The following is a 72,089-nucleotide window of genomic DNA, read 5'->3' on the forward strand; positions in this document are numbered from 1 at the left end:
GGGAACCTTTTTGGCTAGGCATATATAGGCCCCATGACCAATAGCCTAGTACCTACATATGAACCTACATGGCTACTTCTGTGAAGGTACCATGTAGTACTCTGCATCCTGGCACCCAAAGTCCAAAAGATGGTTATGCACTGTCTAGTATAACATAGCTGAATAGCAACAACATCATCATTATTACTTGGAGAAACACTTAGCAAAAAAATGGAAAATAACTAAAGAGATGCAAAGACACATCCCAATGATATATGCACAGTGAACAAACATATACTATGACATCCTGCTCTGCAAACAGTGATGATATATATCTCCTGATGTCAGATGCTGCATTAAAATATTACATTTTCAAAGTAGAACTGCTCTGCAGGTGTGGACAGGAAGGCTGTAATGTTTATTAAATTCCCCTGGTCGATGTCTATGGAGTAATGACAGTCAGAGCAAATTGCTGCAGCTCCCTCTATCATTCCATAAGAGTAGGAATATAGCATCTCTCTCTCTCTCTCTCTATATATATATATATATATATATATATATATATATATATTTATATACAGATCCCAAATGTAGCCACTTTGAAGCCAGGAAGTATAAAACACAGTTCAATTTACTCACATGTTAAGCACTTTGGTCCTAGTATATAGATGTAGTACATGGACTTCATCAGAACTGTAATATAGGATACATCTCAACAGTACTATATATAGCAACCACTGAAAACTAATTAATATCAAATTCCCATAGGTTAAACAATTAACCCACCTTCTAACGCATTCCAACTAAATAAAATCATATTATTAAGCATATTCAATGTTACAATGAAATTGAAAACAATCAACGGAGGGATATATCAAATAGTACATTTCTACAAATAACACATAGCCCCATGTTTCAAAACACTTGAAACTGATAGCATATCATTAAAACTGCAACCTACAGTTGCATTAAGTAAAAATTGCCATTTTAGTTCTTTCATTTCAAACAACTCATTAAACGCCCCCCCCCTAGTGTCAATCAAAATATGATTAATAGCATAAAACTTAAACTTATGATTTGGGTGGTATCTGAGGTGCTTATAAAGAGTATTATGCTCATCTTTATTATTGACATCATATAGATGTCTGTAAATTCTTGCTTTCAAGGACTGAATCATTTTTCCAATGTAGAAACAGAGACTTGCTATCTTGTGATTCTTAAATGATGTGGGAATTTGATTTTAATTGGTTTTGAGTGGTCACTATCTATAGCACAGCTGAGATGGATTCTATATTACAGTTTATGAACTAGGATGAAAGCACTTAATGTGTGAATAAATTAAAGAGTCTTGTATACTTCCTGGCTACCGAGTAGCTACATTTGGGTTCTGAGTTGTGTGTCTTTTTGGTTACTTGGTATTTTTCTTGTTATGTCAACTGGCAAGACTGGCAGAGCCAAAGGATTGGTTCACTCTTCATTTGATAATTTATCTTCTTCCACTGACAACTTGATTAATACAGCAGTTATCCCAGCATTTACACTGTGTTTTTACACACGATACCATCTGTGAGAAGGACACTCTTGACAGTCAATTGCTTTTCCATTCTCAGCCATTTAGTGTGAGTTTGACACCAGCTCAGAGGGAGATTTGTTTGAATGAGGGTGTTGGCATCAACCAGATTTCCCCAGTGTCATCTGAGGTAACCTATCACAACCAGCGAACAGTGCTACTGGGTGTCCCAGAAGTAGGTTTGTTGCAGGATTGGCTACATTATAGCACTGCCTGGGTTTGAGAGTATTACATACTGGCAAAATGTTGGGCTCCTTTTACAAAAAAACTAATGTTATTTCAAGCCAAATTAATACAACTTCAGAAGTTGCAGTTGGAAAACAGCTGTTTTAAAGAGTGCATTCACCTCAACCTGGTCCCTAAGGAGTTGAGGTTCTGGAAGTTTCCAAATGGTTTTATCGAAGGGTCAGTATTGCATCAGGAATTGTTATCCTTGTTTAACCAGCAGGGACATGAATTAATGAAGGTACTAATAAAACATAACTTAAAGCAAACTGAGGTATTGAACAATCAAATTTTGACTCTAACAGGGGCAGCTCGTGCTATAGGACTGCAGGACTGCAGCCCCCCCCCACCTGTCAAAAAAAATTGTACCACTGTCCTGTCAATAAATTGTACCACTGTAGAAAATTAAAAATAAATACAATTCACGAGTCCCAGAACGAGACTCCACGCATGCATGCTTAGTTCCTGACTGCTATATTAGGCAGTCCGAACTCCACGCACGCATGCTTGCTTAGTTCCTAAGCTCCAGACTGCTCTGTTAGGCAGTCCGGATAGAGAAGGAAGGGAACTCCACCCTACTAGCCCAGAAGTCTGTGCAGTGATGACCGCACAGACCGGAAGACAACTGGACTGCATCGTCCACAGGCTGGAGGCTCCAGCCTACTCATGTCAAAACCCAGAACAGCCTTGCATGGGCTGCTACAGAGGACAGAGTTGCTATGGAGGATTGGGCTGCTTGCAGGAACAGATTCAGGCCACTACAGAGGACTTAATAGCTGCCAAGGATTGGATCTGCTGGACGTAGGGTGTGTGTGTATAATGCCCCAGTTGCTACATGGTGGTGGGTAGAGAATAAGGCTTGAACCCTGTACCTTGGGTACGAAGTGGCAAGAATTCCCTACCCACCACCATTTGTAAAACATTGCAGATTTTTGCCTCATATTTGTTCTGTTCTATTCCTCATAAAATCTGTGGTTTCTTTATTTTTGTTACCTTATACAGCCAGTGGTGCAGTGGTAGCATCGTTGCCTGACAGATACAGGTTGTCTGGTTTGATTCTTGGCTGGGGTGCCTTCTGTGTGGAGTCTGCATGTCCTCCCTGTGTTTGTGTGGGTTTGCTCTGGTGTCCTCAATGGATATTTGTCCCTATTTTTGGACTGTATTCCCCCATTATTGGCTTTGTCCAGGTTTTTTGTGCCAAGGTTGAGAGCTATGGTGATAACTGAACTCACTGAATATGTTTGGGGGCGGTATTCCCCATTATTGGCTTTGTTCAGGTGTTTTGTGCTAAGATGTTGACAGCTATGGTGAGAACTGAATTCACTAAATGGTAGCCATTTAAGTTTCAGTCTTTCTTTTTTTCATAAAACCGATGATTTGGCATAGTGATATGTTGCTCTGACTGTTTTGCACAGGGTCCTGGGTTCAATACTTGGCAGTGAAATGTATGGTGGTAACACAGCATTTTATTCTAACAACTTTCCAACATTATACAAGCAATGTTTAAAATGTGTTCCTGTTTTTTGGTCTTTGAACCCTCCCTAAATTTTGGATTTTTCCAGATTTCCTGTGCTGCAAAGTTCAGAGAGGCAGCTGAGTGTCAAGTAGATTTTACAAGAAGCTGAAAGCTGCAGAGGAACAAAAGTTTAGTGTTGCTTATGCCAAGTCTGTTTGCATTGTTAATAGCACAATAGGTACTGTACTTGCTTTTGATGCGGAAGGATGTGGGTTCTACTCCCACAGTAGGTAGATGCATTGCTAATACTGTACTGTATTGTAAAGGGGTGGATGCTGCAGTCCTTTTTGGTGAAGATACCTAGTAACTATGAACCTGTTATCAGTTTGCCATCCATTCCCTATTGCAATATTACTAGCTTATCATTTTTTTAATGCACCTTAAGCAATTTATTCCTCAAGGGCAGCAAGCACTTTATTTGTAGATGAAACAATGAAATATAAAGTTGGTTGCTAGCAGCAACCTCTGCATTAGTTACAGATTTCTTTAATGTGGAATTATTTAGATGACTTTTAGTTCTTCAGAGCTTATGCATACTTACTGATACTGGAGGACTGTAGAAGTTTGAGTAGACGTTTATGATAGAAATGTTCTGAATTGGGCAGTTTTGTTGTTATTGGTGCATGCATTTTGTTTCATTATTTACTGGAAAAATGTTCAAAACAAATTTAAAATGCCCTCTAACAACTGTACTATATTGTACAAGGAAAATAATTTAATACAATCAGGAAGGTGTATCAAAGACCACGTGTATGTTTCGTGTGCAAGGGGCCTATGATTTGAAAAAAGCCCAAAGTTAATCTTTATCTGCCACTGGCAAAATGTATTTTCTTTGAATGTGGGTTTCAATGCTATTTCAATGAATGTGAGTTTCAAGGGCAGAGAGGTTTTAATGCTAAGTCTGTTTTCATTGTGAGATTGCATTGCTTTAGTTAGCAGACATCTTAGTGTTTGTGCTGTAAAATGCAAAATAAAACTTTCAAATGAAGTCCAAATCATCGTAGAAGTAAAGCAGTATACGCATTAGTGTTTATGGTAAATGGGGTGCAGTAGCCAAGTAATGGTTCATTGGAATGGCTGCAGGGGGGAGGCTCCATTTCACCATGATTTTGTGAGGGGGAAGGGTGGCAAACTCAAAGACAGCCCCGGCTGAACTATTCCTCTCAACTGCCCAGATTCTCACAGAATGAATAGATTTTTGCTTCTTACGTTTGGTTTGTTCCTCATAAAATGTGTGGTTTTCTGGCAAATAATTTAGGAATTAAGTCACTAAATAATGACAGACACTGAGTTTCAGACTTCATAACCTTCAGAAAAATGCATGCTAAAGCAATTGTTATTCTATCAATTGTCTCGGTTTATACAACAATTTATAGTACTGTTTATATGTTTCCCAGTATATTTGGCCTTGTCCAGATTTCCTGCATTAACAGGTTGAGAGGTACGTGCAAATAAATTGCTTTATAGAATTAGGCATATCCAACATCTCAACTGTCCTTGATTTTGGCTGAAAATGTTGCTCTTCCCCTAATAATCTCGCCGCAAAAATGGCAATTTTGGAAGACAAGGTGGAGGGCTTACAATTAAGAAATAACTGTAATAATCAGAGTTATAGATTACTTTTATTTCAGAAATGCATGCATATTCTTTTATTTTGTCAGCTGCTCAAGTTAGCAGTACTAATATTAAAAAGTGTCCCTTCTTTGACAGGTTTCCAGCTGTATTGTGTGGCTATTTTATATTTTTGTATCACATTTTTGGTCCATTTTTCATAAAATTGTGTTTTTTTTTTGGCATGACTCACAACCTTTTTGTTTCCATCTAGATATTATGTAAGCTGTCATGCAGCTAATGCATTGAAATGTTTTTTTTCTTCTACACTTCATTTTGTCTTGATTGGACTCTCATAATGATGGTTTGGCACCCAGGGCAGCGTATTCAATTAAAGTTACAGTTTTTGTGGTTTTGAGCATAGCTCCTCCCCTTTCTAGTTGGCTGCACCCCTTCCCATTGACCCAACCCATTCACCTGTCTCCTGTAGCCCCCCCTTTGATTTGAAGTCACCAGCCACCACTGGTCACTCTAGATTTTGCTTTAACCACGGACATGATGTTCCAATTAAAAAGTAATGACTATAGAGGGTTTTCTCTAAAGTTGATAATTTGGTGAAAAATATTAAGAGTACAAAGCTTAAGAAAATAAAGAGAGACAATTTTTATTATGAAGAGAGGAGGTTTTTTCCCCACCCCCACAAAATCTAAGTTTTCTATACATAATGAATCTGTTTCTCCACCTTTACATCAATTTTCCAACCATTTGGTTGATAATTTTCCACCACTTTTGTTCAATGTTTCTGACTCAGGTACTGTCCAATATGAAGGCAACTTTCATTTAGATCAGCCCCTTACCACGAGATTGAAACATCTAAGGAATCTGGAATGAAGGAAACTGGACAATGTGTTATTTCACAGTCCAGTACAGAACTCTTGCAATTTAGGCACTCCAGCCCAGAGTGCTGGGTTGTGGAAGTAGAGGGACTATTTCAGGTAGCAAAAAACATGAGTTATCTGGAATATCCACAGAGACTTTAGAGTGTACAATTTCAGTGATGTGATTGTTAATGAAAATTGGGCTAATCCTTTTGAAAAAGGCCTCACCTTTGTTCCGAGTAGGAACACCAATATTCAGGACACTTTAATAGATCTCAAGTTATATACCCGTAAATTGAATTTGGAGGATTTGTTTTTCTAAGAACAACCCCATCTGCCTGTTTAAATCTGATGCTTGCAAAAAACAAGTTTATTTAACCCCCATTTGTTCCCAATGGTGTCTCTTTTTGAGAGATTATGTGAACATGATATCAGGAATTTTTTAAAGGACCATAACTCTCCTTATATGAGACATTTGCAGTCTGATGAGTGGTAGTTACTGAGAAGTATCATATGGGTCCATTAATTAAAAATCATGAAACCAGACAAGGATGGGAGTCTGGTGATTATGGACACACAAGATTATGTGGATAAAATTCTTGTTATTCTATTTAGTGACACATATGAGGAAGTATCCATTAACCAGAAACATATTTTTTATAGAAGAATAGACTCCCTTTTGAAAGAAATGGTTTGAAATGATTATATTACCTGCTCTGAATCTGAATTTTTATCAGTAAATATCCCCAGAACCCCGAGCATCTTTGTCTTTCCTAAGATTCATAAGAACTTGGTGGATCCATCTTTATGTCCCTTGTTGACTTCAAGGGTGTCAATTCATAATTCTTGATTATGACTTGAAAGATGTCATTAAGAGTATTTCACATCTCTACAAGGATTCCTGGAATTTTTGACTAGATGTCAAACACTGCATTTCAAGAGAATTTGTTGTTCATAGCCATTGATGTCAAAGATCTTTATTCGGTAATTCCACATGATATTGGTTTAACTTGGTTCTATGATTTTTTTCTGTTCAAATACCAGTATAGAACACCTGCTTCTCAAGGTCCTTCAGTCTTTGATGGGGATGGTGTTAAGCAACAATTTTATTTTCTTTGAAGGACAGATTTTTAGACAAAAAACTGGGGTGGCTAAAAGTGCTGCTTACGCCTCTATGTTTGCCAATATTGTCCTCACACATTGGGAAAACAGTTTTCTTTTTCCTTCACCTTGCAAAAGATAGTTAGGTGTTATATGGCAGATTTGTGGAAGATATTATTTTGTTTTGGACAAATAGCATGGGAAACTAAATGAATTTTTGATTACTTGAATTCATCCACTGACTTTTTAAGCTTCACAATGAATTGGTCATATGCGCAAATTGATTGTCTTGATGTTACAATTTTTAAAAATAAGGAATTATTTAGTTTTGTGTCCAACATCTTTTGGAAGCCAACATATTCGAACTTCTTGCTACATTTCAGTAGTGATCACCCTATACATCAGAAGGGATCTTTAAATGATTTCTTAAGATAAGACCTTTACATTTGATTGTATGAATTTGATTAGAATTTTGGAATTAAGAGGGTACCCTAACAGCTTTATTAACCCAACATTGGATGACATAATGGCTAAGAGAGAAGCAGAAATTTTTCTGCCTTTACTGGCAGTTGTGAACTACAATATAATGTGAATTTTGAAGTGGTTGAAGCTAGTTACAACAGAGCCTGTGTTCTTACCTACAATTTGGATTTTGATGAAATAAGAAAGGTCATAGTTAGGAACTGGCATATTTTTTCAGTAAATGAAGATTACTGTGAGGTGTTGGGATCATAACCAAAAATTTGTTTATAGGAGAGATAATTGTTTAAAATCATTGATTGAAAATCAACGGCAACATAAAAGTGAAAACAGGGGATGCATAGATGTGGGCACTGTAATCAATGTAGTTTTATTTTGGAAAGCTCAACCTTTTTTTGTAAAAGATTATGGGAAAATTATCCCCTTTTACAAATATTACTGCTTCAGCAAAACAGTTGTATATATTGCACAGTGCCAGCTATGCCCCTGTTTCTGCATTGGAAAAATGATTCAGTCCTTGAAAACAAGACTTTATAGATATTTATATGATGTCAATAATAAAGATGAGCACAATGCTTTTTATAACACCTCAAACACAACCCAAATTGTACGTTTAAGTTTTATATTACTAATCATGTTTTGATTGACACTGGGGGATGGATTTAATGAGTTTCTTGAACTGGAAGAACTAAAATCACAACTTTTACCTAATGCAGTGGTAGGTTGCATTCTTAATGATATGTTGTCAGTTTCAAGTGTTTTGAAACTTAAAGCTATGTATTACTTGTAGAAATTTACTGTTTGATGTATCCCTCTATGTTGATTGTTTAAATTTCAGTGTAACATTGAATATGGTAAATAATATTTTTTTTTAGTTGGAATGAGTTAGAAGGTGGGTTAACTGTTTAACCTATGGGATCTTGTGATTCCTAAATGGTGTGGCAAGTTGATTTAGTTGGTTTTGAGTGGTCAGTATATATAGTACACTTGAAATGTATTCTGTATTACAGTTCTGATGAAGTCCATGTACTAGGATGAAAGCACTTAATGTGTAAATACATTGAACAGTGTTTTAGATTTCCTGGCTCCAGAGTGGCAACATTTGGGTTCTGAGTTGTGTATCTTTTTGTTTACTTTATATACAGATCCCTGTCACAAGCTCAAATTCCCAGAAAGTCAAACATTAAAAGATAGAACTGAGAACATCAAAAACCTGGAAGCTCGAACAACAAAAAGACAACCACAACACCTGCATTTTTGCAAGGGGAAAGCCTCCCCCTGCACCCCCATGGGGGCCATAACCCCACCCCCTACAAATTATATATACAAACTTCGTAATCACACTAAAATGGGGAAATAAGCAAAATCCCAATCCTCAATGTAACAAAATCCTGCACGACGAATATCCATGCTATTTGAGCTTCCAGGCTTAATCTTTTAATTTTCACTCTTGTGAGCATTCAGTCTTCTGGTAGGGACATATACACACACACACACACACACACACACACACATATATATATATATATATATATATATATATATATATATATATATATATATACACAGATAGATAGTGCTTGGTATGTTAGCTATTGGCTACTGAGTATGGCACCAGAGGTACACACCCCATTATATAACTGTTCATCCCACATTCATACTAATATACATTAGCATGGTCACTTGCCATACTTCTCAACTGTTTAGAGTTTTATAGAAAACCCAAATTTTTGCCTAATGTTTTGGTCTATCCCCTTTAAAATCTGTGGTCCTCTGACAAATCATAGAAGGTGCAGTCATTAAAGAATGATAACTATTTGACTTTCAGACTTTATATCGTCAGAAGAAAGCAGAATGCATGGCAATGCACAACCTGTTTTTTTCTAGCAACTTTCTTAGTTGATATGAGTACTTTTTAAAATTTGCCCATATTTTGGACATTGTCCCCTTTTATTTGTAGCTTTGTCCAGAACTGTTGGACCAAGAGGTTGAGAAGCATGTCCCTCTCAATGTTAGAGTGATATATATATATATATATATATATATATACTCTTACTCATAACACTGTGTGTGTGTGTGTGTGTGTGTGTGTGTGTGTGTGTGTGTGTGTGTGTGTGTGTGTGTGTGTGTGTGTGTGTGAATACATGCTTATACGTCTAATACAAATGAAAAACTACTGTTGTACAAATGTTGCCTTGACTGCCTTGTAGCCATAAGCTTGTAATGCTGTACAGCTTTTCGAATAAGTTGGGTCTCTAGCATCAGAAATGCAGCTTAACTGTAAACAGCACCATAGAATAAATGATAAATTATCTCTCCTGACTCAGACACAGAAAGTAAAGGAATGCCATGGTCTGGCACAAGTAATGTTAAGGTTTCCACAGCTATAGTCTTGCAAAGATATATGGTATCCATTGGCAATACTGACTGTTACCACCATTATTGGTCATTAAAAGTGCTTTAGTGACTAAGATCCTGACTTAAACGATATACGTACATGACTGTAATAGTAGTAGTGGACACTGGATGATAGAGGCAGAATGACTCTTGACTCATCAGTACCCATACAGCTGTGTACAGCATTCACTACATGCCATCTCACTCTGATGTTTTGACTTTTGTTCATGTTTTGGCACCTGGAAGCATTCATTCTTCCGATAGAAGCTTGTGCCCTATATTATCGGCCATAGCTAATATACCTAAGTCACTTACTTGACTTTGCATGATAAATACTGTGATATATTTCTAATAAAAGTATAATTCTAAATGTAGAAAAACATCACAAGGAAGTAAGCATTTAAAGCAAATCTTAATACCTCAGGCACTCTTTATATCAAGCAAAACAGTTAATTTGTTATCTTTTTTGGTCATCTTTTGCTTCATATTGGTTGTCCTTTGGAGTATTTTTTTCTTGCAAAAAAACATGCTCAGACTGGGAAAAACGTGAACACTGCAGTTAGTACTTTTTCTTCATTTTTGCAGGAGAAAGATGAATAAGAAATAGCTCATTTTATGAGCAAAGAAATTATTCATCTTTTCTATGAGTGGCAATGACTTCACCGGGTATTATAAGGTAGCTAGAATTGCAAGAAGGATGAAAGAAGACTTACTCCTGCACAAAGCAATAATTTCAAAGGTGCTTTTGGGCTCTCAAGGACCAATGTTCATTATTTTTAAGGAGGTATCCTTCTGTTTGCTGCATAATATTTTCTGTTAATGAAATGCCACCTAGAAATGATGTGTCACTGTCAGGTTACTTTCATATTTTATAAAACCATATAAACCATTGTTAAGTAAATTCTCAAGTAAAAAAGTAGAACAGTTAGTGCAAGATAAGAAACAACTTGTCCCACAGTTCAAAAGCTCTAGAAAGTTTCAGACAAAAATTATTAAACTCACTCATCATATACTTTTAATGCCTCATGTCTGATGTGAAAAGCCTGTTGTACTAGATCCATAAGTTAGAATATTGCATGCTATGTTATTAATAATCACTTTATTTAAATATTAAGCATACATGTATGCAGTCACTCACTCACTCATTCATTCATTCATTCATTCATTCATTCATTCATTCATTCATTCACTTAATTTCTGTTTTTTTATAGAGACTTTATCTTAATTAGGGTTATGTGGGAGCAGGACCCTATTCTAGCAATCAAATTGATATAAGTTAGAAAACCAGTCCTGGATGGGTTGGCAGTACAAATCTATAGATTTTACTAGTCCTCACAGTGCAAAGAAACAGAAAGATTCTGACTAGAAAAACTATGCTGAAACAATACTTCTTGTGTTATTAAAATGTAAACCCAGTTTCATAAAGAACACAACAGGACACATTGCCATTCGAAGAGAGAGAGAGAGAGAGATAGGATGACACTTTCTGTCAAGGAGGTACTATTTTACTGGGAAATTAGTATTCCACTGGTAATCATTGCCATGGTCAGCATTATAGCCTTCTAGTGAAAACAAGAAATCCATGAAAGTGAACAAGGATATTTACAACAACAAAAAAATGCTACATTGTGTACATCTCTTGGAACACTGAGGGAGCTATTCTGAAAATGTACACCTATGTGTACGCCAGCATCATCGCCTGACCACATAATACACTTATTTAAAAATGTGAGTCGGAATCCTCACCACCCTCAGGTACAGATGCATTTATCAAACTCAGTAAATATTTGTGTTATTTTACCATGATTACTGTCTATGAATGGATAATTTCTTTAGCTCAAACTTATAATTATTTAACTAAGTATAAGAGATCAGTCTTGTATTTACAAATAGTATGTTACTGACAGCAACATGCGGCTATAATTTAGATGTCTATTATATGCCTGGATGGCTTGTCAACTTAATTTCATCAAAAGAATGAATTCTCCTAAGTGGCACAGATGCTAGTATGAGAATAATCAAATTACGTTTTGGACAGGTTTATGGCTACTTGCTGTCAGCTTAGCTCTAGTTGGCAATCATTGCTGCTAATATAGTCTTGATGGTGATTAATGGCCCTTCAATGTTCTTTTTTCAAGAAGTCTGGCAGCTGAGATATTCTGATAATCGTTGCTAGCCAACTTGGCTTTCCATCTTTCTAATGTTGAAAAAAAATGCAAATATTAAATTAAGCTATGATTAGTTAGTTAAATGTAAAATTATGTATTACTTTTATTTATTCTGAATACTTTTGCTAATGCCTCGATGCAAAGAATAACATTTTGTTGTAGTTTTGCAAATAAATCAGGGAAATAGCACAGACATCCATCATTATGTTGATACAGTCATTAGAAGAAATGAGAAATCTTTGATGAAATTCTGCTTTACTGCTTTATTCACCAAGCTACCATCAGTTTTATAACAGTTGTCCGATATGATGTTTTGTATAAATCAGACTGTAGTACAGCAAATTATATACACTTCTAGAAAAAGACAATCAACTGCAATGAAAATATAAAAATTGCTCTAAGCATAATATCTTCTAGTAGGAAACCATTGCTGAGAGTAGTTTATATAACACAGGGAAGGAAGTAGGCTGCTGGGTCTAGGCTGACTGGTAATCAAGGTACTGTGATGCATCCTTGCTCTTGTAAGGACTCAAATGAAAAGTAAAGTACTAAAATATAAGAACTAGGTGAATGTACTGGAACATATATGGAGCCTCTAAAGTGAAGAAATTATTTCATCTGGATAACAATTTTGCTTGCATTGCATGTGTATTGTTTATAGGTAGGTTTATAGGTAACTACTAAGCTAGCTGCCCCGTGGGCCATTTTCTGCCTTGCCAATGGTACTTCTAAAGGTGAAAATCAAATCCTGTACATTGTGTCTGTGAAGTAAACACCTTAACCATTATACCAACCCAAAAAGACAATGCTGGTGATCAACAAAGAAATGAAAGCTAACTCAAGGTATTCTAAAAGTACATATAAGAACTTTCAGTAGGAAGAAGGCAGCAGTGTATTATAGTTTGTACATTATCAGATATATGAAGTGAGATACTTATTGTTGAAAAATAAAGTATGGGTAGGATGAACAAACTTAATCTACACAAGCATTTCAGTTAATACTGACTTTAAGAACCACTGTTGTTCCTAAGCTGGTTTCACAACTACTTATACAATAGTAAACAAGCTGTGAGATTGCATCAGGACTACTCTGATTTCCTTACAGTCACAGTCGGCATCCCTCAGGGATCAGTTCTAGGCCCGCTACTCTTCAATATATTTATCAATAACCTACTCTGTGAGACTAAATAAACTACCCTGGTACAATATGCAGATGATGCTACACTCATTTGCTCAGCCCAAACACTAACCTCCCACAGAGATAGCAAACCTGCTGTCAGACAGATTTGGAGAAATATTCACTCCCTTATCCTCTCCAAACTTATCACAAACATTGCCCTCAACTCTTCTCCCACTCCACATAGCCGAAGAGCAGGTCATTAAAGCCTTGTCTAATGCAAAAAATACAGCCTCTATGGGACCAGATGGCACCCCAGGGTGTCTTCTAAAGAAACTAAAACATGAACTAGCATCACCATTAAGTACCTTATTCAATCACTGCATAACCACAGACTACATTCCTGTGGGATGGTGAACAGTGATAGTTATTCCCCTCCACAAAGGTGGCTTAGCAACAGACCTGGGGAATCATAGACCCATAAGTCTGACCAACCTCATCTGTAAGGCCATGGACCATATCATCATGGACCACACAAATAAGACATAGATGACCTCCAGACCCTGGATCTTACCCAATTTGGCTTCATCAAAAGCAGATCCTGCCTGTTAAACCTGGGGGATTTCTTTGAAAATGTGACCAGCACCATTGATGGGGGCAAATCTGTGCACACAGCATACCTTGAATTGGCCAAGGCCTTCAACACAGCCCCACACTCAGGCATTACTGATAAACTTAGCAAACTGAATGTAAACCCCTTTGTTGTAAGATGGGTTGCCAACTGGTTCACAAACCGGTCATACACTATCAAAATGGGTGACTTCACATCAACCAGCAGACCTGTCACCAGCAGGGTGTCACAAGAGTCAGTGCTGGACCCCCTATTGTTTGGTATATACTTCTCAGAAGTTCAAGCCAAAACTAAGGGGCTGTGGCTGACCAGGTTTGGGGATGACTGCAAACTGGGTGTAATTATCGAATTCCCAGATGATATCAGTATACTTCAAGAGGGTCTTACACAGACGAATGACTGGTGTCTTAGTCATGGTCTCAAACTAAATGCAAAGAGATGCATCATCATTCTCTTTGGTAAACACAATGTCCCTCCAAACCATCAAATTAACAACAATATCCTATGTACCTATGAAGTGATAAGGAATCTGGGATCACAAGTAGGCTGCGACCTTAACTTTGTGTCTACTGTAGTAAGGAAGGCCTTCAACATAGCACACTTGATTAGCAAAGGCATCATCTCTAGAGCAAAGGAAGTTGTAACTCCTCTATACTTGTCACTAATCAGGCTCATAATTGAGTATAATGTACCTTTTGGCATGTACTGCACAAAGCACCTGCAACAATTGCAGAGACCTCAGAGGTTTCTAATAAAGATCAAGGGGCTGCAGCACATTCCTTACACAGACTGGCTAAAGCCTCTATCACTATACTCAGTACTGTATAAACTTCTTAGGGGAGACTTATGCGTGGCTTACAGACCAATATCCGACCCAAACTTAATAAATTTGCTGCATATCTGTAAATCAAACGATATTAGAGCTACCCATTCCAGGGATGTAAATATGACCTGTGACTTGAATAGAATACGCTGGAGGTACAGATTTGTCTCCCAGCGACTGCTGCTTCTTTGGAATAGGCTTCAATTTCATGTGAAACAGAGCACCTCTATGACACTGTTGAAAGGGAACCTGGACTAGTGGATGAGGCAACGTAAGTTCATACCAGGGATAGCACCTACAACCCTCCTGGACATGAGAAGTCATTACAAAATGCAATCCTGGGTATTGGCTATAGTATCTATGTTATTACATTGGGATGAAACAGCTAGGCTTGCTAGCCTAGTAACCTCCTATGATTCAATGATCCCTACAGGACAACACCCAAGAGGTCTTTCTATCCTTTCTGTCCTTTGAATCCTGGCTAGATAGGTCAGACTTGTTCCAAAATGTTAAAACATGATGCTTTTCACCCCATGATCCCATTTTCTTTCTGCCAAAAAAGCTAAAATAAAATGAGTAAAACAAGCCAAATCCCATGGAGCATACATCTCAACTGTCTAGATATTTGCAGAATGGCCAAAGTTTTGCATCATATTTTTGATCTGTTCCTCATAAAATTAGTGATTTTCTGACAAGTCACTGAGAACTGAAGTCCAGATATTTGAATTCCATACGTCATGTCATTCAGAAAATGCTTATCAATGCAAAACCTGTTCTTCTAGCAGCTTTATATGTTTATAAGCACAATATTTAAAATGTATCTCTATTTTTGTGCCTTTGTTCCCCACTATTTTTGGTCTTGTCCAGATCTTTTGTGCTAAGATGCTGAGAGGTATGCCTTGGAGTATTACTCAATGACAGTGTCAAGTTCAAGTATGATCAGCACTTGCTACTAGCCATAAAAAAGAAAAATGGAAACTGGGATCACTATACAAGGCCAGAAAATCCCTTACTGATCACACTAGGAAAACCATAGTACAAACATACCTACTCCATCTTTATGAACCTTAATGCAACCATCAAAAAGAAGCTAGAGATGGCTCAAAATCGCAAAATTTGCATCTAATAACTCCCACAAAAACCGCCACTGCTCAGCTCTAAACAAGTGTTAACTGGCTAGAATTTACAAACTACCTTTAGTACTCTCAACTTACCACAGCCCATAAACAAATACACCCACCAGAAAACTGCCCATAAACTAATACATTCCCTAGAAAAGTGCTCATAAACTAATACACCCCCTAAAAGTGCCCATAAACTAATACACTGCTTAAAACAGTGCCTATAAACTAATGCACTTCCTAGAAAAGTGCCCAGCTATGAAAGGAATACTACAACCCCATGCCACTAATCAAGTCCTATTGTCCAACAACAAAGCTCTACTTTCGCTCGTTCAGTCAGGATAAAAAAGACGAACAATTGTGGGTTCTGTTCAAGCAGCTTTATTACTTACAAACACATTAAGATTGAAGCTTAGTAACTTAAACTTAAATAAAGTTATAAACAGACTGACTGCTGCACTCATATATGTTAACACTCTGAGTGTTCTCTCAAAATGGCACTACTGCCTGCATGTGCTCTCTGATTATACGCACATGCCCTCACTTTGAAATGCTTCTTAAAGTCACAACACACACTCTGTTCTATATCTTCCATCTTTGAGAAATAAGTCATGCATAGTAGTAATAACACCAATCATTGACATACAATTGTACAGAAATAATCCTTTGACATGCAGTTATACAGAATTAATTACAAGTGAAACAATCAGGTTGCTGTATATTTTACACTAGGTCTGGAAATATGACCTGATGATGTCACATATAAATTAGGACTGGGTTTAGCAACAGGGACTGTCTTTAATGAATGTTCAACTTCAGGAACATCTGGGACATCATCAGGAACAGGAATAGGTACTGAGACATGTCCTTCAACAGGAACATCGTCTGGATTGCTCTGAGATCTAGAATCAGTATTACAGGTATGATGCTGCGAAATCGATTCAAACAGTGGAAGAAGATGCCTGCAATTTCGTCTGTATTCTATAACCTCAGATTCTACTAAGTAAGAGCCAGGGCCGGCCTTAGCTGAAACGGCGCCCTAGGTGAAGTACTGCTCTGGTGCCCCTTAAGCCCCACTCACACCATACTCAAACCACACCCCTATTGTGCCACACCCACATATTGGCCACTCCCACACACCTCACTCCAGATCTTTCAAGGTTTAAATGCATGAAAAACCAGTCATACTGTGACACCTTAAGACTGCAATTGAAGGCTGAATGCTCCTTAATAAACCTGCTTGATCTGCTGCTAGTGTAGAGTTTCTCTACAGTCATGAAAGACAGTATTAACTTTTTTTGCAAGGTGCATTGATGTCTATGTGTAGAAGTTCTCATTTGTAGTGTAGCATCAACTCTACATTAACACATTACTATATACCCTGATGTGCTTCATGCTCTTCACAGGTCAACCATCAAGTCCACATACTTCAAAGACAGCTACACATTGTGATGTGGTGGTGCTGCAGCTTTATGCTGACCCAGAGGCCAAAAAAGCAGTGTTACTACTAGTGACTGCAGTCTTCAACTTTGCATACAACTTACCAATAGCCAGCGGATTTCAGAATTGTATTGGCAGCGTTTATCCATTAAGAGTTACAGATGGATCTGGTATCTCTTAAAGAGGGCTAGTGAGGATGAGGAACATGTTCTAGAGGCTGTGAACTCTTGTTTCAAAAGATTAAGTAGATGCCACTGTACTCTCTTCACATGCAGTGTCCTTGCAGTTAGTAGTTAGTGTTGAAACAGAAAAGTCTGGCAACTAAGCCTCCCCTGAAACCAAGACCATCAAGAAAGACTTTTGTAGTTAGAATGATCCCTACATTTGTTTGAAGAAAAAATTGAAAGAGCAAGATAAACAGGAAGCATCAAAGAGTTTGTTGAACAGCAAGGTAAAAGCATAATGGTGCGACTCCCGACAATCACCTAACTGAACATAGAAGTGTTAACAAATGTCAATGTAAAACATTGTGATTCACTTTTTCAAACCTTTTACAACAAAAAAACATTGTAATGTAGTATACACAAATAAATCTACACTTGTTAAATATTAGCATGGAGACAAACCAAAGGTTCACAACCTGATGCAGTTAATCCATTTGCCAAATATGCAATTCTGCAGCTCTGTACTCTTAAATCTTTATGATTTACTTTAAAATACAAGAATGACATGTTTTATCATTACTCCATTATAAAAACTGAAAAGAACATGTACTGGGAGCATTTCTGCATCAATTAAAAAAGAATACATCATAACTGCTTGCAATACAGAGTTCCATAATACTGACAGTGAATGCACCAAAAAGAAAACCAACATAAATCTCAATGCCTTTCTATCTCTAGCTATATGTCAAAGACATGCATCTGGATCATTTCTCCCCAGGCCTACACTGAAAATTGGCCTCGTTCCAAGTCGGACCATGTGTAAACAAAGGTTTAAAAACAAAATCACCTCTATATACACCTCTAGTGCCCAACAAGCAGTGTAGGAAATGCTGAAAAGGATTAACCATTGACGAAAGGAAATGTGGATGAAGTGAAAGCAAACTGCAGTACTTATACATCCATCTATACCTATACATCCATCCATATGATGGACTGCTTTGTATTCTGTGTTACAGCATGTGAAAATTCAGTAAATCCATACTCTGGAATCAAAATCATAGCGTACAGAACACACTTTTCATTAAGTCTCACTTCATTTAGCAAGTACCCCAGGTAAGTACCAATTTCAAGTGTAATACAAGACTGTATTGCTTACTCAGTCAAAAGCTACTTATACATCCAACTGCATGCAGCTTTTGCAGACCAGCAAAGCATTCTAACACTGAGAATAAAAGTTACCAACTACTTTGGCAGTGACTTGAAGTATCAGGTAAATGGCATAAGTTTTGCGTTAAAGCACATAAAACTAAATCAAACATTGCAGTGCCCTTAGTTTGGTCATACATTCGGCATACAATTACCGCTGATTAAAACAGACATGAACCGTGAACAGGAAGACAGGGGTCAACATGCATTTTCATTCCAAATTGTAGATTTTGCCTAGAACTGTTATATTATGCGCTTGTATGTATAATGGGAAAAAAAACAGATACACAGTTTAACATTTTCAGTTACTAGTCAAAATAAACTGTTAACAAAATAGTACCTGCTGCATGAAAAGTGGAAACTTTTTAAACAGTCTGCTTTTAGAACAAAATTATGTTTAAATACTGCCGTTTGAAATTCTTCTACAGTCCTTTCTGACTCAAAGATAGAACTACCGTACCGGATAAATATTTGAACCACACTTTTTACATACACATTCTACATAACAAATATATAAAATTATATACCAGTGACAGCAGAATCCAAGCTAGTCTCCTCATGTAACCCGTTAACTCGTAACTCTACTAGCTAAACTTATTTTCCACAGCATGTAACAGAAATGAATCACTATATTACAAGATTCCTCCTCTAGAAAACTGTAAGGAAGAGGAAGGAAATGTACTCATAATTTTAGTGATCTGTCTCTTTTGCATAACACTGTTATGCCCCCTAGAAAATATGTCACTCTGGCCCACTTATTTCACATGCGTCAGGTTCCCCAGCCCAGCTCAGCAGTCCAAAGAATTCACTCTTTCCACTAAGCCCCAACTTCCCTGTCGCAAACCAGTCAAAAATGTGATCTTTAACTATCTGCATTCTGCATGCTTAGTCTGATAACCCTCATGCTCAGTGTTAAAGTATTTTCCTTTCCAATGGTTGCAGGGACAAAGATAAGGACATAGGGTTGCCACTTTTAGTCTCTAAACCTTCAAAGGGAGTACAATAATATATGCATTGAGTGAAGTGAATAGAGGTGGTGATATACAAAACTACACTGAAACTTCTGAAACAAGATGGATCATAAGACTAAGGGCGAATAGAGGGAAGGGCCTCAATGACAGGGTACCTTTAAGACCGGAATAGGAGACTATTCAAATGAAATATGATCCACTAAACAAATATCTCTAGGAACACTAGACACTTTGTATTTAGTTCTACAGATGAGATATACACCTATAGAAGATTCACTGCATCACTTCATCTATGGCATGTCTCTGGCGTACTGCAAGAAACCAGAGTACCTGGATAAAACCCATACAGAGAGGGGGAGTCATGCAGACTTCTCACAGAAAGTGTCACAGCCAAAAACTCAGACAAACAGGCCCTATGACATGGCAGTGTTCCTCATTGTGGACATTAAATATTCCATGACTATAGTTTATTGGATACTTGTGGTGTTCCTCATTGTGTCACTCTGTCAATAATTTGTGGTGTTGTCACACATCCTAGCCAGGTCACCAAAGACAGCCACTTACGGTATGTAAGGAGAATGTCTGTCTGTGGTGGATAGTGAAATAAATTACAGTCAGTTTGCTGCTCTTATATACACTTTAACATCCCTCCCCCTCCCACACACCGATGTGGACATGTGCTCGCTTGTGTGCACATCATATGCATAAGCCTGCCAACTTGCATTCATACTCATCAATGCTTTGCCACCTGTAAAATTGCCCTATATGCATATCTGCTCTCCAAATAGACTTAACTGTTCAATACCTCCATCTATTACCTAATTCCAGTAGTCTTTCTATCCACTCTTATTTTCTCCTTCACATATGCTTCTCTACATACTTGTACATACTTCTCAGGCCAATTTATTGCTAAATTCCCATCTCTCTTCTTACCTATTTCAGCTAATAAGCTCTATCCCAACCCCTCTGTTGTATTTTCTTCCTACTTTATATCCCCAATACTGCTATTTTTTTAGCATTATTTCACCTACCTCATCTTTTTACCTATTTTTCTTTCCTCTATTCTATATTCTGTATTTTGTATTCCCTTTTCTTCCTCTGCTAACTTACCTTATCTGGTCTCTCACCCATTGATGTATATACTCAATACAGAGGCCTTGTAGTACTATATTTGCTACATGCATTTTTTTCTGTATTTGTCATGTTAATGCACTAGCTTATACTTCTAAGTGTGCCTTGACTTGTATAGTATTTGATTTGTATTGTATTTCTTTGTTCTACTTGTGTTTCATAATGCATTTTCTTGTGTTTTTGCACACTGGGTGTTCTCCTCGGCCTTCCACTAAAAATTTGTTCTTGACCCAGAGGACTTTCCCAGTAAACAAATGCCAGTAAATAAATAAATAAGGTATAGCAATGATCATTTTAAGCCGATTTCATAGCATGCTAGACCCTTGAATGTTTCACAGTAATCAAACAGCAGCAGAGCTTTCAGTCATAGCTTTCTTAATCCTCTTTGCAGTGACTAATTACATAAAATAGCCTTTCCTTGTTTTTTGCTTATGTTACAAGCAGTTTTAGAAGGTCTTCTCAAAGATTAGCTGTTCATTTCCACCTCTTTCAGATGCTTAACTTCTTTTTTCTCTTTACTTTTTTACTGTGAAATTAAATCAAATTTAAATAAAATGCTGATACCAGCAGCCAGCAGCATCCCCCACAGACACAGGCAATAGCAGATACATATCTGTGTCTCAAATTCACTTAATTATAGGGAGCATTCCTCATTTTTAGGTTTTAAACTTTCTATCTTCTACCCAATTTCACTTTGAAAGGGTCAGGTACACATTTCCCCTTCATGAAAAATATTCTTCTCCCCGTCAGTGGTTACAATAAGATGGCATTCCAAAAAACTGTAAATAAATTGCTATAAAAGAATATTTTTCATTAAAGCAAAATGTTTTGGATTGCAATTTATTTACAGTTTTTGGAATACCATCTTAGCTGCTGGTTCAGTGCTGAGAAAAGTTAAGTAAATAAATCTTGCGTGTGAGAGGCGCAGCACAAACGGCAACATCAACTTACCTTAAGGTAAAGAAAACACTTGCTGCAAGTTGTGAAGAAAATAAAAAGCCAAAATAAATTAAATCCACAGCAGTTGGGAGCCCACTTGGTGAAGCGAACCAGGCCGCTGATGATCCACGTCACGCCGTCCAGTCCAGAAAAAATTTAGGAAGCAAATATCAGCCAATAGATGTGCCCGCCTCTAGCTCGTCATGAAGAAAAGAATGAGAGGCGGGCATGAGCTGCACTATATACTGTCGATTGGCAGTAGCCAAGGAGGACGTCACTAATACGTGTCGTCAGTCATGGGGGGAGGGTGCAATGCTACTGTGTACAAACGGGCATCGGGCTCAATGTAAAAATTGAAGAAAGTTTTACTTTTTAACTTTGGTTTATTTTGCGGATTTGGCGCCCCTTATGAGGCCGGCCTGTACGGCACCTTAGGCGGTTGCCTAGTTCGCCTATGCCTAAGGCCGGCCATGGGCTCGGCACATATACCCCCTCATTTGACCAATTTGATCAAAATCTTTTGCTGTTTGCATCCTTACTATCTCTCTTTCTTTCAATGGACAAAGAAATCTGTTCATTTTATCATAGTTGGACTTCTGAAATGAGTGCTTTTTGAATAGTTGGGCCTTGATTACTCTGCTGTTTTTAGAATTAGGCACAAACAAACTGGAAATGATAGACAAGGTTGTTCTTGTTTGCCTAGACTGAAGTCTCTGAGCAGATGAGCCAAGTAAATTGTCACGGGGTATATTTTTGAGATTAAGCAAATTCAAGAAAATATCAGTATTTCACGTTTGACCTCTCCAGTAATTGCTTTGCACTTTGTACTAGGCCGTTTGACTGCGGGTACTCAAGACTACTGGTAACATGGATAAAGTTTTACTCTTTTGCAAATTTCTGAAATAGCTGACTGGTTAACTGGGTACTGTTGTCAGAAATTACTTTGTGTGGACTACCATGGACTGAGAAATGACATTTCAACTTAGTAATGGCAGTACTGGATGTTAGGTTAGGTAACAGATCGATCTCACACCAATTTGAATAAGAGTCTACCAATATTAAGTAATGTTGACTATTCCACTCAAATATGTCAGTGGCTACTGTTGACTAAGGTAGTTCAGAAATCTGGCTTAGCTGAAGTGGCTCTTTTCACAAATGCAGTTTAGTACTGCTGCATACTGAACAAGATAAAAGTACTTTATCGATATCTTTTGACAGGGAAGGCCAAAATATTAGTCCCCTCGCTCTTCTTTTGGTAGCTTTAAAACCTGGTTGGCCATGATGTATAATTTGGATTTACTCATGTTGTAAGGAAGTAGGAATGATACCTTTAGGACCTTTGAAAATGATACCATCTTCCATCAACATCGCATCTGTGTAAGGAAAATAAGGTTGCACTTCTGGTGGTACATGGGATTGCTTTGATGGCCATCCAACATTGATAAAGTGGTTGAGCTTTTGCAAATTTGGATCAGTCTTTGTATGATCTCTTAGCTCACCAAGTATTGTGGTAGAGAGATTATGCACTTTATGATATTGAAGTCAAAATTCTCTGTATCAAGCTTTTCTGTGGTATTTCTGGGCGATCTGGATAAGGTATCAGCCAGATAAAGAAGTTTGCCTTTGGTATAGACCATTTTGAAGTTGTACTTTTGTAATCTGGACATCGTTCTTTGCAATCTTGTTGGAACTGTATGCACAGGCTTCTTTAAAATAGTGAGTAGAGGCTGATATCAGTCTCAATCTGGATAGTTCGGCCATCAATATAATCATGGAACCTCAAACATGCAAACACAATTGCCAAAAGTTCCTATTCAATCTGACCATACTGCATCTCAGTTTGGGCACGAGTCCTAGATGCATAGACTACTGGTCTGCCCTCTTGATGAATAACTGCACCAAGACTGAACTTTGAAGCATCACAGGAAAGAATTACTGGTTTGTGGACATCATAGTATCTTAAAGTTGGTGGACTTGGTAAATTTTCTATTTCAGGCCATCAAATGCTCTCTGGTGTTGTTCCAGCCATGACAAAGTAACATTTTTTCATGTCAGCTCTCTTAAGGGTGCTGATAATTCACTGAAGTCTGGTATAAACTTGCCCAAATAGTTAACCATACCAAAAGAAACCCTGTATGGCTTGGACATTGGAGCTGACGTCTCAAGAATGGCTGTCTGTTTGGAAGGATCTGGTCGTAAGCCTGAACTAGTAAATAAATGCCTGACATAAGTAAATTTTGGTGGCCTGAATTTACATTTCAGAGGCTTGAGCTTTAGATTCACTTCACGTGCTCTTTCCAGAACTTTCCCGAGGTTTCTGTCATGCTCTGCCTCACCATTGCCTCCAACCAGTAAATCATCTACTATTATAGCACACGAATAGCCTGAAAAAATCTGCTCCATTGCACACTGAAAGACTTCACTGGCAGCATTTATTCCAACAGGCATTCTGAGAAATCGATATCTACCAAATGATGTGCTGAATGTAGTCAGTAGTGAAGATTTGTGATCAAGCATTACTTGCAAAAATAAGCTCTTTGCATCTAAGACAGAAAGACATTGGCATTTGGCATGAGGTTAGCAACTTCCTCGACTGTACTCATAGGATGGTGGGATCTCTTTAATGCTTTGTTTAAGTCTCTTGGGTCAATGCATATTCTAATTTCATCTGAGGTTTTCTTATGAGCAACTACCATGGAAGACAGCCATTTATTTGGTTCTGTAACTGGGCAAATAGCACCTTGATGCACCATTTTATCTAACTGAACTTTGACTCTGTCCTACATAGCTGTCATATGAGAATTGTGCAGAAAGCTCTCAGTCACACTAGTCTCAAAGCACTTATTTTCTAATAGACCAGGTATGGATCCCTGGGATCTGCACAGCTCACCAAAGATGATGACTCCATACTACCAGTTTTAGTTTTGCCAATCCTTTCTCTCTCCCTGTCTATCATGGCCACCACCATGGATGCCTCAGCTTTAATGAGGGGGGATGTTGTTAAGGGAATAATATCCAAAGTGCCTAATTGCAGTATGAGGCAAGTTTTCATAGAATTCAAGAAAAAAAAGTAGCATTCTGCAGGCTTTCAGGCTACATCCCTCAAGCTGGAATTGACATGCACCCTGACAACATGGCCATGGTGTGGTACACAAACCAAGGGGGATCATATCCTCTGTGTCAACAGGCTGTGAGGGTATGGAAGTGCCCTATGTTAACCAGCCACTTTCTGATAGCAACCCATATTCCCAAGGAAGTCAAATCCTAAACTGTCTACATGTATTACTCTCTCTGCAGTTAGTACCTATGCTAATAAATGCATTTTTGTTTTACTATGTCATGATGTTACTCTGAATTTCTTTTTTTATTTTAGGCATTGCTACATTCCTTGTAAATAACCCAATGCTAACCAAATTTCTCAAACATGTTGCTACTGCATTTTCAAAATACTGTACTTTTGCCTTGTATGTATTTGTACTATATATTTCTCTCTGTTTTTGTACTACTTTTTGTATCTTACAACTTGAATTGTTAGTTTTTTTTCTTATTTTTAATTACTTTCCTGGAGCTTTTCTCCTTGGGTCTCTGCTGAAAAAGGGCTCTCTGGGCCCAGTCGAACTAACTTGGTTAACAAATGTAAAAATAAATAAATCTCTGGCAGTCAGACTTAGCTACTGCATGCTGATGCTTCATGAGAGTACCTGAAATTGTCAGTTTCACAGAAGCTTTTTCAATAATGGGGGAAGCCTTGCTGTGGCTTATTTGCATCCCTAATTAAACATGCTGCGTCTTCTACTTTCTGATCCCCATAGGCAGAAGCAGCCCATATATGCTATTGTCCATAAGTAGCCCCCCAGGACACATCTATCCTTTTCACATATTTTTGCTGATATGCAAGTTTCCTCAGAAAGCCATAATAAGCAAGTCCAAGGTCATTCTAGTAATTCCAGTCTGGCATTAACAAGTATGACTACCTTTGCTTCAGGAAGATCCTCTTTGATTGAAGACCTTCAGAATACTCCTGATTTATCTGTCTGGCAAGCCTTACCCAGACCTTCTCTCCTTCCAGTTAACTGTGCAGTTTCTCCAATTCCACTTATGGCCAGGGATGTTACATTTAGATTCCTATCTCTCCCCAGATTCCCAAAACTGGAAAAATGCATAAATGCAAGTAGAAACATTTTGCAGTTTAGGCCACTTCAAAGGGATCTCTTTTTGCATCAGTACCAACATTTTTTGATTACTTTTCTCAGATTTTTAATGCTACTCCTCTTTCAAAATTCATCTTTCAGTGATTTCAATTTTCAATCAGGTTTTCATAGCCCTTCTTTGGCTACAGTTTGGGAAATTCTTTCTGAGAGGTGTAGTAATACAATTTAGGAATCCAATATCCTCAGTGACTTCTATTTAGAAATGTTAATCCTGTATCTGTTGAGCTCAATGCATAATTGATGGGCCCTTACATTTGTAAGAAGGGTTTCTGAATTCCAAGATATTTGTGTCAAAGCTAGATATTTTGTAGATTATAAGTGATATATAATGTCTGCAACTAAAATTATGTCAATACTGTTTGCGATGTATAATTTTTGCAAGTAAAATTAGGGCAGTATGGTTTGTTTTCATTTATATAAATGTATGATTGCCTATGTCATAAGTGATAATTTAATAAAGATGTTTCTTGTTTAAAAAAAGCCAGATGTCTGGTCTTTCATAAAGATAGAGGAGTCTTGCAAATAAACTCTATCTTCATAGCAAAAATAGCTGCTGAATCAAATCAAATGAATCAATTAATCTTTCAGAATTTTTCCAACTACAGATGCTAAAGAGGAGGAAGTCAACCAATTTTCTGAAGATTTGTGGCAGCTTCCGGACATAAAATCAAAAAAGATACTACATTTATTTTAGCTGATGAACTGTTAATACTGGTAGACAGTGCGAAACTAAAGCAACTCGCACATTTGGCCTTGGAGTATGAGAGGAAGTGGTGCCTGGACTAGTAAAATTCTGCCAAATAATTAACTAATCATAACAAATACACTCCTTCAACAACTTGTGAGATGCTTTTACTCATGGATATCATTAGATGGTCAAAACATAAATTAGATTAACTATACATTTTCCAGTCAGAGATAGAAGGCCCTCTTCAATCAGCAAAAACAAGACCTGGAATTGACTGAGGCTCAAACTATCCATTTCCAGTTAGAAAGCTTAGCATTAAATTAAAGAAAGCAAGGGGGCGTATGTGCCAATTATATACACATTCAACAACATTTCATATTAACATATAATGGAGGAGAAGAGCACATTTAAGGGATTGAACTTGGTGGCTAAAACACCTGAAGATCTGTGAGGACAAGTTTGTGACATTTTCCAAAAGGCTGCAAAAAGTTCCAAATAGAAAGAAAATTAATAAATGCAAAATTGTCATCTTGGGGGCTATGAATTGGTCAACTAAAGATGGAGATCAAGAAACAAATGAGATGGGGAAAAACATGTCAAACTAAAGACAATGTTTTAGAGAAAAGCAAGAACAGATTAGAAGGCATATCTAAATAACAAGCAGGTGCAAAAGTTGTCAGGAATACACAGAAGTACTGTATAAGGAGGACCCTAACATCAGTGATTCATGCAGTGATTATGCTCTCTAATCTGGTGCCAGGAATTCCTGAGAATGAAAGTAAATGGACCATTGAAAGTTTTGCTAATAACAAGGAATGCTACAGGATGTGATCAAAAGCCAGATGATTTGTTTAACATCCTTCAAAATGATACTTTTACTTTGTGGCTTAGAATAAGCCAAACATTTGGAAAACTAAACAGTGGTGAATATATTGAAAAAGGTTGATTTATATTCTAATCCCAACAAAGAGCAATGAGAACATATGCTTAAATTACAGAACAACTGCCCTTTCTTCACAGTTTAACAGGTCATGCTTAAGATCCTGCAAGCAGGACTATAGCAATATATGGACTAAAAACTGTTAGATGCACAAGCTGGTTTTGGAAGGGGCAGAGGCATCAGAGATCATGTTGTCAAGCACCACTAGATAATGCAGAAAGCAAGGACTATTCTAAAGCTTTTGACTCTGTGGACAACTACAAACTGGGGAAAGATCTCACAGGAATGGGGATATTGGGTCATCTCATAAGCTTCCAAAGTAATCTGCATTTGAAAGAAGAACCAATATGGAATAACAGACTGGTTCAATATTGACAACAGAGTACAATAAGGTGCCATAAATTGTCATATTGGTTATTTAATTTAGATTCTGAAGATATCTTGTAAAATGTTGGGTTAGGGAATTCAGATTCTGAAATCAAAATAGTTAGGAGAAATCTTGCTTTTACTCATTATTTCTCCTGCCCCCAAAATCTTCTAGACATATTATCTCTACCAAATGCTTTTTCTCACTTCCCCCTCTCTTCCTCCAGTTGATATTTGCTTTATGAGTGAACAATAAACTCTCGTACTTATAGCATTACAGCATGTTTCAGTGTTACACAATATTGTATTTTATCTTATTTTAATGATGGTATATGTGTATTATTGAACATGTAATATGTGTATTAATCTATGTATTTACAGTATACTGTAATATGATGTCAATTTTTACCTCCGTATATGTATTTTCTGTTCTTTTATTTGTGGAGCTTTTCTTCAAAGGCCTCCACTGAAAATGGATAAAATTATCTAGTCATACTTTCCTGGTAATCAAATATCAATAAATAAATATTAACAACCTCAGATACAAATACAATATCACTCTAATACCTGAAACTAAGGAACAGTTGAAGAGCTTGTTGAAAAGAGGAAAGAGGCAGCTTGTGATACTGCATGCCTGTCAGGACTTTGTTAAGCAGATCAACACTGAAAGTGGCAGGGAAACAGTGGACTAACAAGTTGTTGGTCTACCAGAGAAGTCATCTCTAACCAACATGGAAGACTTCCTGACATTTCTGTCTGGGTGCATGACAGCTCCCTCATACCCAATGAAGGAAGTGACATTGGTAGAGATCTTCACTGAGCATCACATGTGTCAGTATATGATGCCCCAAGTGGGTATTACCTTACAGATATAAATTGAGATCCAACATGCTGGATGCAGAACATTCCCTTTATTAATTATGATCAGTTTGTTCCTAGAGGTATTTTGGTGCATTAGCTGCATCATCAGTCTGCACAAGGAATGTGGTCAATACTATATGCATGCCAATCTGTTTTATACTGGAATCATTAATGTGGCCTGTATATTTTGTGACATATAATTGATACACATGGGTGCATTTTTCTGTTTTCACATGTGCTTCAGTGTTCAGGTCCTCCACCGTAGATGTTGACATGCATGATGTTGAGAATATAGCTGAGATGATGACAATGGCTTTCACAACTTGGCACATTCTATGTCCATGGAGGAACTGTCATGTACTGAAAATATGGTGGCCACACCATCTCATCTCCACCTTCCAGAGACAGTGCTCCACTACTTGTACAACCATCTCCTCAATCTCAGAATACCACAGTAGGACAGGAGCTGGCTAACACAGCAGCTCAGGGTGCAGCATCTTTCCCTGCAGCCCAGACATTAGTGAGAGTTTCTCGTTCCCATGGTCATGTAGAGAAAGTAGGGGCAAATGTACCAGTGGCCATCAATGACATGGTTCCTGTCCAATATCTGAGTTTAGCTTCTCCATGGCTACCACTCAGTAGATGTACAAGGCCATCATTCAGGTGCAAGTTATTGCCATCATGGCTGCTACAGAGCTGATTGGGGTGGTTTGTGGTTTGTGTGATGACAAGAGGAAGGACTTTGTCGGTTTATGTAGTATTGTTGACAGGTACAGGTGGATCTGTCACATCAAGATTCCTGTGTATAGCTGCATACCATGGGCATCACCATTCTCATGGCAGATCCTCCACCATTCTTGTTTGGGATCCCATTGTAGGATGGTCAGGAAATGGTCTATGATCCATTACACCACCTCTCCCATTCCTAGTACCAGTGTTGAGGGTGCTACAGCACACTGTGGGTGTAGATATGGATGGGGTGCACATGTTGGATCTACCTATTGCACAAACAGTCATTCATAGTGACTGAATGCACCATCCTCTGTGCCAGCTGTATACCACATCAGTGATGCCTCTCAGAGACACTGACACAATGGACAGGGTATACACTGGTAGCAGGTCTTCCTGCTGTGAGTACCCAAGACCTGTTACAGGAACACATGCACAGTGCAGTGACTTCTGCAGAAGTTATGTCTTTACACATGCACACTAACCATCACACATCATGTACACTATGCAAGAGACACCACCCCTCTCCCTCTTGACAGTCCTTACAGGACACTACACTCACACGGCCATGACACTCACTGACACGCATTCACCTACAATGGTAGCCACCACCTACAATGCCGAATGCCAACAGCTGACACTGTTCCCAAACCCCCACTTGGAGAAATGATGACCACTTTGTCCTAACCTCAAGTTAACCTTTGTCTGAAATACAGAGTGGACAGTCCATGCATGGTACAGCATAATCCTGTATTAGTATTTCATGCATTGTTCTACCTTTTTGTTATATGTAGTCTGGCTCATGGCTGTGAACTAAACACTTAGCCATTGCTGTATTGTTCAATGTCCACCTCCACATCACATGGATATCCCCTGGAGTCTAGTCCTCCACTGGCTCCTCACCAGGTACCACCTCCAGTGCTGATTCCAGCATGGTCTCTTCCCTTATAGCAATCCCCTGTAATTTTTTGCATACCAACACATTGTGCAACATTACACATACATCAAATAGTTTGTTGTATGTTTCTCAATAGTACTACATGGCACCACTGGAAATATCTAAATAGTGAAAGTGGGTCTTTATCAGTCTGAACATATATCTGACAATGTTTCAGGTGTATGATAGGGAGTTGTTGTACACATTCACTTCCATATTTTTACTGGTGTCATGATCCATGACTCCAGGGCATTTCCAGCAGCATCAATAAGATACCTCATGGGAAGTGACCCAGCGCAAAGTATCGATATAAGATGGACATGTTCCAGATATGTGAATCATGGAGACTAATGTGATGTTATCTTGGCGCATTGTTTATGTTTATGCTTATGTAATAACTTCTGCATTGTAAACCATAAAGCAGTTTATTGAGTAGAATCCCTTACAGCTGATATATCATTGTCCTTGTGACCAGGTGGGTCTTAATCCTGATATTGGTGCAGTCAATGTCTCCCATTACCTTGGGAAAATGGCCTATATCACAGAATGCTGTTTCTCTCTTTTGCGGTATGTAAGAACAACACTTGGTCCCCTACTTGTTGTAGCATGACAATGAAAAACTGATGCAGTATCCATGGAACAGATGACTGGGATACAACCATTGTATCCTTCACTGGTCCCTAGAAGACTCATGTATCCAAGATTCTCAGTCCTACACATACCATGGGCTCACGCTCAATGCCAAGAAGTGTATAGTTATCCCCTTTGGGAAAAAACATGTACCCATGAATTTCCACATAGGTGGAAGTACACTAAACACTGAAAGTGTGATGAGACTTAGGGACACAGATGGACAGTGGTCTCACCTTTGATAACCACATTGCCACAACAGTTAGGAAATCCTTCTATGTGGCAAACCTCATCACTAAGGGCTTTTCATCCAGAAAAAAGGAGGTCATTGTCTCATTGTACTCATCCCTCATTAGACCCATTATAGAATACAACGCCCCGTTTTGTATGTAACTCTCAAGACATCTGCAACAACTGGAAAGGCCGCAGAAATACCTCACTAAAAGAATCACAGGCCTAAAGCAGATAACGTATGCTGACCATCTAAAAAAAACCTCCAGCTATACTCTGTCGCATATCGTCTACTCAGAGACAATCTCTGCTTAACATACAAGGCCATGTCAAACCCAGAGTTGTTGGACATGCTACACTTAAAGAAATCCCAATCCCTCAGAGCCACACACTCCAGGGATCTAAACCCTGTCATCACAATGAAAAAACATGCTGGAGGGATAGGTTCCTGACCCAGAGACTCCCCAGACTCTGGAGTAGACTGCCCATACATGTCAAGCAGAGTGCCTCTTTGGCCCTCTTCAAAAGGAACTTTGCCGATTGAATGGGAGATAGGAAATTCACCCCAGGGATCACATCAGTTGCCCTGCTAGACAAGGGTCCAGGGAAGTAAATATTGTGGGAAGAAATAGCCAGGGAATTGTTATGGCTAGGCTTGTATAGGCCCTAGTGCCAATAGCCTAATACCAACCTATGAACCTATGAACCATGGTGTCCACAGGAATGTGAAGTGCACGCGATCTGTGTGTCTGTATGTGGGGGCAACAAATTTGTACCAGCTCTTGCATGGTGTCTCTGTCCACATGGCAATGGTGCACTATTTCTGCATCATGCAGGGATGAAATCTTAGTGGATTAGGATCCTTCTGAGACATGAGATGATGATGTTGATGTATACTTCAATGGCTACTGGCTGGCAGTCAGAGTTCTTCACAAACATTACTTTGTATATTCCTGAATCACTTCGCCATATTGTTTACCTTCTTTTGCATTCACAGTCTCGATCATTATAATACTGATGCTCATTTCCTTTTGTTCATTTATAGTCCATGCCAGCAGTAATATTTCACACCCTTGCATGACTGCCATATGTGTGTCTAAATCACCACCACACTGCATGTCTTTGTTCATTGAGTGAGTTTGCTTTTTGTATTACAATATTTGTTTCTGAATTCTGGGCTTTGTTTTCTTGAGAAAAAAATAAAGATCTTCATAAAAGAACTGCTTGAATAGATAAACATTTGCATTAAGCTGCAAAACTGGTTAGATACATACAGCTTCAGCTTAATTTTTCAAAAGTAATTGTATTGAAAGCTCATGTGTTTTAAGAAAAAGTACTTTTCACCAAATTCCAACAACACTTTTTTAATCTTAAGAACATGTTTTTCAATGCAACCTAAATTCCCAGGTATTCATACATTTACTTGAAATATATTTAAAGTTGACTGTAGATTCAAAATTAGAAAACTCAGTTTATTATACTTCACTTTATATATTATACAATTTTGCATAAACTGTAAATACCATCTCACAACTGATCACCCGTATCTTTATTTGTACCCTGAATAGGATAGAGATTGTATGAGTTTTTCCTCTTTCTTCATGTTGTAAAACATCTATTTTCAACAGAGAAACCACTCATTCAGCTTTCAATTCTGCAGGTACTTTTGCTTCTGTAAGCCCAGTATTAGTTATCAGTTTTAAATCAACATGCACAATTTCTTAAGATACTCATGTCAGCATTAAACTTTCCAAATTATAATGTCTTACCATGGATTTTGCATTCTGGCTAAACCCTTTGCTGCACTTTATTGTTTTTTTTAGGCAGAATTTGTCTGCTGGACATTCTAACCTATGAAAGCTGAATTCAGAGCTTGTGAAAGTTGCTTTACTCACTGCCAGTAGCCTTAACAAAACATTGCCCAAAACCAGAGGCTCTCCCACAACTTGAACACATTCAAATATCAAAGCAATGAAAGTACTCCCTCTATTGAAGGAGTTTACAATTATCATGTCTTTGGGCCTACTGTAAATTCTGGGGTCTTTATTACGTTATCAAAAAGCCGTTATATCGAACATCTTTTCATCGGCCCGTAAAAGTCGAACTCTTATAATAGCAAAAACCCGAATGAGTGAATTCTTTCCCTGGGAAAGAAATCGCTAGCCCTACCACGAACTACACACTACTTTAAACATAAAGTGGGGGACTTTGCTCCCACACTCCCCACACACCCTTACTAAATATAGAAACTCCAAGATCACACTACAGTGGGAAAAGGGCAACTCACAAGAATGGCCAAGCAGTTTCTTTCCCAGGGAAAGAATTTGCTCATTCGGGTGTTCGCTATTATGACAGTTCGACTTTTACAGGTCGATGAAAAGCCGTTCGATAGTACAGCTTTTTGATAACATAATATACATCCAAATTTTGGGGGCATATCAGTATTTGTCATGGATACCATCACCTCATAACCAACAATCAAGACAGCAAATCTGAACTCCTAAATCATCCTAAACAAGATTGATTGCCACTTTATAGCTAGCTAAACTTAGAACACCCTGTATGCCTCCTGCTAACTATGAAAGCTATATTGATGTCTTAGCTGTAGTCTTCATTAAGCCAAACTTCTTTATATTGGAAAATTTCAGGTACCTGTCTAAACTGGCTGATGTACACCATTAATGGGGAGCACATTCAGTGCTTCTTTTTGTTACAAATCTAACTAGTACAAATACCTGACTATCCTTCTGGGGACAAAAGTTACTTTTAATCTTATTCTTACAAGTATAGCCTTCTTGCAGATCTCCAAGTGTATCATCTCCCCTAATTAAATCAGTGACTTATTCCTTTAAAACTGGTGGTATTTCCCCTCAAAATATCTTAGTGGTTAGGGCATCTCAAATGCATACTTTCCATATTTGATTATCTAAATGAATAATTGTCTTCCATTGAATCCCATTGCTAACACCATCACCTATGCCTTTGACTTTTATTTCCACTTACCCATGTAAGTAAACTACATAACGAGAGAAAATAATTACTGTTACTTATAAGAGGTTTCAGTCTACCCAGCTTATCAGTACACTTAAGCAAACCGGCAAAGAGTTTGATGGTACCATTAGAAAGCTCATAGTTGAATGTAAACATAAAATCACCATTGAAACCAAAAATATTTACAAAACGTTTGATTACTATGTCATGAAATTAAGAACTAACACCCAGAAATGTTCAGAACTAGTCTACAATAATACAAGCAACTCCGAACAAAAGGAAATTGCTGACATTCCAGCTGACAATTTTAGTACAAATTTTACTCTACCTACAATCATAACTATTCTATAGACTCCACAGTCCCAGCCACCCCTATAATTATCACTATATAATTTATCTTAGTTTTCTCAAAAGCTAAGAGCGCCTCATCCATGGCTCTCATAACATACCAGGTTGTCTGATTACCAGTATCCAATATGGCCAATCTGAACCCCTACTTAACCTCTTTAAACTGAGCCACTCTGCTGGTTAAATTCCCATAGCATGCTTGAACCAGGTCAAGGGCATTGACATTTACTCCCATGATGGCCTTAATAACAGACTCATAAATCTGAATATGAACCTGCATGTTGAGTTAAATGTGTAGCTAAATGTCTGACAGAACCCATGTTGTAAAAGTTGCAGGTGCCACTTGTGAAAGCAAAAAAATAGCCCATGTTTTACTACAGGGATCAGTGATGTGCTCTGTCCTCTTTGGCATCTAGTTTTTAGACCTTTAAGCCAGCACTCCTGGCCTATTGTGACATAAGTTTGCAGATAACTTTAAAAATTATGCAGTTATTTACTCTTCCACTAACTCACAATTGCTCCATCATGCACAAACTCATGCACAGCTGTTTTATGTGCATTTTGTGTAACAGTAGGTGGGTCAACTTATATCCATACTCCTTACAAGAGTTAATGCATAGTTAATATCAACTGAGTGCTTATGCTGAGTACAGACTAAAGGCAGAAAACATCTAAGAGATGATTTTAGAGAATACATTATGAGGAATGCTGATTTTGGGCCGGATTTAAGAAGGCTTGCACGGAGTGTAAGAACAGTGTAAGACAGCAGACAGGCAATATGTCTGCCGAGCGATTCAGCAATAGCCGGTAGGGGGCGTGCATGAGAGCTTCTAAAGCTACTCTTGCATGGACAGTGTTATGGTATGCAAATTACCTCATTTGCTGCTGAAAGCTATGCAAATGAGGTAAATTTGTGATCCAGGAACCACTAACCTGTCCATGTAAGAGTAGTGTTATCTGCAGAATTGTACTCCATTGGTAACGGAGTACCGTTCTGTAAATAGCTAAATGGAGCTATGACAGCTCCAAATAAAGGAGGCATCTAGTTAAGGAAGCATGCCAATGGCCAAATATAAGGCCATTGGCATTTGCAAATGTTGTAAATCTGCAAAATCCAATGTTATTTTTTTCCCCCGATCGCCGATGTTTAACTGTAGTGCAGCGTCACGCAAACTTTCTTTTTTAAATTTCTTTAAATTAAATGAAAAAAGGGGAAAAATATCCACAAATGTGCTTTTACAGTAAAAAGCTTATCCTGCCATGCAGGTGAATGGCAGGCTGCAAACAATATGGCCACTGAGTAGTGGTTGCTAAAGGGGGGGAGCTCAGTGTGAGAGATGTAACCAAGCATTAGTAGGCAATCCTATGCAAATGAGGATAAGGATAGTGAATCCTAACTTTCCCTGGCATGTGAGCCATATCCCTAGTGTGAAAGTGTAGGAGTAGGGTTGTAGTCGAATAGAAGATAGGTGACATCATGAGGGGGTATGTCTGAAAGACTGTAAGTTGATTGGAGCACAGTGGCATGTGTTTGGCCTGAGTTACTCAGGATTGCAAGAGGTGTGTTTACAGTGCTAGTAGCTGAAAACAAGAAACCAAAGGCGTACGGCGTGGATATATCAGAAATTTGTTTCAAACGGGCACATAGCGTGTGCTCGCATGTGCATGCATGTAGGCGAGTGTGCGCTAGTGTGCACACGTGTGAGCTTCTCTGCACGCCTCTGCCCCTTGTGGAAACGGAAAGGGAAAAAGGAAGGAAAAGAAGTAGTAGGAAGTTAACCAAGGAGAACTAGCAGAGCTGCCAGGTGAAATATATCACAATCAGCCAATTACACAGGCAGTCAACTAGCCCAGCCCAGCAATTTAAACTCTGCAAACAGCAGTCTAACCTGTTTTCCTCACAAGAACTCTGCAACACTGCAGTTTAGAAAGAGTGAAAACTCAAAAAGCTTAAGGCAGACAGAATGTTAGGGGCTGCCATTGCTATTATAAACCAACATGTGCAAGGTGCAGAGGGTGGTGATGTTGTGAATGCTGCTGAGCAACCCACAGTGAGGAGACGGAGAAGAGTGTACAGACCCAGGGTACCCTACCAGGGGCTACAGGAGCTGGAGATAGTGGAGCACTATAGAATGGACAGAGACCTCTTGCAGCAAATTGTTGAGCTGTGCCAGCCACACCTTACACACAGAACCAAAAGAGGGGAACCCATCCCAGTGGATACCAAGGTATGTGTTAGCCTATGAATACTAGCTACAGGTACCTTCCAGAGACCAACTGGTGATATGATGGGTGTTTCACAGGCATCAGCATCCAGGGTACTGCACCAGTTCCCGGATGCTATGTCAGCACATGTCGGTGAGCATGTATATTTCCTCAGTTCCAGTGAGGCATTGGACAGCAATATGCGTCTCTTCCACCAAATAGCGAAATACCCTGAGGTGGTGGGTGCAATAGACTGCACGCACATACACATCAAAGCACCACCCGGTGAGCGGGGTAGTGTCTACATCAACCGCAAGGGCTTCCCCCTCCATCAACTGCCAGGTCGTGTGCGATGCCCAGGGCATAATAATGAATTTGTGTGCTGGCTGCCCTGGAAGCTATCACGATTCCCACATCTGGCATCTGACGCAGCTGTACCAGAGATTTGCTAATGGAGACATCCCTGATGGTCACCTAGTGGGGGATGCTGGATACGCACTGGAGCCGTGGCTGATGATACCCATCAGAAATGCACACACACCTGAACAAGAACTCCATAATGAGGCACATGCACAAACAAGAAACATAACTGAGCGTGTGTTTGGGATGCTCAAGATGGTTCCAGTGCCTGGACACATCCGGTGGAGCCTTGCAGTACTCACCAACTACATGTGCACAAATTGTCATGGTATGTGCCATGCTACACAATATGATCCTGCGAAAACAGCTGCAGCAGGAACAGCATGGGGCAGGGCCAAACAGCCCCGCACCATTGCCAAGGCCTGCACAGGCACAGCGTGACTCAGAGGAGGAACAACCTGAGCCTGCCCCAGTAGGCAGAAGGAGGCGTGCCCAGTATGCCCTGGCCTTGGCAAAGAGGCAATGCATAGCAAATACACTGACTCAGTAGGAACCCTGGAAATGACACCTCTCTCTGACTCGCACATACAATAAAAGGGATGCCTAACTTGACACTACCTTTTTCAAACATGTATAGGGAGTGTATTATGTGCATCCAACATAGGCAGCCCTGCAGAACCACCTGAGGCATGATTGCCCTATATGAAGCAATATAAAGCAGTGTTAAGCACATTTTACCACTATTTAGCATATTTAAGCACAGTTACGTGGAGCTGCACACCGTGTAAACTAGCGCAATGTCAGGCAACGTTGGGCAATGTTGGGCAACATTGGGCAACATTGGGCAAAGTCAGGCAAAGTCGGTTAAACACGCTCACACCTGCTTTACTGTTCCTTAACCAGTCAGGTCTGCCCAGCAGGAAAATAAAATGCAATGACAGGGCTCAAACTCAGGATACTGTGCACTATAGACACAGTACTAAACCACTAAGCCATGACAGCATTTCAGTGGCACAGACACAGCAGGGCAATTGTAGACTAACACAAACACAAACAAATGCTGTATCATGCCCTCTGAACTCCCCCCCCAGGCCTATGCAGACAGATAACAGCAGGCCAGGCACTGTGATGTGGGTTGGGTAGGCTATGAAGTCACAAACTAATAAACATGGAATTGGAAGCTAAGTTCTGTAGTACAGTAGTGTGCCTCAAGCCAGTATGATAGGCAACAGTACACACTGAAATGGAGTACCTGACATAGCAGTGCAGGCCTAGCAAATGTGTATAAGTGTCAGGTGAACCCCTCATCCAATGTACACCCACAGTAACAATCAGGTGTACCCCCTGGGTAGAAATGTGCAAGTAATAGCTGTCCCCCTGTATGCAGAAATGTTGATAAGTCTATGCAAAGCAACTCATGGAAGCCCTGCAGGCACAATGTGCTTCATGTTGATGTACAACACAGAGGTGAGCCCTGAAGTAAAAAACAACTTGATTTTTCACACACATATAGTATATATATATCCATACTGGGCATGCTCACACACTTCAACAAATTTAGCAAATCCCAGTCAGCAACATACTGAAAGGTCATACTGGGCATGCTTACACATGTCAATAAACGAAGAAAATGTCAGTCAACAACATACTGAAAGGTTATACTAGGCATGCTCACACACTTAGGCCATGTCTGAGTACAGCAGTGGGCAAGACATATCTGGCAGTTGCAGTTCTCACCCCAGAAACATGTCACTATCCACCAATCCTGCCTTGCGCACACAGTAATAAGAAAACAGACCGATACAATATATTGGACTCCTGTCATAATCAAACTATGTACTACAAGTATTGAACTCGTTCAGAGAAAGTGAAAATTCAAACAAGACCAATAAATCTCCGATCAGTATCATCAATAAACAATGAGCACTCCTAACATTATCCAATCCATGTTCTTGCAAAAATATTGTCAAAGAGTCCATAGAGAACCATGAAGCTTTATTTCGCAATGTCATAAATATCAATGTAAACACATATATGTTCTGAGTCATTGCAAACTGTAAATTAATACATGTACATGACTGACACCGCCAACTTCTTGTCAGACAGGTTCATACATATTTACCCCCCTCTCACTGACAAAAGGGCCCATTATCATACCTGGAGACTGTGAAACCCAGAAATCACATATACAATGGTTAAACAGCACTTTCCAAACCTAAAAACACGGCGTCTATGGGATGACATGGCTTCCCTAGCTGTGTCATATGTGAACTCCAAAACAAACAGACCCTGCACCTGAACAGTCCATTGAGACTCACCCTCTGTACATGATATGAAACCGTTGAATGTGTTACAGCAACATTTGGCACACTCCACAAGAGTTGGTGCACAACAGACCATAGGAACTATTGTCTTATAAGCCTATTAAGCCTTATCTGCAAGGTCATGGAGTCCATCATGATGGAACTCATAAACAGAGCTATTGTGAGCCTACAAACACCCAACACTACTAATTTAGGTTTTGTCAGGGGCAGATTATGGTTCCCAAACCTGCTAGACTGTTTTCAAGGCAGTCACCCAGGACATACATCAATGAAATGAGCTACACACATCCCACATAGACCTTGGAAAGCTCTCTTCCAACATCCCAGACGCATGTCGTATCCACAAAATCAACAACCAGTGCATACATATGTATGTCATCTGATAGATTGCCAACTGGGGCACAGATAGATCCCACAAGGTAAGAATTGTGGTCTCCTGTTCAAGCTGGTAATAACTGCTGTCCCCCATGGCTCATTCCTGGGACCCCTCCTGTCTGGTGTATACTTTTCAGAAATACAGTCGAATACACGAGGGCTATGTTTAGCAGAGTTTGTGGATGACTGCAAAAAAGTTGTCATAATCGATGTGTGGGACAACAGAGGCATCCTTAAAAAGGGTCTCAGTCAGACATATGTGGTATAAAAATTATGCCCTCGAGCTACAGTCATACAAATACCACATAGGTGCTAACACCCTAATATGGAGGTGATAATAAGGGATCTATGGACACATGTGGATAGTCATCTCTACTTCCAGAAATATATTCACAAAGTGGTTAGAAAACCATGCTATGTGTTCCCACAAACTGCCAAGGACTTTGCATGTAGGTCAAAGGAGGTTCCCTCTACTGATCAGTCATCAGACCTGTCAGAGAGTACCACAACACACTTGCGATGAATCTGACTAGGCACCTTCAGCAGCTGGAAAGACCACTGAAGTACCTCAACAAGAGGATTACTGGCCTCAAACAGTTGCTCCATGCAACCAGACTGAATTTACCTCAATCTGTACTCTGTTGCATACTGTTTACTCAGGAGATCTCTGCCCAACAGACAGGTCCATGTCCAATGCAGAACTGATGTACATGCACTATCTGACGTAAACCCAAGCTCACTGCACCACATGCTCTAGGGATATCATCATCACAACATTAAATAGAACATGTTGGAGGGATACATGACTAACTCACAGACTTCCCTTGCTGTGGAACAGGCTCCCAACCGACATTAAGCCGAGACTCTCACTGTCACTCTTCCAGAGGAGTCTTGATGAGTGTATGTGAAACTGAACTGTCACACCATGGATCACTTCATCAGCTCTACTACACAGAGGCCTAGGGAACTAACTCCATGGGTGGTGATAGCTGCACACTCTGGACATACTAATATATGCCTTCAGGCAGATAGCCTATCACCTACCTATGTACCTATATATATATGTAGGGGGAACACAGTATAATAAGCCAAAGATGGATGGGCACAGATATGTGTAAGAGGGTGACCATGACAGGGAGCCATCCAGGAGTGTCCCAGCCAGCACACATCCCAATGGCACGAAAGACATGAGGTGCACATCTCTCCCACTGTACATAGCCACCGGTAGCTGTAAGCATTACAGTGTATGTGGTCCATGTGCCTGCTGTACAACATGACTGTACAATGAAGTACACATGTACTATCTGTAGACATGTACCTGTCACATAGGTCCATAGGTATGTAGTAGACTATGTCCACGAAGGCATATATCAGCCTACGCAAGTTGTGCAGCTTTCACCACACCAGTGAGTAGTCTCCCAAGGCCTAGTTCTAATAGCTAGTACCCTAAGCCCCTTTCTAGTGGGACTGCTGATGTGATGCCTGGCATCAACTGTCTGTTTCCCATTCACTCATCAAGGTTCCAATTGAAGAGTGTCAGCGAGGGGTTCTATCTGATGTACATTGGGACTCTGTTCCACAGTAAGGCAAGTGTCTGGGATGGTACTGTATCCCACCAGCATCTTGTATTCATCATCCTGATGAGGTTCATATCCCTGGAATGTGAAGGGTGACTCAATGTTATGTGTAGATGGAGCATGTTCAACAGTCATGTGTTGGACATGGCTCTGTATGTTAGGCAGAGTGTGCCTCTGAGTAGGCAGTACACAACGAAGTACAAATGTAGTTTTACCAGTTGTGTTGCATAACACAACTGTTTGAGGCCAGGAATCCTCTTGGTGAGGTACCTATGTGTTCTCTACAGCTGCTGGATAGGCTAAGTCGAGTACATCCAAAATGGTGCACTGTACTCAATGATGGGTCTTGATGATGTAAGAGTAGAGTGCCAACACTACTTCTTTGGATCCTGATGCAAACCCTTTGTTGATTAGGTGGGCCACATAGGATCTCCCAATCACTTTGGCAACATGGTTGTCAAAGGAAAGATGACTATCTACTTGTGTCCCCAGATCCCTTATCACCTTGTCATTTTTAAGGGGGTAACACCCATGTGGTAGTTTGTGTGTATTTTTTTTTCAACAAAGAGGATCACTATGCATTCCTCCACAGTGAGCTTGAGGCCATGATTCTGACACCACACATCTGTCTCATAGAGTCCCTTCTGGAGAATATGTCTGTCTTCCGGGGAATCTGTTATGGCCAACACTTTATAATTCCCAGGAAACTTAGTCAACCACAACTCTCCTGTGTTGGCATGTACATTTGAGAAGTCTATACCAAACAGGAGGGACCCCAGGACTGAACCCTGGGGGACACCAGTCGTTACCGGTGTAGAGTCTGACATGTAGCCAGCAACTCGTAATGTGTGGGAACTATCCGTGAGGCAGTTTGCAATCCATCCTGTGATGTATGGATTCATGGCCAGGTTGGTGAGTTCATCTATGATACCTGACCGGGGAATGGTGTCAAAGGTCTTAGCAAGGCATAGGTAGGCTGTGTGGATCTCATTTCAATCATCCATAGCCTGGGTAATTGTCAAAGAAATCCTCCCAGTTCAGGAGGCATGTTCTGCATTTGACTAAGCCAAACTGTGTGTGCTCAACTGTGTGAAGGTTCCCAATCTCTGTATTGTTGACTTCCATTATGATTGGCTCCATTGCCTTGCAGAACACAATTGTCAGGCTCATAGAGCATGAATGCCAAGGGGTTTTCATGGCCCCACCCCTGTGGAGTGTAAAGAACATTGCTGTGCAACATTCTATGGGTACATATCCTGTAGAGAGCATGTAGAGAGAGGTGTAGGTATCCTTGATGAATATGGATACATCCTCACCCTATGTGCTATGATTCAGGTTCTGATGCTGGAAGGTATGGAATGAGTAGTATCCTGGTAGTGCTGGTGTGCTGTCTGGAGCCTTCAACTAGGTTACCGATACTGCACAGATATCAATATTCTCCATAATGAGAAGTGCCTCGAGTGTGTGCATCTGGAGGCTGAGACTTTTGGCAATGAGTAGCATTTAGCTCACTTTACGGTTATTTGTGTTGGTTACAGGGTTTGGTTTGTCCTGCGTGACCGGTGTTCCACACCTGATGTCAGCGCCTCATTGGTCCCATCTGACCATAAGCTAATCACACTAGATATCCATATTCTGGACCCACACCCCCATTAAGGAAACCATGTTAAATAATTTTTCCAAAGCCAACATCATGCTTCTTAAGACAGAAGTGCTGAACTGCAGGACACACATGCAGATGGACAATACAGTTATGACTACTTAATCCTTCACAATTGCACTTCATAAGCACTTACATGACTGCATGCATAGTGCTATCCCAAACAGAACCAAGATGCTAACTTCCACGAAAAGGAAGTCAATCTGGTGTTCCCCTGCCATAAAAAAACTGCACAGCAGAAGGAAAATACTGTTGCAAAACAGGGTAAAATCCCATGAGGGGAGGAGCTCCATGGTCCACATCAGTAAGAAGCTGTGATCCATAATAAAATCCTCCAAAGCTAGTTATGAAAACAGAATCAACACTGATTCTAAAGACAACCACAAAACATTATATAGCTATGTCAAGAATCTCAATGGCAACACTCAGATCTTCTCTGAGTTACAGCACAATGGCACTAAGTATACAGACCCACCTGATATTGCCAACATCCATGCAGATAGGATCAGTGCTAACTTTACCCCCCCTCACCCATGAATGAGCACATCTCCATAAAGGATGACTGCAAAGTTGCTGTCATCACAGCTGCACAGGTAAAAAACACTCTCCAAAGCCAGTAACACAGCATCCATGGGACCAGATAACATCCCAGGCTCTGGTCTACACAAACTACAGAAGGAACAGGCACCACACCTATGTACCATGTTCAGTCATAGCCTCACCTCAGGCTTTGTGCCTGCTGAATGGCGCACAGTGATGGTTATCCCACTACACAAGGGGGGAGACAACATGGTCCCCAGGATCTAGCGGCACATTAGCCTGATGAGCCTGCTCTGCAAGGCCATGGAATGTATCATCATATAACTTATAAAAAAAGACATTGGTAATCTCCAAACACTGGACCACAACCATGTTGTATTTGTAAAAGGCAGATCATGTCTCCTAAACCTGATAAACTTCATTGAAGCAGTCACCAGAACCGTAGACAAGGGTAAGGTGGTTCACACAGCCTATGTAGATCTTGCCATGGCTTTCAACACCATCCCCCACTCTGGAATTATAGATAAGCCCACTAAACTAGGTATAAATTGCTATGTCACAAGATGGGATGCCAATTGGCTAACTGACAGAACACACACTGTGAAAGTAGCAGACTCCAAGTACGACATTAGACCAGAGACAAGTGCAGTACCACAGGGTTCAGTTCTGGCTCCTGTCCTGTCTGGAATCTACTTCCCTGAAGTAAACTTTAACATGATAGGTCTGTGGCTAATGAAGTTTCCAGATGACTGCAAACTAGGAGCCATAATCAAAACTACTGAAGATGTGGACATCCTACAAAAGGGCCTCACTGAGACAGATGCCTGATGTTAAAGCCATGGCTTCAAGCTCAATGCCAAAAAGTGCATTGTCATCCCCTTTGGTAAAAACTCTGTAGCCATGAACTACAACATAAGCGGTAGTATACTTAACACTGAAAGTGTAATTAGAGACCTTGGGTCACAGGTGGACAGTGGATATAACTGTGATAATCACATCCCCGCAGTAGTCCGGAAATCCTTCTACATGGCACACCTCATTCCAAAAGGTGTCTCATGCAGGATAGAAGAGGACATTGTTCCCCTCTACTCATCACTCACTAGATCCATAACAGAGTACAACGCCCCTTTTGCTATGTACCTCACAAAACATCAACAACAACTGGAAAGGCTGCAGACATACCTCACAAATAGCATTAGCGGCCTGAAATACATGCCATACACAGATAGTCTCAAAATGCTCCAGCTGTACTCTCTCGCATATCGCCTATTCAGAGGTGATCTCTGCCTAACATACAAAGCTATGTCAAACACAGAGCTGTTGGACATGCTCCACATAAAACACTCACAATCCCTTGGATGTTCGTCCCCAAAACCCAGAGTGAAATACAAAAGGAAGTGGTGCATCCATTTACCCTATGGATACCCACACCTTCAGGTTAGTGGCACAGCATGAGGCCTTGGAGACCATGCAAGTACAACTAACATTGTGCAAAGCTGCTTATCAGATTGTAGCCTGCTACAGATCAACTACCTTGTCTCAGGAACCTCACCCAGTATTCCTGAGAACAGTGGAAAATACAAATGTCCTACCAAACACCATTATATGAGGCGAGTACAACTTCCAAAACACTGACTGGGAGAATTACTCGTGTACAACGTCCTTTGCCCAATGCTTCCCAGAGTTTAAAAACTCAAACGCTCTGGAACAGCTGGTTACCACGCCAACTAGAGGTCATTACATACTGGACCTGATCATCACCAACATGGGGTACCAGTGTTCCACAACAGAGATAAACCTCTCACTGGTAATATCAGATCATAAAGTAATCACACTGGACATCCACATCACGCCCCCTCACAGTCAAGGAAACCACTGTGAAGAAAGTTTCTAAAGCAAACGGCACACTTCTCAAGGCCAAAGTGGAAAGTTCTAAAGCACCCTTGCTATAGGATAATGCTATGCAATCTGCAGAATCATTTACAAGTGCATTCTATGAGCATCTACAGGGATGCATGTATTGAGACATGACAAATAAAACCATGATGCACTCCTTCAAATATAGGAAACCAATCTGGTGGTTGTCGCACATAAATTAGCTATACAACAGAAGGAGGGAACAAACACATGATAGAGCAAACTTCACATAAGGAAATTCATCAATGATTATTATTAGGAAGAAACAATGATCGCACATAAAATAATCCAAGGCCAGTTCCTAAAGACAAATTGCCAAGGAATGTAAGAATAACAGTCACAAAGCCTTCGTTAGCTATACCAAACATTTAGGTGGAACTCTCAAAAATGCTGTCAGCTACTGCAAAATGAAAAAAAGATACACTGAACCAACTTACATTGCCCACATTCTGGGGGACACGTTCAGTGCAAACTCCCTCCCACATCACTCCCAAAAGGGCCTGTGTCTATCCCAGAAGAATGCAGAGCACCAGACTTCATGGACATGCAGGTAGAAACAGCCCTCTCCAAACCTAAGAATACAGCATCAGTGGGACTGGATGGTGTCCCAGGCTGCGACTTACACCAGCCCCAAAAGGAACTACACCCTCACCTACATTCACTGTCTAGACTCAACCTTACCACAGGCTATGTACCCAAGGAATAGTATACAGCAACAGTCATCCAGCTCCACAAAGGGGGTGCCACAACATAACAAGGAAACCATTGCCCTATAGGCCTACTTAGCCTGGTCTGCAAAGCTATGGAGCAAATTATCATGGAACCCATAAACAGAGACAATGAGGACCTCCAGACACTGGACTTTACCTAACTTGGCTTTGTTAAAGGTAGATCCTGTCTCCTAAACCTAGTTGACTTATTTGAAACAGTTACCAAGGACATAGATGGAGGTGAATGTAGTCCATACAGCCCACCTGGACCTCACTAAGGCCTTTTGACACCATTCCCCACTCTGGCATCATGGACAAGCTTACCAGCTTGAATGTTACCAGCTATGTCACAGGATGGGTGGCCAACTGGCTCACAGATCAAACACACATGTTCAGAGTTGCGGGTGCCATGTTTGACTCTAAACCAGTCACAAATGGCATCCCACAGGTATTGGTCCTGGGACCCCACCTGTTCAGTAGATACTGCTCAGAGGTACAGGCAAGCATGGGAGGAGTATGGCTGAACAAGTTTGCAGATGACTGATAACTGTGGTCCATATTCGACTCCACGGCTGACACAGACATCCTACAGAAGGGTTATACACAGACAGATACCTGGTGTCAAAACAATGCCCTCAAGCAGAATGCCAAAGAATGCATAGTCATCCCCTTTGGATAAAACAAAGTGCACACAAATTACCACATAGGTGGAAATCCAGTATGTATGGAGAATGTAATTATGGCCCTGGGGACACAGGTAGACAGTAAACTATCCTTTGATGATCACATTGCCAAAGTGTCTACAAATTCCTTCTATGTAGCCCACCTAATGTCACCTAATGTAACCCACTTTGTCTAGTCTGATGATGTCACCATCCTACAAATATACCTTTGGAAAGGAGACCTCCCAGTAATGTGTATAGCGCGTCATGTAAATGCGTACTGCTCTAGTATAGTTAGGTAGGGGTTTGAATCCTGCACTTGACAACTGTATGTCTGTATGTATGTGTATCTCCTTGTAGAGGAGCAACCTTTTTGGAGACAACTACAGCACCTTAAAAGTGGTATACTTATCTTTGTCAAGTCTGATGATGTCACCATCCTACAAATATACCTGTGGAAAAGAGAACTCTCAGTAATGTGTATAGTGCGTAGTGTAAATGCGTATTGCTCTAGTATCATAAAGTAGGTAGGTAGGGGTTTGAATCCTTCACTTGGTGAGTGTGTGCGTGCTCTATGTGTGCAACACAGTTGGTGACTGTGTTGTGGGTTTTGCTTTTACTACTGTATGACATATCACAATGACAACAGTATGTGCATTGCACATGAGGTAGCTATGTGGCAAATTAATATAAGTACATGTGACCTCAATTATTTCAGAGGTGGGAACCCTGCTTTCTCTATGAACACATCTGTTATCTTTGCCAGAGTGTGCTGCTGCTTTCCAGACCTTAGGTCACATCTGTATGCTTGTGACAATCCCAGCCACTGCAGTGATCCCTGGCCTAGGTCATCTGTGTCACGCACACTCATTACGGTTTCTGTTGAATAGTGTGAGTAAGGGTTTATGCCTGAGGTATATTTCAGACCAGTTAAAATGCAACAAAGTCTGTCAATGATGGCTACTCATTATAGGTGTACAACAAACTTTGCTGATATGCATGCAGACCCCTTATTGCTTATGTGATTCACCGAGGGATTTCAAAATACCTTTGGAAATGGGATTACCAAAGGAGAGATGATGTAACACTTGGCTGTATGTACCCATCGGTACCTGTCAACATGTTGGGGGCTACTACCTATGTGGTACTGTGGGGATACTATGTTTTGTAAAGGTGGATGACCATGCTTTAGTTGGCTTATAGTTTTACAGCATGGGTTTGACAACAGGTATCTGTCCGTATGATACCCTTGTGGAGGATGTGTGTGTCATCTAGAGAATGCATTATAGGCCACAGTATGCATTCCCAGACATGGACGGACATATCCCTACTGTGTTTGCTTGTACCTAAGTGAGCTATATGGCAATTAGGAGTGGTCCCAGGAATGGGTGCAGGTCACCACTGGTTACTGGCATAGTAAAGTTCCTGAAGGGTACAAATGTTACTGTGTATCCTACATCTGTCTGTCAGTTGTCAATACATCATCTAACAATTGTTTATGGTCAGGCTGTAGAGGTTATGTATACTACCAGAATGCAAACTAAAAGATAGTAACAGTATCACCCACAGCACAGTGTCAAACCATGTCATACACACATGTGTACCCAAGTTCTAAAATGTGTGTAGTACAATGCATACTGGCCACCAATAGAAACTATGGAGTGTTAACACTCTGTAATACAGGGCATGTCACCCTGCCCATGTGTTCACTATGCACGTACATGCAGACAGTGCACCTCCACCATGTTCACAAATGTACACCTGCAAACTTGTGCTGCACGCATCCCACACGTACTGTCCACTCTCTAACACATGCTGCCAATACTACACACTTCAGCCAAGTGGCACGTGGGTGGACAATACACTATTGGGATTAACACTGGTGTAAACAATACTACATTGACAATCATAGCTTTAATGCATCATGGCTGCTCAGCTACACCTTCAAGGATAACATTACACTTTACTGCTGACAACATGCTAACATTGCTATACTGCCATAAAGTCACCCTGTGCATCAGAATCATGTTAGCCTGTTCCTGCATCAATATTACAGATGACAGGAGATGGCACAGGTTTCATCATATGCACAGGGTGTGTTGTTGGTTTGCTAGAGGCCTACATTGAGCCATACAATCGACATGTATGTGCGTCTGTGTGTGTGTGTGTGTGTGTGTGTGTGTGTGTGTGTGTGTGTGTGTGTGTGTGTGTGTGCATGAGGGCTAAGAGTACTGGTATGGGCCAATGTTGATGTAATGTGTGTGGGTATGTGTTAGCCCTAGTTGTCTGATTTATGTGTGTGTGTGTCTGCATGCACACAGTTCCACCATGTGGTTGCCATATACGGGGATTTGTGGGACAGCCACAGACTGCACCTGCCAGGCTTTACAGATCACCATCTCTGGCCACGGATACTGTACCTGTACCTGACAGGGGTGCTACTGACAGTATCAGGTACTGAGCCAGACTGAGTACTATCCTCAGAAGTAGACATATGTATACTGGACCCAGGTCCCTGCTGGGACTGTCCAGAGCCATGTGCACATGGTCTTCTAGGATGGTCTATGGACAGCCCACCCCCAACATTGCTGGGGCTGGTACTGGCACTACGGGAGTGGCTGTGACTTGAGGGACATCTGTGGTGACTTCCAGCTGCTGATGTTGCTGGCATACGTCGACGTCTCACCCATCCTGCACTGTCCTGGCACATGACCATGACATTGTGGAGGACATCTAATGTCTCACCCCAACGTCTATCCATGACCTCAGTGTAATTACGGATGGCACCTGCTAAGTCACGGATACTGTCATTTAAAGCGGTGTTATGTGCCCTCTGTGCCCTTAGTCCCTGTCTGGTGTACCGTTCCATACGTGCCTGTGCCTCCATGACAGCCTGGAACATGCGTGAGGTTGTCAGACCTGTGGCACATCTGCCAGGGGCATGATGACCAGCAGTGCTCTGACGAGAACACCTGGACATCTGCCTATGTGGTACCATTCCAGACCTCTGGGTATGGCTGCTGTGTCCGGATGCATGTGCCATAGGTACCACACTGTCCTGGCCATTGCCGACTGTAGACTGTCCCTTAGCTAAGGGCATTGGTGATGAGGGATGTATTGGCAGTATGACTGTGTGCATGGATGGGCTGGACAGCTGTGTACTGTCGATTGGTGGCCCAACAACAGACCCTGGCAAACATGCCTGTGCCTCAACACACCTATCATCATTATCACTATTTAAGCCAGTGACATCAGGTTCCCTGAACCAGCCCAACCTCAGCACCTGTCAGAGGAAGACAGGAAGCACACTTTATGACCTGTACATGATGTCAGAACACAGGAACAAATGCACACATGCACACATGCATACATGAACACATGAACACATGAACACATGCACACATGCACACATGAACACATGCACACATGAACACATGCACACATGCACACATGAACACATGAACACATGCACAAATGAATGCATGCACACATGAGCACATGAACACATGCACGCATGAACACATGAACACATGAACACATGCACACATGAACACACGCACACATGCACACATGAACACATGAACACATGCACACATGAGCACATGCACACATGCACACATGCACAAATGAACACATGAACACATGCACACATGAACACATGCGCACATGCACACATACACACATGCACACATGCACACATGAACACATGCACACAAATACACTCCTCACTAAAGCAGAGACACACACACACACACACACACACACACACACACACACACACACACACACACACACCACCAGCAATCCAGAACATACCCAATAGCGGTTGATGGTGGGGTACAGTATCACAAGACAAACAGTCATATCACACGTCAGCATGCAGGACGTGTGTTGCTCAACAGCATGCAGTGCGAGTGTAGACAATCTTTGTTAATAACAGTATACATGGCTTTGATGCATGTGTGTTGCTGTTCAGTGATTGTCCTCACCCTGGAATGCAATGTGTACATGGACACAACATTGCTGTGCAAGTATTACAAGCTCTGCAATGTGCTGTGCACCATCACTCACAGGTATACATACCATTGCTGAATGTTTATCTGTGTGTCACATAGATATCTGTTACTAATTAGAGTGTCTGTGTCTTTAGCAGATAATTGTGGACACCGGTTTAGCTCATGCATGCTATGTATACACACAGGATGAATGGTGCGTGTATACCTGATGGAATACCATTGCTCAACATAGCCATTGTACAGTGGTTATGGTGAGTGTAGAACATATTGTCGACATGCCAATGCCAGCCATGACATGGCATGCTACAACACAACTGCAACATTAAACATCACACATACCCAATGTGTGTCATGTGACCTATACACTCAATAGCATTACAAGACATATATGTGTCACTTTGTGCAAATGGTGATTGCTATGCATATTGTGTATAGGTGCATATGTTTGCACACACACAACATTGAGGTGTATAGCAATGAATGCTATGTGTAGTAATGTGGCTACTGTAACTGGATGGCATGTTGTATCATGAGCCATCATAATGTAGCATCATGTGGTCACTCAAGGCTACTTATGTGTGCCAGACAGGCACCTATCATGCTGTACCTGAACTGCAGTACCATGGCTACATTCACTATTTCACAGCCAGTTTTTACATGGGTTTGTAAGGTGCCCAATAGGGAGCATTGCCTAACATGAATGTGTTGCGTGTTGGAGAGTGTCGCACTGCCCCATGATAGGCCTCTACCCCTCAGGTATATTATGTGTGCTGTGTGGATGACATTTGGGATACTGGAGTGTGACCTCACAGCGTGTGTCTGAATATGCCATGTGTAGCATATTAACATGTACTGCGTATGACGGAGTTGTGTATGTCGTGTGCATGTGTATTGACTGCCTATCCAATGTCCCCTATAGTGTAGCCACAATTGTTTGGGATGCTCTGTGTATTGCATGTGTTTGAGGCAGCCACTCACATTACTGAGATGTGCATAGTCTCACAGCAAACATGCACAGCATGCATTATGCGTAGGTGTGTTACATGTGTACATGGCCTACACCTCACCTATGACATGCACATTTTATTAGCAATATTAAATGTAGAACACACTCACCAGCATGGGTCTGCTGCCTTGCTGTCACACCAGAGGGACCTACAAGATATGAAACAGTTTGTCAGTGGCAACAACTATGGCATTGCTACTGTGGGTTTGCAATCTTACAGTAGCACAATGGTTGACAGTCACAGGCCTACACATCATGTTCCAAATTATCAGTATGGAACAACACCAGGCTCCACATCTTCTAACTACACAGTACACATCTCACATATGCATGATCTAACAATAGAGGTAACAGTAGTCTACAGATATGCCATCTTACCTGCACGCTCCATGTGAACTTGCTGGGGGGCTCTGGCCTCCATGATGATGCATGTGTGCTATTGTTGTTGTTGGCCGGAAGCCCCCAGGCTCAGGAGCAGCTCCTCCACTCTGGTGAGGGGGGGATGGGTGGCAACCCCACCACCTGTGGCAAGCTGTTACCTACGGACATCAGACGCATGCTGCCAGACATGTCTAAGTAAATCACTGCAGTGATGTAGTACCTGCTCATAAGTCTGGTTATGCATGCCTATGTCATTTATCCTACGGACAACCTCTTGCCACAGCACAGTCCACTCAGGCTGGTCCTGGCTGGTTCTTGAAAATAGCAGGGTGTACTGTTGGATGAGACAGTTGGTTAGTATCTCATCCTCTGCACGGCTATAGGCAGAATTGCGATGGTGGGACATGACCCTGGAAGTCAATAAAACAATATGTGTGAGCAAGTCATGTGGCACACTTAACATTCTACAGTACAGATATCACTGAACTGCCATAAATTGCAAACTATTGTCTGTCAGAGGATACACACTTTCAATACCACATATCAGTGCTCAACCCACAACTGCCTGACACTGCCTGACACGCTCTATATATTAAAACATTTTCTGCACAGCAACAAAGAGAAACAACTATGTAAGACTATGCAACAGTACATGGCACACTGTATGCGACACAATGCACCACCTAGCCACAGGAGGTATATATCCAGCTAATGAATAGTGAAATATGCAATCCATTGCAATGATTGTAAAGTCCAGTTACAGTATTACCAGTATACCACAGTAGTTGTTGATGGAAAACCCCTGCCTACAATATGTGCACATTCGTGAATATAGGAGGCATACTGCTGTACTAGACTATACATGTTGCTAGATACCCACTTATATCCTGTAACACACATATGACCGGGGCATGTTACAGGCATACCCACACACATACACACATCAGACATACATACAGGACACAGGTATGGCAACCCAGATGAGCTTTACGTGTGTACCATACAGTACTGTGTGTCAGTACTTACAAACCCATATGCCTGAGGTATGTAATCTGTGAGGACTACAGGGAACACACAAAACAGTGTTTCCAAGTAATGTGGGCAAACACCATACTGTGCTGTTTAGGCCTACAGCTTCAGGTAGTACTACAGTTCATACAGGGGTTTGATTCACCAACAGTACCAATCAATGAGCATACATTTACTGCTTTATCCTGCAATGGCACACCCCAGTTAACACAAAGGGACTACATCAGACCGTATGCCATACTGCTTTTTCTGGCTAGCAATAGCATACACATCTTTTGCTGGGATCAGAGCTAGGACACATAATACCATGACAGAAACAGTTTCCCACTAAGCTATCCGACATATACACAATTGTGACACATTCACCAACACATTCATCATCACACTCACTCAACCTCACATAGCAATTATTGCAACAAGTACATGTGGGTGTGTATTGGTTCATAGGTAGGTTATAGGATATTGGCCCTATAGAAGCCTAGCCAGACGGTACCCTGGCCTTTGACACCCAACTAATTTAGTTTCATGTGTCCCTGTCAAGCAGAGCCACAGAGGTGATTCCCAGGGTGTATTTCCTATCTCCCATCCAATCATCAAGACTATTCATGACGAGTGCTACTGAGGAGCTTTGTTTGCTATTGATAGGTAGTCTGTTCCAGACTATGGGATGTCTCTGAGATAGGAATCGATCCCTCCAGCATGTTCTGTCTATTGAGGTGACAAGGTTTAGGTCCCTAGAGCATGTAGCTCATAGGGATAGTGATCTGTTTACGTGGAGCATGTCCAACAGCTCTGGGTTTGACATAGCTTTGTATGTTAGGCAGAGGTCACCTCTGGGTTGCTGGTATGCAACACAGTCTAGCTGTGGTTTTGTGAGACGGTCTGCATAGGGCACCTGTTTGAGGACAGTATTACTCTTTGTGAGGTATGTCTGTGGCCTTTGCAGTTGTTGTAGATGTCTTGTGAGGTACATACCAGAAGGGACATTGTACTCTATAATGGGTTTTGTGAGTGATGAGTAGAGGGGAACACTGACCTCTTTTTCCCTGTATGACACAGCTTTTGTGATGAGGTGTGCCATGCAGACAGATTGCATGACTAGTGTGGCACTGTGATTATCAAGAGTGAGACTAATGTCCACCTGTGTCCCATGGTCTCTTATCACACTTTCGGTGTTAAGTCGACTACCACCTATGTGGTAGTTCATGGGTACAGAGTTTTTAGCAAAAGGGATGCGAATGAATTTCAGACATTGAGCTTGAGGCCATGGCTTTGTCACCAGGCATCTGTCGCAGTAAATATGACTCTGTCTCTCCCTCTCTCTATATATATATATATCTATATAAATATATATATACACATACATATAAACATCCATTGGTGTACATATAGATATACATATAGGCACATATACAGTCCACCTTTCATGGTGGGAATATCAATTATGCAAAGTATGTGAGGTATACAGTTATGTAATGATATTGCACAGTCTTGTGCGAAATGCATTGAAGGTGTTCTCAGCCCATGTGGCATTAGCAGGCCTCACTGCCTGCAACACTGCAAACATAACAAATCACACCCACAGCATTTAACCACCACATGTCATATACCAGCAAACAGCCATTGTCCACACTACTGTACAGAACACAGATGACATGGTTCAGATGTTTGACATTTTATGCTGAGCTACATATATCACAGTTATGTCCCGCTGTACACAACTACACATTGATTTGTCCATGGCAGTAGTTATGCAGGGCATCTGTGCATAGATACGTACTGCTGCCTCATATTGATGTTTCAAAGTATGTAGAGTAGTCTTCAAATACATCTACTACATGCCAGTAAATACATATCTGTTACATACCTTTCCTTTGTATGTGTTTGTAGTTTTCAGTTTGCTGTATCTTTGGCTTTATTTTAATATATATATTTTTTTCCACTGGTGTGGGTAGGGGTGTGCATCTCTCTCTCTTTCTCTCTCTCTCTCGCTCTCTTTCTCTGTCTCTCTCTATCTCTCAGCATTTGCAATGGGATGATTGCATGTGTGGCTAGCAAGTACAGCCTGCTTTTATAGGTATCTGCACATGTGCATGTGATGGCCTCTGCACCAATTGGTGGCCACCATTTCGTAATTGCATGCAGCCTGCTGTGTGGTAATTGCAGTACTCACTGTCATAGCAACCCAATGCTACAAATTGCTATGTCAGGTAGGCGTAGCCCTTTCAGCTTTCCAAAGTGGGGCCCATTCTTGTTTGCTGTGGACACCGTTGTGTAAGTCAGAAGGTTGGTATACTTCTTATATCTGAAGCTATGGGTGTAGCCAGTGATTTAAATGTTGTACTCAGACCTGACTGTTGCCACTTCCATTACACAGTTGTCAGTGTAGAATTGTACTCACCCCTACAAATGCTAAAACAAGATACATGGGTGTATGTAGTTTCTTTTCTACTTATACAATAAACTGCCATACAAAAGTAGTTATTAAGATGTATTCATTTGTCACATGAACTGTTTGTGGACTGCTATACTGTGAATATTAATTTACTCACTTTTGAACAGTTTCTGCTTTTTTAGTGTTGACATTAGCACAGGCTGCTCAAGAAAGCTGGAAAAGTTTCAGTATTGAGTATGCCTACCTACATCCTTGGTAGACCCTGAACACACAGGTTTATTGTACATTTGGGTAGGGGTGCAGAAGGACAGAGAGCATTAAGTATTAATGTGTGAACTTTATCTTGCTGGACTTAAAGGGTTGCTGTGTACCTGTTAGTTTACCAAGGCAAGTAGTCTGTCTGTGTAGCTCCCAACTGTGGACCTATCCAGATGGTAGCCAGAGGTTAGCCTGTTATTCTTTGTTGGTGCACCACACCGGTCTTTTCAGCACTGGAACAATGGCATTGTCACAGTTGGTTGCTACCAGTACATGGCTACATCCCTTGGTATTTCACTGTTGTACTTCTACATAAGGGTATGCTTCTGGAACTCCTTCCAAAGCTATCTGCACAGTGTGTAACAGCAGAATAGCTGATATGCCTGTGTGTTTCTGCCTCTGCCAGGCCTCTCAAACACTCAGGTACATATATGAACAGACTCAGGGAAAAGTAGGTAAAAGTGAGGTACACCTTCACAATATTAGAGACATTAAGTTGAGAAGCAAATGGATTAATACACATTTCCTGAAGTACAAGCAATGTCTAACTCTTACTTATTGTCATTATTCATTAAGTGTAATTCACCACCTTTCTGCCTAACATCAGTAGCTTTCAGAGGGATTCAGATGGACACAGCTAAAACCTGTCTCCAAATCAGGGACATGCCTGAAAATTAGTCACAGTTGGGAAGTATGGCCTCTGCCCTAATCAGATATGCTAGTGTTTGTCCTGCTATGATACTGTGTGGGGGTTGTAAAGTGCTGCTCTAACATTATTTCCTGCTAGAATGGCTGGTTCTCTTTTCACAGTCATGTAATGCAATTCCACAAGAACTGCTGGTAAAAATCCACAGAACAGGATTTGTGTTATGGCATTCCTATTTGTCCTTTACATTCACTCATTCTGATGCATGATATATTGATTTCAGCACCAATTTGTTGTATATTTACCATGACTCAGTGGTACTTCATGCAGTCTAGTGTGTACAAGGTCCGGGGTTCGAGACTGACAGCGGTATTTTGTTTTGCTGCTGAGCAGAACAAGGGCCCTGATATAGAGTGACTAAGGCACTTTTAAGCAGTTGTAAGTGGGTTTGCACAATGCTTAGCTAAGCACACACAAGTGCACACAGGCGCACACTCGCGCAAACCTGCTAACTACTGCTTAAAAGTGCTTACTCCCGCTAACCCCCGCACTCATTTCTTTGAAAGAAAAGAAAATGGGGAGATAGGAAAGTGGTGAAAAATGGGTACAAAGAGGGGAAGACAGTAGGGAATACAGCTCGGGATGTGCATGACGGGTGTAGAGAAGGCCCATAGCTGCCCATTTAGGGGAAGTAGGTATATTTGGGGAGGTAGGTTGGGGAGGCAAACAGACAAGACAAACAAGATGCATACAGGAGCGTAATATGACACATGTGGTGGGTGAACACCATTGACGGGAAAGGATGTCTGGAAATCGCAAGCCCATGAGCCCAAAGATGGAAACAGTGGAACCGAGATCCCCACCCATGGGCAGTCAACACTGCACCTTCACAGCCCAGAGGGTGGCTGTGCTCGGGGCTGCATAGGAGGGGCAGGCTCACCCATGAGTCATGCCACTCATGCCTCAAGCTGGCATAGGAGATCAATGACAGAACGCTCGATCTCCCTATGCACCACAGCCCGGACCATTCGGAGAGTGATAGGTGGCCCTCCTCCATCCACACTTGCATGGGGGGACGAGCTCCATCCCCTGCAGCGCTTCCACCCAAAGGTAGCACAGGGCCAATGGAGGAGGAGGAGGTCCCAGGCTGGGCACGGACCTGCTGGTGTCAGGTGCCATCGCCAACTGAGGTGGGACAGGTGGGTCTGCTGGGACCGGCCTTCCCATACGTTCTATGTTTAGGAGGATTTAATGAAAATAATGGTTAGTAACAGTCAACAGCATTCCCAATTAGTTATAACAGAATGCAGAAGTGTTCCCATTAACCCAACACACAAGAGTTCCAACAGTTAAACACTAAGCATGACACATGCATATATGGGACAACAGTGGACATTACAACAGCATGCAAGTTTAATTGATGGCAACATGCCACCAATATTGTGGTATTTGAACAGGGCACATGCATTGAAATAAATGCAGATATTTATAAACCAATAGTACATATTTCCCAACAAATGTTTTGAGATTAGACATACCCATTGAGGTGTGGAATTGAATTTTTTATGCACATACAGTAGGGTGGAAAATGATAGCTCCATTAACAACTTATATAGCCTTCTAGTTTACACTACATTCCTATTGACTGCAGTTATATGTCCCCTACATGTATTATTACACTACACATTTGTCCTTAGATCATGAAATGGGTTTTGCTAGATCTTTATATACATGGGCTGTATCTGACATGCAAACTGTCCGGGATGCAGATGTTAATGCTACATATTTTGTGAGTTGCTCACACTACTGCTGAGATGGTACACTGACAGCTCTACTTTCATATACTTATCTAGATATGTGTAGGTGAAATTATCAGTTATATGTTAACAGCTCCCTGCATTTCTGCCAGCACAATGACATTTCTGGGGAACACAATACCAAGCTACTCATGTGCCAGATTAACCTGTACATACTGGGCATGAACTAACAGTTGAGGACTGTGAATATGCTTAAAAGCTACTGGCACTCCCTTCATCCACTTTATATGGGCCTACTCAACTGTGTGTTAACAGCGCTTAATACAACAGTGCTATTTCTATAATGCAAGAATACAACACATCAAAGAAAATGACACAGACAAACTCCAGGAATTAGACCTTTATTAAAGACTTAAAATACTTTTCTAGAGGCTCTGTCATTTATTTTATATGACAGCACATGCAGAATAATTATTAGAGAATTATTATACCTTTATTTATTGTGTTTAAACACATTTTTCAGGCTTTCTCATTTATTTTACATAACAGTACATTCAGAATACTTACTAACCTGCCTGGTGGTGCAGCCTTAGCAGCCTATCTGTATAGGCTTGCTGATTCACAGCACGGACACCTGCAGCTGTGAAGTAATTGAAGTGATATTGAGACATACCTATCCATAGTATACACTAGAATAGCAATTCTTACATGCTTAATTCCATGGCTACTTAGTAGTGGGGTATTTGGCATCCCACAGGCCTCCTGGATCCACTGGTCCAGTTGATCTACCTTGCGTCTTCTCAGGTCTGCATGGTGGTGTCTGACCTGCTCACCAGTCCGAGGGACGCCTGTGGCACTGGTGAGTTCATGAGCTAGACCGTCCCAGGCTTCTGCTTTGTATTGGGTGCCCTGGTACTGGTCCCGCAGGAGTCTATCCTCATGATGGTGGACAAGGAGACAAACCATAACTTTTGACTCCTCAATGCCCCAACATTGCACTCGAAAACAAGAGCCCTCTCCAGCACCGGCCATTGCTGCCTGCAGATGGGAGCTACAACCAGTTATGGATAGTATTCCCACCTATGGAGCTTAAATATGCATCATTTCCCGCACTTATTGGTGATTGGCTAGTTTTGTAAAAATGCAGCTGAAGGTACACCTGCTTAGCAATGGGTAAACTTACATTGATTTGTATGTGTGTGTTGAAAGTGCATACTTATGTAAAGATGTCATGGCTTAGTGGCTTAGTACTGTGATTATGGTGCACAGTATCCTGGGTTTGAGGCTTTTTATTTCACTACTGGCCAGACCGGCTAGGAGGTGTGGCTATGTTTTACCGACTTTGCTCGACTTTGCCCGACATTGCTCTACGCTGCTCTACATTGCCCGATGTTGCTCTATGTTGCTCTATGTTGCCCGACGTTGCCCGACGTTGTGCTGGTTAGCGTGGTTCGCAGCTGCACGCACACATGTTCTGTCTGCGCTAGTTGGCGTGATGCGCAGCTCTGCGCAAAGCTATTGCACTAGTTAAAGTGCTGCTAAAATATGAGCAATTATACTGAAATGTGCTTAATACTGGTAAACTTTGCTTAGGAGTGCTTCACTTTGATTAAGATACATTACTTCTGCATTCATCAGTATGCATCACTATTTCACTTTCTTATATATATATATATATATATATATATAAAATTCGTTCAATACTACATAGGCCATTTCAATGCTTTTTACTAAAATTTCATTAGTAAATGGAAGGAGTTCTTTTCATATACGGATTTGCAATAGAAAATAAAAAGGGGACTGGTGGGACTCGAATCGGGAATGCCTCCTCTTAGTGCGAGGGTTCTACTACTACGCTATTGCTATTTTGCTTAATTTGCATATAAGTTTCTTATTATCCTCTTCGATGTCTTACTGCTAACTGTAGCTAAGCAATGGGCATACAAGCGCAAACACGTGCAAATACGGGCAGCTATATCGGGAATGCTAAAAAAAATTAAAAGTTTTATATTTTATTATTGTACTGGGGATTAGAATGTGGGGGAGTGTAGTGTTGGGTATGTACACATTTGAGCGGACTCGCTTATGTCAGTTGACATTTCCCTATTGTGATACTTGCAGGGGCGTGGATTTTTGGACTGCTCGGTAGTCCGACATGCCCCCTACACTCGTGCATGTTCCATGTTAGCCTTGGAGTTGAGGCAGCACACCCTCATTAATATGCATGGCACACTGCCATCTTATTCTTACACTGGTGTTTCCGTGTAAGCCTCCTCTACTCTTACACAGAGGATTCATGAATCCTGGGGAGTATCTTTTCTTTGCTTTTAATATGTAAGCATATTATTTTTAATATGTTGGTATATTGTTTGGATAATTATTTTACAAGAGTAGAAACATATATAGAGCCAGGCATATTATTAGTAGAAAATGCCTGCACTCAGAACATTTGCATTTACTGTTATTTATTTGGGAATGCTTAGTTTTAGAGTACCATAGATTATTTCTAGTTGAAATATTTCAAGTAGAAGCTGCTGTTACAAATTATGTAAATAATGATACACTACAGCTATGTCCTAGAGTCTGTTTGCCCACTGTCTAAGCAGGAAAGTACATGCTACTGTGCCCAAAAACATTTTAAAGATGGTTTTGCTTAACATTATATGGAATATGTTTGTTTTTTTTTTAAACGTTTTTATTAAGTTTTGTTAACAAACATGGACATAAAGTATTAAAAATAAACAATATAAACATAATAACTATTTACACTATATACAAACATCCATGATAAACATTTGTTTTATCCAAGAAAAGTAATCAATATTTATCTAACAATCTCTCCAATTTTTGGCAAGCTAGTCTTTTGTGTGCTACATCTGATGATCTCTGATAAATAGTTTGCATTTCTTTTTTACATACAGATTTTGCTATTGAAATAAACTCACTAAACATAAGATCTTGCTTATTTTTCCAGTTCAATGTAATTATTTTTGAGCAATAGCTAGAATTAACCAAAGAACAGATAACTGATGTCTAGGAATTACACTTGGGGTAGGGATATTGAATAATATCAAAGAGCTAGTAATCTGACAGTTATCAGACCACAGGGCTTTTGCGAAATGTCTAAAATCACTCCAGTATTGTGTGAGAGTTCTACATTCGATGAACATATGAACCGAGTTGGCTTCAACAATATTACCACACCTCCAGCATTTCCTTTCATTACTCTTGGTTATAAGGTCAATTCTGTGTGGAGTGTAAAAGCTTCTATGAATAAATCTCCAGGTATATAGTCTCCAATATAAAGATGATGAAGTGTTTTTTATTGAATTTAATAACTGTTTCTTATTATCATTAGATAAAGGTTCACTATTAATCTTCATGGAGTAATTCCAAAAAGCTTGGTCAAAAGTAATCAAGTCTTCTCGTAGGATTTTATATACAGGTGATATGCTTAATTTATGTTCAATGTTCATCGAACTACACCATATGAATAGTTGTATCAATCTTGGTATAATATCAGTTTCTAGATTTATTGACACTCACTTTATTTTCAACAAACTGTCATAAAGATTGAATACAGAGCCAATTATCTTGACAAACATTATATCTGGCTAAGAGAAAGTTCATTGGTTGGATGTTCTTATTGTCTATAAACTGGTGCCAAAACTTTAGATTATTCTCTTTAAGATTCTGCATCTTATTGATATTGAAGGTATCTAGGCAATCTGGTGTATAAGCTATGGGAAATGTAATGAAAAAGGTGTTCTTTAAACTATAATCATCGATTATATTTTTGAAAATAGAAAATATTTGGTTTATACCATGTGAGAAGTGGCAACATTTCTTATTATATAAGCAATATTCATGGAGTATCCAAAATATTTTGTTAATTCCAAAGGCTTCCTTAAACAGGGTTTCTGAGTTCTCAGAGGAAGTTATATGTATTTCATGTAGTTGTTTCCAGCTAGAGGTATATATGGATGAAATCCAGTATAGTATTATGTTAATAATAACAGATTTGGAATATAATTCTATGTTGAGAAAGCCAATTCCATTACTGTCCCAGGCTCTAACATGCCATTTATAGGCTATTCTTGGCTTCTTTGGGAACCATAGAAAAGTTAGTAATAGGGAATCTATTTGTTTAAAGAATTGCTTAGGAGGTGGTAAAATCAATGATTGTATGTAAAATAAAGTCTTGGGCAAAATAATCATTTTATTAATGTAAGTCTGTCTTCCATGGTGAAAAACATTTTGTTCCACTTTTTAGTCAAGTCACTGATTATAGCTACCAGTTTAATGAAGTTAAATGTAATTGTCTCATTCCACTTATTCTTAATACTTATTCCTAGATAATCTATCTTATCATTTTTCCAGTTGAATGTATTGTATTTTTGCAAATTGCTATTTATTTTCTTATTGATTAAAAGTGTTATGGTTTTATTTTGATTAAAATTGAGCCCTGAGATTTTTCCAAAAAGTTATGGCATTCATGATATGTTGTATAGAGCCTTCAATGTCACTGGATATTAGTAGAATATCGTCAGCAAAAAGCTCCCTCATTAACTTGAAATCCTTTGAAATTTGGGTTATTTCTAATAAATGAAGCAAAAGGTTCCATTGATAAAGCGAAAAATAATGGGGATAGAGGGCAACCGTGTCTAGTTCCCTTATGAATTTTTACTGGGGACGATAGACATGAACCAATCTTAACAAATGCTTTAGAATCACTATAGATATTTAATATCAGTTTAGTGAAATCTGAAGTAAAGTTAAATTCTTTAAAGATTTTTTTGTAAGTATGACCAACTAAGGGAATCATATGCCTTATCAATATCCAGACTAATAATAGTAAATTGTTTCTTGGTTTTGTTTGCAATGTCTATTAGAGATAGTAGCTTAATAATATTATCGTGCACTTTTCTATGTAAAATAAAGCCAGTTTGATTAAAGTGTATTAGATTGGGTAATATATTCTTTAGTCTTTTGGCCAGGATAGACATGAAAATTTTATAATCGATATTTAACAAGGATATGAGTCTATAGGATACACATAGTTGGGGGTCCTTACCTTGTTTCAGAATGTGGAAAATTATTGAGTACTTCCACAAGGGAGGAAAAATTAAGTCTTGTTTAACCATGGAGAATGTGTTTAATAATAACTTTATTGTGTGATCTGGAAGAATTTTATATATTTCTGGGATCATCCCATCTAATCCTGGGGCTTTATTATCCTTCAGATTTTTAACTTGTTCTTTCACTTCTGCTAAGGTTATTTGTTTATTTAGGGTACTATTTTGTTGTTTTGATAGTTTAGTCGATATTTTCTTGTAGAAATTTATCTATTACATCGTCTGAATCTATTGGTGATTGAATGTCATTGACTGACCGATAAGGATTTCTAAAGGCTTTTAATATACCTCCTAAATCACTTGTTTTTTTTACTGTGTTATTATTCTTGTATTTAATTTCATTAATGTGATTTTATTTACTAATTTGTTTGGATCTGATAGCTAGTTTATGTAAATGTCTGGGGTTTACTGAATAGGACTGCAGTTTAATCTTTTCTAAACTTATAGCAACCTTATGAGTCAATATTTTTAAATATTTGTGGTTTAGCTAAGAAATTTCAGTACGTACTGCTTTATCATTTGATTTTAAATTTAGTTTCAACTTATCTATCTTGGCTTGTAAATCACAAAGTTCCTTGTCCCATTCCTTTCTCCTTTGAAAATACCAAGCTTTAATTCCAGTAAAGATGTGAACTTTTAATGCATCCCAGAGTATGATATCTGTTACTTTACCATTATTGTTGTTTTCCATAAATGCATTTATTTCTTTTAATAATCACTCCTTAAAACCTTTTAACTTAGTAACATAGGCTGGGATTCTTTGAAAAATTATCATATCATCTTTTTTCACAGTCAAGCTGAACAAAAAGGCATTGTGGTCAGAGAGTGGACATGACTGTATTGCAACGTCACTTATTTTAGAATAAAGAGTGTTAGACACAAAAATCTTATCAATATTAGTTTGTGTGCCGAATTGGAAAGAATAATGAGTGTATTGAAGTGAATTTTGAACTCTTAAATTATTTATGTCTCTAAAATTCATTGATGCTATAAAACTGTTTACCTTTTTAGCTTGTGTCGTTAGTTTAACCTTACTATTTTTAGAGGTGTCTTCATCTGATAACAAGCAATTGAAATCTCCCACCAGAATAATTTCTCCCTTTGCATGTAAAGTAATGATATCCAAGTATTTCTTCACATATTTAGTTTCTAGACCAGGAATCCAATATGAGTTTACCAGTGTGAAGCATTTCTTATTAACTTCTAGGACTACTAAGCTTAACACCATCTTTATCTGAAAAGGTGTTTAAAATTTTAGGTAGTGTATAAGTATTATTCCATAGTATAAGAGTACCTCTCCTTCTGGATCTAAAGCAGGAATCCGTGAGAACTGTAAAACCATTAAATGATAATTTTTGCAAGTCCTTCTCCAGCAAGTGGGTTTCCTGCAAGAAGATTATCTGAGCCCTGTGCATTTTAATGAATTTAATTAAACCAGCTAGTTTGACATTGTTATTTAAGCCATTAATATTTAATGATAAGCATTTATATATCACTTGTTAAAGTTATATTTAGAGCATCAATAATACCTTCTAAGTATAATGACTTGAAGTAATTTATGAAGTTATGTATCATGGATGAGTCAAAAATCAGTACTTACGTATTATTGCAACCACATTTGTGACGCAGTATAATTCATTATGTTTTTGCTCCTGTAAAATAATTTTTTTTTTCATTTTACATTTAGTAATACTGAAATGAACACTATAGTTTTACATAGCCTTACTTCAGTAAGAATAACTAAGCTGTCCCTGTATTTCCAGGGGTGAAAACGCTTAGTTACACCATATTTTCATAAACTGCTTCCGTGCAAGACAGTGTTGATATATTAGTGAAATGTGGAGTCATTAATTCTGCTATTGGAAAGTTATCTGAATGGCTGATGTAACATCAGTGGTATACACAGTTTTCCCGTTGAGACGGATTTCCATGTTGTGATTCTGAAGTAGAACACATACGGGATCGCAGTTCCCCTGCTTTTCTGCTCAGTTTAGAATGAGCAATGTTGTCCACTTGCAGTAGGTTGACAAAGACCTGCTTGCGTTTCTTATTTCTTTTTGTGTTTCACAACCAATGTCATGCAATAGTAAGTAGGAGTTTACATACCCCTTTTTCTTTAAAGATAAAGTAATTTTGTGCAAACATTATGGGTACTTATGAATACATTAGGAATTATATGATGGTACAAATGTGGTTGTGATAATATGTAAGTACCCAAAAATCTTTAGACACAAATTCTGAAACCAGTAACTAAGAAAACATACATACATGGAACCTAAATTTCCAGGTTTAGTTAATAAATTAACTAAACCACCCTTTAACACCATCTCACACACCAAAAACATACATAAATAGCTTCTGCTCTAAATGTACTCTGTACAAACAGTAAAGCATTTCTAAGGTAACTCAAAACAAATATGAACATAGAAAGTCCATCAGGCAATCACAGTGGATTTGTATGTAATATTGTGTAAACCACTACTAAGTATTGGAAAATAAAGAGTCAGTTTTACCAATTAACCTAGTTGCTTTATCAGCATAAGCTTCTAATACCTATATATTTTATACCTGTATTACAGTCTCTTGTGTTTATAACTATAGCAATACAGTAGTTATACCAGTTTACTTATTTCCCCTTCCCCCTTCTCTTTTTATACCTTTATACATTCAAGTAGACTGGTAGTCATGAATGGAAAGAAGAAAGGGAGGAAGAAAACAAAAAGGGGGTGGACCATATGCTGGTCTATTAATACTAATTGAACAGAACAGAGTGACCTAGGACATTTTAACAATCCATTTCTACAGTGTATGTGGTCATACAAAGATTTGAATCATAGTATCATAACTATCATTGCAACTGAGTCTGATTATATTGCTTTAAATCTGCATCAATGAGAATACCTAATATAGATTAAAGTTGCTTAAGCATGAAAGCAACAGAAGGAAAAGGAGACTCAATCCTATATATATCTTTGCATTTACAATATTAAAGAAATTGGTTGTTTAAGTGTCAAATATTAATATATTATCATTTAGGGCATGATATCAAAGCAAAGAATGGTGCCCTCTCAGACTTCAGTGTTTCAAAGCAACAGACATACAGTAGCATTAAAATGCAATTTTCTTCACTAGACTATTAAAATAATCACTCCATTAAAGTCCTAGCTTCTTAAAAATACATATTGAAAGTGATTCCATACCTTTAGATGCATAAAAGATGAAAAAAACAACAAAAAAACAGTTATTTTTCTTCTAGTTTCATTTTCAGCTTTACTTCCTGGTTTCCAAGTCATGTATGAGTTCAAAGGCCGTGTGATGTCATCACTCACTGTATTCTTGCTTCCAGCTTCTCTAGCTTGCTGCTAGTGCCCTGTAGATGCTCGTGCACATGAAGAAACAGTCACAGAGGCTTAGAAAAGGCATTTTTGGTGAGAATTTCAAACAACTACTTTTTCTCCATTCTAAAGAAGCATAAAAAGTGCACAAATAGCCTCCACAGTGAAAAAAAGCATAAATAGCCCTTCTCAAAAGTGTTGGGAAAGTAATATTTTCTCCATAAATCAATAATTTACATCCCTTAAACTAAATTGTTTAAGAATTAAAATTAGAGCATTTAGTTAATGTAAAGCACTGAATATTGATATATTACACTAAGAAATGCAGATTTTAAGTAAAGACATATATATTAATCATGATATGAACATCTTTCAAAAATGTCAAGAGGAAATAAAACTATCTTAACTAAAGCATCTCCTAAGGGCACTTTTGTTGTGGGGATTCCATACAGTGTAATCATAATAGACTAAACAGTAAACTCTAAAGTGTTACCCTACCACTAACACACATGAATGCTTTACTTTGGAAATCATGAATTAATAGCAAGATAGCATGACTTTTGTATCCCAAATGAATATATTGAGAAGTTAACTGTGCCCCGGTTATAGTAAACATATGGTAGGAAAAAAAAATATATATATATATATATATATATATATATATATATATACATACACACACACACACACACACACACACACACACACACACACACACACACACACACACACACACACACACGCACATATGTACATACAAACACGCATATATACACACAAACATATATATATATACATACACATACATACACACATACATACATGCATACATACATAGATATATGCCTATGCAAAATAAAGACCTTTGCTTTGCATCTGTATTACAATAAAATATTATGTAAAATAAAGACACTTTACCTTTGCTTTGTGTATATATTCCAATAAAAAATTAAGTAAAGAGTTTTGCAAGAAAGTATTTAGTATTATTTGATAACAATCCTATTTGCCTTTTAATTTTTTATTAACACTTTCTTTGACAGTCTAAGTGTTCTTAGTTGCATGTCTTTTCAGACTCTGTGTAGACCATTCCATGTCCTCTATATCAGTTAGTATCTTTTTCTTGTGAATAAAGTCCAAAGCCTCTGACAAAGAGGTAAAGATCTTCTCACCTTATGGTAAAAATATTTTTATCCTGGAGGGAAAGAGAATTTGTGCTTTGATGTTAACTTTTTTAAGAGATTTTATCAAGGGAACACATTCTTTCCTTCTAGATATGACAGAAGAAGTATAGTCATTGTCAAAACGAACAAGTTTGTCCTTTAGCTTGATGGGAGAATTATTCCACGCAGACTTCAGAACCAAATCCTTATCTTGGGAGGACAAAAATCTAACAATGATGGATCTGGGATTAGGAGAGATTGTTGTTGAAGCAGGTTTTGCTAGAGACCTATGAGCCCTCTCTCTACCAAAGGAAAGGACTTCAGGAAGATTTAGTGCTGTTGGAAGCCAGTTATTAAGAAAGTGTATCATATCAGTTCCCTCTTCCTTTTCTGGTACTCCATAGATTCTAATGTTTCTCCGTGACCTACTTTCTAGGTCTTCAAGCTTTTCTGTTAGTTTTGTATTATGTTTCAAAAGAAACTCATTTTGACTTTCAGATTCCATCAGTCTGCCATCCATATCTGTTACAGATTCCTCGATAGAAGCAATTTGGTCAGAATGCTTTTTAGCTATTTCACTAAGAATGTCCAGCTGCTTACTACAGTCTTGTTTAATACTATCTATTTTATTCCCTAGTTTGTCGATTTTTTTAGATAGTTCTTGAATAGTAGTTATTAATGTTTGCAGCTCCTTCTTTACCACACTGTCCTGATGAAAGTTCTTCGAGTTACTCATACTTGGATTTCTTGAGGAAAAACTTCTTGACAGGAAAAAATAATAAAAACCTATCAGAAATATGAAGGATGTTGCGAAGTGAGCTTAAACAGTCTCAGAAATGAACCTGTCACAAAATGCAAGCGATCCACAAATGTTAAGACTCCACAGATTTATTGTTCCAGAAACAAACTTTGGATAAGCGCTTTCACTACAAATAGCTTCATCAGATCCTTTTCATAGTAACTAAAGCAGGACCTTACACATATATAGCAAATAAACCAATTAAAACAATTAAACAATTAACATCATTATAATTAAAGAAAAGTATTGTATTTAAAGTGATATGTTTAAAAAAGTGCATAAATTTATCCTAGGCACTTTTAAAAATATTACATAGAATAATTTAACAAACTTGATAAAAACTATACTTATAAAATATATGTATAGTAACTATACAAAAATATATATATGCTAAAACAATTGTACTCAGTCGGTACAATGTATAGATATGCATGTCTAAGTATTACATATATGCATATAGTCTTATATGTATTATGCATGCAAACTTAGATATTACTATATTATGTATAAGGCATGAAAGCCATTTCACATTCCTCCGCTGTCTTAATTTGGGTTTTATGGAGGCTATTTCATTGAGCCCAGACCCTTTATCAGCTCTTAACATAACTATCCATTCACTTTCCTTACTTTCTGTGAGGTTCCTGATATCTCCACCCCTATTACTGAGAGTCACAACCTCAAGAATTCTAAACAAAAAACTGTGTGATTCCCCAAATGATGTTATGTGCTTGGCCAATGCATTGTGGCTCGATCTTTTCCTGATGTGATATAAATGCTCACGTATCCTGTCTCTGAAGGTACGATTCGTCTTACCCACATAAAAAGACAGGCATACCTGGCATACTGCTAAATATACCACATTGATGCTCATACAATCAGCATCTGCATTGGTTCGAAATATAGTTTTTAAATCAGGGTGAAAAAAAGTTGTATTAGTGTCTATGAAGGAGCAGAAATTACAATGGCCACAAGGCTTGGTACGTCCATATCCCCTAGCTCCAATCTCAGATTTAGTGGAACATAATATTCTCTTCAAGTTCTTCTTATTCCTGAATAAAAAATGTGGCCTATCACCCACTATCGCTTTCAGGTCACTATCAACCTGCAGGATATCCCAATGTTTTGTGATAATCCCCCTTATTTCAAGATAATCCGAACAGAAGGGTGTTGTAAATTTGACATATCTATCAAAGTTATTCTCTTTAGTTATCCCATTAATACTATGGGGTCCAAAATAAGGTGTTGCTATAGATGAATGTAATTCATTGGCTTCTGCCAAATGTACCATTATTTCATTTGTATGGTATCCTCTATCTATCAACCTTCCCTTCAGGTCATCCATTTCTGACATAAAACCTTCATCAGTGGGATTCAACCTGGAAGCTCTGATTGCTTGACCTTTCATAACATTCTTGAAAACAAAAGGTGGGTGCATACTCGATCTCAGGAGTAAATAATTACTGTAACAAGCTTTGCGGTATACACCATTATTTATAAAACCATTAGCTAGTCTCTCCACAAATATATCCAAAAATTCTATTTTATGAGTAGAAAATTGCATTGTGAATTTGAAGCAATTTGTCAAGTTATTCATTACAAGGAACATTGATTCTAGTTCATCTATACTCCCATTCCAAAGAATAAACAAATCATCGACAAAACATCGATAAAAAACAACATGCTTTCTAAATAGGGTTTCAGAAAAGAGAACATGTTCTTCCCAATGGGCTAAAACCATATTGGCATAGCTATTGGCACAAGGCGTGCCCATTGCTACGCCATCTAGTTGTCTATATGTGACATCCTTGAACATAAATAAATTATTCTCCAAAACAAGTTTTAAGAAATGAACTATAAGGTCTATGGATACTGTGGTATAATCACTGTGTTCTTTTAAATAATCAGTTATATAAGCAAGTCCTAGGTTGTTGGGAATAACCGTAAATAATGATTGTACATCAAAGGTGGCAAACAAAAATGTATCAGTGCTGTCAAATTGTTTGATGTTCTCATATAACTCAACTAGAAACTGTTTTGAGTCTTTTAATACAAATTTATTGTTGTTCAATACCCTTCTTAGATATTTCTCCGTATAAATGGATAAATGCTCAGTAACCCACCCACAGCCTGAAACTATTGGTCTCATGGGTGGGTTATGAGCGTCCTTGTGTATTTTAGGTAGACCATTTATAATGGGAATCACAGGTATTTTAATGACTAGATAATCATATAGATCTTTATCTATTAGTCTGCTCTTATGGATATCAAGTAAATTATCCTTGACGTATCTAATTATATCCTGTACTGCCTCTGTAGAAATGGGTTCATAATAGATGTCATTAAGCATGCACTCCATAGATGTCTTATAACTCTCAGTGTCCATCACAACTACTCGACCACCCTTGTCGGCTGGTCTGATGGTGATGGTTGTATCATTCTGTAGTTTCATGAGACTAATTCTTTCCTTGTATGTCAGATTGTCCTTCATAATAGCCCCATTTTTGGTGTTACCATTACCATGATATTTATGTATCTCATCCTCTGTTAATTTCGAGAATGCCTCTATGAGTGGGTGCTGTATGGGTACAAAATCACTTAGGTTTTTAAAAGGAAACTCTCTTGTGTTATCTGTCCCATTATTCTCTCCTTTATGCAAATACTTCAACATTACATTTCTACAGAATATTTTTAAATCTATAACAGTGTCAGCCAGTCTACTCCTGCTCCTAGGTATAAAGTTAAGTCCTTTACTCAATAAATTAATATCATCTGAAGTCAGCGTAACACTAGATAGATTATAAACTAATTTTTGCTGTTCCACATTTTCTTTAGAGTGTGATGGGGTTGTGGTTCCCCTGAGTATTTCCTCTTCTGCCTCCCCCTGCTCATGGACCGCATTCTCCGTGGTCCCTTCTCTAATCGAATTGGGAGGGGAAAAGAAATATCAGTGTTATTCAATTTATCTGGGTGACCTTTCGTTGTTTTTGGTCTGACTACTGTCTCAGAGTTTAGTTATGTCAGGTTTTTTTTTTTAATTATCTGTATCTCAGGATATAAATTACTATTGGATTCCATAGGCATCATCAAAATGTATAACGCTATTAGAATCTGTATTAAAAAAAAACTGACTGAGAGAAAGAATCTACTGAGCCTCATTCCTATATAGACTTATCAGGTGGGACTCTGTCTAGCCTAATTCAAATGTAATTGCTCAGGATTCAATGCTAGAGTAACAACACTGTTATGTATACTATCATTGATTATATCATCACTAGAGGTAGTTGAAACCTCTTCAAATCTAGTATTTCTATCAACCTGTCTTGGAACAGGTAGCCTTTCAACAACAGTTTCATTAACATTCTTAGTGTCAATATTCAACATATTTTGTCCATTTCTAGGCCACATGAAAACGTGACCTAATTTAAAATCGTTAATGTCCCTGACAGCTTTGTGTCTCTTTTGTTGTAAAAGTTTACGCTCAAAGGCAGAAATGCCATCCAGA

Source organism: Protopterus annectens, chromosome 1.part1, assembly GCF_019279795.1.
Source record: "Protopterus annectens isolate FY-2018-M chromosome 1.part1, PAN1.0, whole genome shotgun sequence".
NCBI lineage: Eukaryota > Metazoa > Chordata > Ceratodontiformes > Protopteridae > Protopterus > Protopterus annectens.